The sequence below is a fragment of the Lolium rigidum genome, chromosome 6, assembly GCF_022539505.1.
Source record: "Lolium rigidum isolate FL_2022 chromosome 6, APGP_CSIRO_Lrig_0.1, whole genome shotgun sequence".
In the NCBI taxonomy this organism is placed as follows: domain Eukaryota; kingdom Viridiplantae; phylum Streptophyta; class Magnoliopsida; order Poales; family Poaceae; genus Lolium; species Lolium rigidum.
The window spans coordinates 183,204,150-183,275,357 of record NC_061513.1 but is presented as its reverse complement, the minus strand read 5'-3'; the positions used below and the strand labels follow the sequence as shown (position 1 = coordinate 183,275,357).

Sequence of the window (71,208 nt, the reverse complement as noted above, 5' to 3'; positions counted from 1 at the left end):
ACTTTTCATGCCAATTGTGATATTATGTCCGAATTTTGCCTTATGCCTAAGAGTATTTATGAATCTTTGACACTTTGGGGACTCGTTGAAGGGGGAGAAGGAATAACTCTTATTGATAACTCTGTTATAATTCCTAAGGGAATAGCCGATGGTGTGCATACAACCATTCTTGGAAGAACAGTATCCACTGATTATCTTGTTATTGAATGTGTAGGAACATGACAAATCACACTCGGAAGATCCCTGCTGAAACTATTGGGAGCAGTCATAGATGTGGGAGAAGGCACCCTAAAATTCACCTCTACACCTGGAGGTAGACATGTATTCCCTAAATCAAAGAGTAAGAAAAAGAATAAGAAGGATAGGTGTAAAGCCCGAGGTAATGCTGATGCTTCGTCTCTTGACAATACTTGATACACACTTTCTGCGCCTAGCTGAAAGGCGTTAAAGAAAAGCGCTTATGGGAGACAACCCATTATTTTACTTCTGCACTTTATTTTATATTTGAGTCTTGGAAGTTGTTACTACTGTAGCAACATCTCCTTATCTTTATTTTATTGCATTGTTGTGCCAAGTAAAGTCTTTGATAGTAAAGCCAATACTAGATTTGGATTGCTGCGCATGAACAGATTTCTTGCTGTCACAAATTTGAGCAGTAGTCTCTGTAGAAAATTTATAAAAATCTGCCAATTTACGTGCGTGATCCTCAGATATGTACGCAACTTTCATTCAATTTGGGCATTTTCATCTGAGCAAGTATGGTGCCTCTTAAAAATTCGTCTTTACGGACTCGTTCTGTTTTGACAGATTCTGCCTTTTATTTCGCATTGCCTGTTTTGCTATGTTTGATGGATTTCTTTGTTCCATTAACTTTCGGTAGCTTTGTGCAATGTCCGAAGTGTTAAGAATGATTATGTCACCTCTGAATATATGAATTATGCACTCGACCCTCTAATGAGTTTGTTTTGAGTTTGGTGTGGAGGAAGTTTTCAAGGGTCAAGAGAGGAGGATGATACAATATGATCAAGAAGAGTGAAAAGTCAAAGCTTGGGGATGCCCCCGTGGTTCATCCCTGCATATTTTAAGAAGACCCAAGCGTCTAAGCTTGGGGATGCCCAAGGCATCCCTTCTTCATCGACAACTTATCAGGTTCCTCTAGTGAAACTATATTTTTATTACGTCACATCTTATGTGCTTTAATTGGAGCGTCTGTTTGTTTTTGTTTTTGTTTTTGTTTGAATAAAATCGGATCCTAGCATTCTTTGTTTGGGAGAGAGACACGCTCCGCTGTTTCGTATGAACACATGTGTTCTTAGCTTTATCTTTAATGTTCATTGTGAAAGTTGAACTACTTCATTCATTGTTATATGGTTGGAAACGGAAAATGCTGCATGTGGTAAATGGTTTAATGTCTTGAATAATGTGATACTTGGCAATTGTTGTGCTCATATAGATCTTGTTTAAGCTCTTGCATCATGTACCTTGTACCCATTAATGAATAACTACATAGAGCTTGTTAAAATTTGGTTTGCATGATTGATCTCTAGAGTCTAGATATTTTCTGGTTGAGGTGTTTGAACAACAAGGAGACAATATAAAGTCTTATAATAGTTACAATATGTTCATATGTGAGCTTTGCTGCACCTTTTATACTTGAGTTTGCTTCAAACAACCTTGCTAGCCTAGCCTTGTATTGAGAGGAATTCTTCTCGTGCATCCAAATCCTTGAGCCAATAACCATGCCATTTGTGTCCACCATACCTACCTACCACATGGTATTTCTCCGCCATTCCAAAGTAAATTACTTGAGTGCTACCTTTAAAATTTCTATTCTTTGTCTTTGCAATATATAGCTCATGGGAAAAATAGCCTTAAAAACTATTGTGGTGAAGAATATGTACTTATGTGTCTTATTTCTTAATAAGTTGCTTGTTGAGCGGTAACCATGTTGCTGGGGACGCCATCAACTTTTACCTTTGTTGAATATCATGTGAGTTGCTATGCATGTTCGTCTTGTCTGAAGTTAGGGCGATTTTCATGATCAAATGGTTTGAGTATGCATACTGTTAGAGAAGAACATTGGGCCGCTAACTAAAGCCATGATTCATGGTGGAAGTTTCAGTTTGTACAATTAATCCTCAATCTCTTATGAGAATATTAATCGTTGTTGAATGCTTATGCATTAAAGAGGAGTCCATTATCTGTTGTCTATGTTGTCCCGGTATGGATGTCTAAGTTGAGAATAATCAAAAGCGAGAAATCCAATGCGAGCTTTCTCCTTAGACCTTTGTACAGGAGGTATAGAGGTACCCCTTTGTGACACTTGGTTGAAACATGTGCTATGCAATGATAATCCGTGTTAATCCAAGCTAATTAGGACAAGGTGCGAGCACTATTGGTATACTATGCATGAGGCTTGCAACTTATAAGACATCTTATACATAACACATATGCTTTATTACTATCGTTGACAAAATTGTTTCTTGTTTTCAAAATAAAAAGCTCTAGCACAAATATAGTAATCAATGCTTCCCTCTGCGAAGGGCCTATCTTTTACTTCATTGTTGAGTCAGTTTGCCTATTCTTTCTATCCCAGAAGCAAACACTTGTATCAACTGTGTGCATTGATTCTTACATGTTTACCTATTGCACTTGTTATATTACTTTGTGTTGACAATTATCCATGAGATATACATGTTGAAGTTGAAAGCAACCGCTGAAACTTATATCTTCCTTTGTGTTGCTTCAATGCTTTTACTTTGAATTTATTGCTTTATGAGTAACTCTTATGCAAGTCTTATTGATGCTTGTCTTGAAAGTATTATTCATGAAAAGTCTTTGCTATATGATTCATTTGTTTACACATTATCTTCATCATTGCTTTGAATCTCTGCATTCATCTCATATGCTTTGCAATAGTATGATCAAGATTATGATAGCATGTCACTTCAGAAATTATCTTTGTTATCGTTTACCTACTCGAGGGCGAGTAGGAACTAAGCTTGGGGATGCTTGATACGTCTCAAACGTATCTATAATTTCTTATGTTCCATGCTACTTTTATGAGGATACTCACATGTTTTATACACATTATATGTCATTATTATGCATTTTCCGGCACTAACCTATTGACGAGATGCCGAAGAGCCAGTTGTTGTTTTCTGCTGTTTTTGGTTTAAGAAATCCTAGTAAGGAAATATTCTCGGAATTGGACGAAATCAACGCCCAGGGTCCTATTTTTGCACGAAACTTCCAGAAGTCCGAAGAGGAAACGAAGTGGGGCCACGAGGTGGCGCCACACTAGGGCGGCGCGGCCCAAGCCCTGGCCGCGCCGGCCTGTTGTGTGGGCCCCTCGTGACGCCCCTTGACCTGCCCTTCCGCCTACATAAAGTCTTCGTCGCGAAACCCCCAGTACCGAGAGCCACGATACGGAAAACCTTCCAGAGACGCCGCCGCCAATCCCATCTCGGGGGATTCAGGAGATCGCCTCCGGCACCCTGCCGGGAGAGGGGAATCATCTCCCGGAGGTCTCTTCATCGCCATGATCGCCTCCGGATCGATGTGTGAGTAGTCCACCCCTGGACTATGGGTCCATAGCAGTAGCTAGATGGTTGTCTTCTCCTCATTGTGCTATCATGTTAGATCTTGTGAGCTGCCTATCATGATCAAGATCATTTATTTGTAATGTTACATGTTGTGTTTGTTGGGATCCGATGAATATTGAATACTATGTCAAGTTGATTATCAATCTATCATATATGTTATTTATGTTCTTGCATGCTCTCCGTTGCTAGTAGAGGCTCTGACCAAGTTGATACTTGTGACTCCAAGAGGGAGTATTTATGCTCGATAGTGGGTTCATGCCTCCATTAAATCTGGGACGAGTGACGGGAAGTTCTAAGGTTGTGGATGTCTCGTTGCCACTAGGGATAAAACATCGATGCTTTGTCTAAGGATATTGTTGATTACATTACACACCATACTTAATGCAATTGTCCGTTGTTTGCAACTTAATACCGGAAGGGGTTCGGATGATAACCCGAAGGTGGACTTTTTAGGCATAGATGCATGCTGGATAGCGGTCTATGTACTTTGTCGTAATGCCCCGATTAAATCTCATAGTACTCATCATGATATATGTATGTGCATTGTTATGCCTTCTTTATTTGTCAATTGCCCAACTGTAATTTGTTCACCCAACATCTGTTTATCTTATGGGAGAGACACCGCTAGTGAACTGTGGACCCCGGTCCTATTCTTTACATCTGAAATACAATCTACTGCAATTGTTCTTTACTGTTCTTCGCAAACAATCATCATCTTCCACACAATACGTTTAATCCTTTGTTTACAACAAGCCGGTGAGATTGACAACCTCACTGTTACGTTGGGGCAAAGTACTTTGATTGTGTTGTGCAGGTTCCACGTTGGCGCCAGAATCCCTGGTGTTGCGCCGCACTACACTCCACCGCCATCAACCTTCAACGTGCTTCTTGGCTCCTACTGGTTCGATAAACCTTGGTTTCTTTCTGAGGGAAAACTTGCTACTGTACGCATCACACCTTCCTCTTGGGGTTCCCAACGGACGTGTGTTAACTGCACGCATCAGATCTCAACAGTTGTGACAATGTTCTATTCACCACTTCAGTTTGTCCATCAGTTTGAGGATGACAAGTAGTACTGAAAAGTAGCTTCGTCCCCAGCTTTCTCCACAGCGTCTGTAACAACCCAAAAATTTCAAAACAAACAAAATGAATTTCCCTAGTTCAAAATTTTGGAACCAACAAAAACTTTTATTAAAATAAGATTGATACATATAGATCTTGTTTAAATCTTGTGTTTTGCCATGATGAGTGTTATTTATGCTTATGTGCTAAACCCTAAAACCCTAATGTGATCAAGTGAAGGTCACCAACCCAATAAAATAAAAGAGAAAGAAATCAAATAAGAAAAACCTTAAACCCTAATCTTCTCCAGAAATCATTTTGGATCTATTTTGAGAAACCCAAAATAAAATAAAGGACACATGGAGGCATATAGCCCTAATAGGTAAATCTTGAACCCTACCTTTATTAATATGGCTAAATGGTGGTGAACCATTGTGAACCCCACTAAACCCTAAACCTCACCCCTCTTTCCACCACCCTAGTTAAATTAAAATAAAAGGAAATTAAATGAGAAAGAGGCATATGTGCCTATGGCTATATTTATAAAACTTTACCCTAAGCCTTTCTACCTTTCTTAGAGGTTTGGAAAAGCTTCATACACCTTACCTAGTACCTATCAAACCAATTCCAAGTGGTTTCTAAAGAAATTAAAAGAAAACTAAAAATGCCATAGAGGCATAGGAGAATAAAATAGCAATTTGTGAATTTGGGAATCTTGACCCTAAGACTTATGATGAATGGTTGGATCACTCCCCTATACCATTTCAACACTCCACAACCTCATTTGGGTCAAGCCAAGTCAAATTAAAATTCAAATGCAACATATGCATAGGAGCATATGTGGCACATAGCCATTTTTTGTTTTTCCAAAACTTGACCTAAGCACCTCTACCTTGCCCAAAGGGTTTGAAAACTTTACTCAACCCAAGCTAACATTTAATAAACCCTAAACCATGACCTTTGATCATAGATAAAGAAAAGTAAACAAAAATATAAAATGCACCTATGTGCATATGGCCAAAAATACAAATTTGAGCAAAAGACCATAAAACTTGTTTCCATTGCTTGGATTGTTTTCTTATATCATATTAAACCTCAAATACATCATTGAGATCAAGAAAAAACCAAATCAAATTGGAAAGAAGAAGATTCTCCAAATACACATATGTGGGTATGGCCATTTTTCCAAATCTTGAACCTAGACCATTTTGGTTTGCACCATTGGGTGTAAATGGATACTAAACATATATTAACCACTTTGGAAACCATCAAACAACATTCAAATCAAAATTGAGATAAATATGAGCTCACATGTGATATGGTCATATGTGACATTTCTAATCTGGTACTCACTTTGAGCCCCCGAATTTTGAGTTTTCACTTCTACCCTGGACCATTTCTTTTCACCTCATCCAACACAACATCAAGCACTACAACTTTGCCCAAAACCACCACCCCAAAATTCATCACCAATTTCAAATGGGAAGCAAGCAAAGTTGGAACTTTCTCACATATACAAGATCATATGCAAAATGTGATTTTGCATATCAATTCCATTTTGACCACCACCACCACCAAAATGCTCCATTCAATATATGATTACAACCCACCAAAAAGATTTTCAAAATTCAAAAATATTTTTCTTGCGGGCATTTGATCGAACACTTGGCAGGCAGGGTATCAATTTGTGCCCATACCTCATTTTTCTACTTGGACTTGGTCCAACCTTGACCTCTCTGCAGCTCTGGAGCTTCATCACACCTCCTAGCACCAGTGCCAAGCCCTGCCAACCTCTCCACTTGCTCACCATGACAAGGGCATGACCATGCCGTGGCATGGCATGGCCATCCCATGCCCTATCTCTCCCCTCTCACCTCGGAGATGCACCACCATGTCCCGGACGCTCCCTCGCACTCCCCGAACCTGCCCGTGCCTTCCCATGGTCACCCCGACGCGTGCACACGCGGGCGTCGACGTGGCCGGACACGCCCGAGCGTGCACACACACGCTCCGGGACGCGCATGACGCCAGCCCCGGACGCGCCGGAGCGCGCCTCGCCTCGTCACCTCAGCCCGTCCCTCGCCACCGGCGCCCGCGGGACGACTCGCCTCAGCTCCGGGACACCGCCGGACACCACCACGAGCCTCCCCGTGCCCTCGTCGCCGTCGAGGAGGACGACGACGTCCGCCACGGTGCCCACGGACGCGTGACGCGCGCCACTATGCTTGACCACCGAAAACTGTTCCGAGCACACCGTGACGCTCCCCGAGCCTCGTCCGAGCCAAGCCATACCCTCGCCCACGCCGTTGATCGACGGGAGAGCGCCATGGCCGTCGTCACCGTGACCACCCGCCGCTGCTCGGAGCCGCTATAAAAGGAGCACTCCGCGCCCCAAACTGAGCACGCCAATCTCTTCCCCACCTCACCACAGTTCTCCTCGCCGCCTCAATTTCATCTATTAGCCACCGCACCGCCGCAATTGCTAGCTCGGCTGCCGCCGCCCGTAGCCGAAGCTCGCCAGAGAAGGAGGCCGCCCCAGGACGCGCCGCTGCTTCCAGGCGCTTCACCATCGTCGACAACGTCTCGGCGCACTACTCCGACGACCGCCGGAGCTCCGACGACCGCGCCGACCCCCTCCCTCCGCCGAGCTCGCCTCTGCTTCTCGCCGTCGACGACGACAATCCTGGGCCGTTAGATCATCGCCTGATCCAACGCCTCTCCTTCCCCGTACCGGTTCGGTGAGTAACTCCCGCTGACGCGTGGGTCCCGCCGTCAGACGGCCTGCTCGCGCTGGACGCGAAGTGGGCCGGCCAACTCTTTTCGCTCCGCAGCCCAAGTTCTTTTCCGCGCGAAGCCCACCGTTTGAATTCGAATTTGGAAATTAGATGAAATATACAATCATGTTGCAAACTTTGAATTTCAATTGTGACAAATCTACTCGGCCAAATTTTGCAAACTTTATATTTTTGGAAACCTTATGAATTTATCTACACAATGCCACTGGATAGAACCCTAGATCTTCTGTAGAAGTAAAGTGACAAAATAAACAAGGCGGGGACTTTTCTCGTCTTATAATAATTCTTAAAAATCAACCATAAATGCTTTTCGGTTAATTCCACCTCCAATAATTCACATTTCACTTATACTAATTGTTTCTACAAAAATATGCCATGCTTACTTTGAATGATCATGGTTTAGTTGATTTAAATGACTTTATGGCTATTTTCTAGTCAAAGATATTGTCCAAAACTATTAAGAAATATCATGAGAGAGTTTCTCTCATTTAAATCTTGTCACCACCAAGTCCAAATGAAGTGGAGACTCTGGTTAGTTAGGTCCCATAGGATTTGTTGGTGATATTAAATCTTTGATATGTTAGAATTAAATGGTATGAGGTGCTCACCTCATTTAAATCATTTTCTCCAAATGATAAGTGTGAAGAGGTTGACTTGGGTCAACCTAGGTCACATATTATGCATAAGAGAAATTAAATCTTAATAAGATAATGAGAGGAAATTATTTCTCTAAATAATTCAAAGTAACATTAAGGATAGTATGAGAGGAAATTATTTTTCTTAAATAATAAGAAAAACACATCCACCCACCTAATAGTAATGTGTGATGCTAGTTTAAGTGTGGGAACCATGTTTGTGCTTAGTTTAATTAGATAAGTTTGGTGTGATGATTGTGTACCCCGTATTCGTATTTTAGACGCTAGTACCGAGGAGTACCAGGAGGAGGAGGAGGTCTACTTCCAAGGAGAAGAAGACCACTTTGACCAGTTTCCCAACCAAGGCAAGATAATACTCTTGCAAAGTGCAAAGCTCACCCTGAGCAAGGCATCACCCCCTTTTACTTTATGCTTATGATCCTATTTCCCAGTTTTACTTTACAAGCTTAATTTACTTTTGTTTTATCAAAGTACTTTTTGATTTATGATTCACTTGGTTAGTATTGGATTAGTACAAGAGTATCAAAGTTAGCCTAGAAGCAAAGCAAATTACTTAGCACCCCTCATACTTAGATGCTAGTGCTAAATTGAAAATGACTACTCTAGAGGGGAATATGTGCAATGAAAGGACTTTGAAAACCTTGGAATGATGATTCATTCTATTGAAAGATTTTTGAAGGTGAATATGACTTGAGAAGGACTTGGTGAATTTTACGAAAACTGATGGTTGGGTTCGGATGCGATACCATTCCAATTTACAAGTACCCCCACAATACCTGATTATGGGTAGGGCTTAACTGGAAGTTTATGTGTCTTAGTATGGGTTCCCTCTAAACAAGCGTCATCGGGGTTATGCCGAAAGCTGCCTCCACCACAAAAGAAACGACGTTAAAGATGAGGTGAATGTCCGGCCCAAGCCCTGTGCAGTTCCCAGGTTGACAGTTGGTCTTCACTGGGAGGCCAAGCTCATGGGGAGAGGTGCCTATACTAGGAAATGTAAGTGAAAGGTTATGGTTGATGATCCGCGTACTGAGTTACGATTATTCAGGGTTATTCCTGACGGATGTAATCAAAAGTTGTGGCACAAGCGTACAACCTCTGCAGAGTGTAAACCTATTCGAATAGCCGCGTCCACGGTTAAGGACGGTTGGAAAGGCCATACTGTTCCGTCATCAGACCATTTACAAAACGGTGACATATGATTTGTGACTTGAACTTAAAAAGGGGAATGGTGAGTTTGACTTGATTTACAACAATGTTGTGGGAATGACACTAATGTTCCCACTTGAGTTAGTTAGCACATGAAAGGTCTTGATTTCAAATACTTGTGAACTAAAATTGGCTTTATGCAAAAGAAACTAGAGCTTAGCACCCCCTTACCGTAAATGTTCGTACTTACATTAGTATTAGTTTGCGAGTACTTTAAAGTACTCATGGCTTTGTCCCCGGCTATTCAAATGGCCGGACTATGAAGAGGAGTACCGTAACCCGGAAGAAGGACAGCAGGACGTCTACGACAACTAGGATCACTCCTGACGTCAACAGTTGCCTGTGGAATAGATGGACTACTACTACGCTACTTCGCTTCCGCTATGTGTTTTGTATTTGATCAATAGATCATCTACTATTGTAATGAGACTGGATCATGTGATCCTTTGTTGTAAGACAATTACGATGTTGTAATGAATGATGTTCCGTGATATCAATCTATTATGTCTCGCAAAAACAATATTCCCGGGATTGCGATGAATGGCATAATAGGCATCCGGACTTAAAAATCCGGGTGTTGACAAGTTGGTATCGAGCCATTGTTGACCTTAGGAGACCCTAGTTAGAATGGACGTCCGAAAAACTTAGTTTCCAAAACAAATGAAGGGAATATTTATGAAAACTTATTCTCACCCTTATCTTTGAGATCTTTTAAAACATGAGAAATCTATGCTCTACTTTTTCTTGAAATTCTACCTAAAATTTTGCACACTTGATCACTTTGGTAGAACTCACACCTACGAAAGAGAGCACTAGAGTGAGTTTGTATCCGGATTCCCTTGTATCGTAGAGCGATGAATGGTTCTTAAAACCAACGGTGTGTTAGCTTTGTAATATGTGATGCTTGGTATGAATGAAAAAGTGTTGTTGGTTTTACCCCCTCAACACTACTCAAGTTTTCAAGTTTTGAACTTTTCAAATTCTTATCCAAACAAACAATAGAAATTTCCCTCTTATCTTATGATCTACCTCATTATTCAGATGGCCCCTCCTACCCGCAACAACTCCCGTGCCCAGGCCAACCAGATGCACATTGAGCACGCCAAGATGACTGACACCATCAACATCCTTGCAATGGAACGCAAGGCACTTCGTCATCAGCACGCCAAGAAGGACCACCTCATTGCTCGTCTCCGCGTGAGGATAGCAACCCTGGAGCAGCTCATCCCAATACCCAACCATGCCCCCAGAGACAAGTCCATTGTGACTTGCCATGCATGTGGTGTTACTGGTCATTACTCTAAAAAGTGCCCGATGAAAGCCGCCAACAATGCCCCAAGGACTGGAAGCAATGCTGTACCCATTGCCCAAAAGGACAAGTCAACGGTAACCTGCTATGAATGTGGAGTTGTGGGTCACTTCTCCAATGAGTGCCCCAAAAAGCTTGCCAGGATTGCCGCCAATACCGCTGCAATCGCCCAGCAGCAGCGCACGTGCCACAACCGGAAGGAAGTTCGCCCCAAACTACCCAAACAACCGCAACGGTCGTTACTACCGCTTGAATACCACCGAAGCACGGGAAGCACCCCGTGCCATGCCAAGTATGTTCCCCTGTTAATCTCACTGCTCAATCTTTCTTAGGAACCTATTTTCTCTTAAAATCTCGGGACGAGATTTGTTTAAGGGGGAAGGGTTTGTAACAACCCAAAAATTTCAAAACAAACAAAATGAATTTCCCTAGTTCAAAATTTTGGAACCAACAAAAACTTTTATTAAAATAAGATTGATACATATAGATCTTGTTTAAATCTTGTGTTTTGCCATGATGAGTGTTATTTATGCTTATGTGCTAAACCCTAAAACCCTAATGTGATCAAGTGAAGGTCACCAACCCAATAAAATAAAAGAGAAAGAAATCAAATAAGAAAAACCTTAAACCCTAATCTTCTCCAGAAATCATTTTGGATCTATTTTGAGAAACCCAAAATAAAATAAAGGACACATGGAGGCATATAGCCCTAATAGGTAAATCTTGAACCCTACCTTTATTAATATGGCTAAATGGTGGTGAACCATTGTGAACCCCACTAAACCCTAAACCTCACCCCTCTTTCCACCACCCTAGTTAAATTAAAATAAAAGGAAATTAAATGAGAAAGAGGCATATGTGCCTATGGCTATATTTATAAAACTTTACCCTAAGCCTTTCTACCTTTCTTAGAGGTTTGGAAAAGCTTCATACACCTTACCTAGTACCTATCAAACCAATTCCAAGTGGTTTCTAAAGAAATTAAAAGAAAACTAAAAATGCCATAGAGGCATAGGAGAATAAAATAGCAATTTGTGAATTTGGGAATCTTGACCCTAAGACTTATGATGAATGGTTGGATCACTCCCCTATACCATTTCAACACTCCACAACCTCATTTGGGTCAAGCCAAGTCAAATTAAAATTCAAATGCAACATATGCATAGGAGCATATGTGGCACATAGCCATTTTTTGTTTTTCCAAAACTTGACCTAAGCACCTCTACCTTGCCCAAAGGGTTTGAAAACTTTACTCAACCCAAGCTAACATTTAATAAACCCTAAACCATGACCTTTGATCATAGATAAAGAAAAGTAAACAAAAATATAAAATGCACCTATGTGCATATGGCCAAAAATACAAATTTGAGCAAAAGACCATAAAACTTGTTTCCATTGCTTGGATTGTTTTCTTATATCATATTAAACCTCAAATACATCATTGAGATCAAGAAAAAACCAAATCAAATTGGAAAGAAGAAGATTCTCCAAATACACATATGTGGGTATGGCCATTTTTCCAAATCTTGAACCTAGACCATTTTGGTTTGCACCATTGGGTGTAAATGGATACTAAACATATATTAACCACTTTGGAAACCATCAAACAACATTCAAATCAAAATTGAGATAAATATGAGCTCACATGTGATATGGTCATATGTGACATTTCTAATCTGGTACTCACTTTGAGCCCCTGAATTTTGAGTTTTCACTTCTACCCTGGACCATTTCTTTTCACCTCATCCAACACAACATCAAGCACTACAACTTTGCCCAAAACCACCACCCCAAAATTCATCACCAATTTCAAATGGGAAGCAAGCAAAGTTGGAACTTTCTCACATATACAAGATCATATGCAAAATGTGATTTTGCATATCAATTCCATTTTGACCACCACCACCACCAAAATGCTCCATTCAATATATGATTACAACCCACCAAAAAGATTTTCAAAATTCAAAAATATTTTTCTTGCGGGCATTTGATCGAACACTTGGCGGCAGGGTATCAATTTGTGCCCATACCTCATTTTTCTACTTGGACTTGGTCCAACCTTGACCTCTCTGCAGCTCCGGAGCTTCATCACACCTCCTAGCACCGGTGCCAAGCCCCGCCAACCTCTCCACTTGCTCACCATGACAAGGGCATGACCATGCCGTGGCATGGCATGGCCATCCCATGCCCTATCTCTCCCCTCTCACCTCGGAGATGCACCACCATGTCCCGGACGCTCCCCGCACTCCCCGAACCCGCCCGTGCCTTCCCATGGTCACCCCGACGCGTGCACACGCGGCGTCGGCGTGGCCGGACACGCCCGTGCGTGCACACACACGCTCCAGGACGCGCATGACGCCAGCCCTGGACGCGCCAGAGCGCGCCTCGCCTCGTCACCTCAGCCCGTCCCTCGCCACCAGCGCCGCAGGACGACTCGCCTCAGCTCCAGGACACCGCCAGACACCACCACGAGCCTCCCCGTGCCCCGTCGCCGTCGAGGAGGACGACGACGTCCGCCACGGTGCCCACGGACGCGTGACGCGCGCCACTATGCTTGACCACCGAAAACTGTTCGAGCACACCGTGACGCTCCCCGAGCCCGTTCCGAGCCAAGCCATACCCTCGCCCACGCCGTTGATCGACGGGAGAGCGCCATGGCCGTCGTCACCGTGACCACCCGCCGGCTGCTCGGAGCCGCTATAAAAGGAGCACTCCGCGCCCCAAACCGAGCACGCCAATCTCTTCCCCACCTCACCACGAGTTCTCCTCGCCGCCTCAATTTCATCTATTAGCCACCGCACCGCCGCAATTGCTAGCTCGCCGCCGCCGCCCGTAGCCGAAGCTCGCCGGAGAAGGAGGCCGCCCGCAGACGCGCCGCCGCTTCCGTGCGCTTCACCATCGTCGACAACGTCTCGGCGCACTACTCCGACGACCGCCGGAGCTCCGATGACCGCGCCGACCCCTCCCTCCGCCGAGCTCGCCTCGCTTCTCGCCGTCGACGACGACAATCCTGGGCCGTTAGATCATCGCTCGATCCAACGCCTCTCCTTCCCCGTACCGGTTCGGTGAGTAACTCCCGCCGACGCGTGGGTCCCGCCGTCGGACGGCCTGCTCGCGCCGGGACGCGAAGTGGGCCGGCCAACTCTTTTTCGCTCCGCAGCCCAAGTTCTTTTCCCGCGCGAAGCCCACCGTTTGAATTCGAATTTGGAAATTAGATGAAATATACAATCTGTTGCAAACTTTGAATTTCAATTGTGACAAATCTACTCGGCCAAATTTTGCAAACTTTATATTTTTGGAAACCTTATGAATTTATCTACACAATGCCACTCGGATAGAACCCTAGATCTTCCGTAGAAGTAAAGTGACAAAATAAACAAGGCAGGGACTTTTCTGTCTTATAATAATTCTTAAAAATCAACCATAAATGCTTTTCAGTTAATTCCACCTCCAATAATTCACATTTCACTTATACTAATTGTTTCTACAAAAATATGCCATGCTTACTTTGAATGATCATGGTTTAGTTGATTTAAATGACTTTATGGCTATTTTCTAGTCAAAGATATTGTCCAAAACTATTAAGAAATATCATGAGAGAGTTTCTCTCATTTAAATCTTGTCACCACCAAGTCCAAATGAAGTGGAGACTCTGGTTAGTTAGGTCCCATAGGATTTGTTGGTGATATTAAATCTTTGATATGTTAGAATTAAATGGTATGAGGTGCTCACCTCATTTAAATCATTTTCTCCAAATGATAAGTGTGAAGAGGTTGACTTGGGTCAACCTAGGTCACATATTATGCATAAGAGAAATTAAATCTTAATAAGATAATGAGAGGAAATTATTTCTCTAAATAATTCAAAGTAACATTAAGGATAGTATGAGAGGAAATTATTTTTCTTAAATAATAAGAAAAACACATCCACCCACCTAATAGTAATGTGTGATGCTAGTTTAAGTGTGGGAACCATGTTTGTGCTTAGTTTAATTAGATAAGTTTGGTGTGATGATTGTGTACCCCGTATTCGTATTTTAGACGCTAGTACCGAGGAGTACCAGGAGGAGGAGGAGGTCTACTTCCAAGGAGAAGAAGACCACTTTGACCAGTTTCCCAACCAAGGCAAGATAATACTCTTGCAAAGTGCAAAGCTCACCCTGAGCAAGGCATCACCCCCTTTTACTTTATGCTTATGATCCTATTTCCCAGTCTTTACTTTACAAGCTTAATTTACTTTTGTTTTATCAAAGTACTTTTTGATTTATGATTCACTTGGTTAGTATTGGATTAGTACAAGAGTATCAAAGTTAGCCTAGAAGCAAAGCAAATTACTTAGCACCCCTCATACTTAGATGCTAGTGCTAAATTGAAAATGACTACTCTAGAGGGGAATATGTGCAATGAAAGGACTTTGAAAACCTTGGAATGATGATTCATTCTATTGAAAGATTTTTGAAGGTGAATATGACTTGAGAAGGACTTGGTGAATTTTACGAAAACCGATGGTTGGGTTCGGATGCGATACCATTCCAATTTACAAGTACCCCCACAATACCCGATTATGGGTAGGGCTTAACTCGGAAGTTTATGTGTCTTAGTATGGGTTCCCTCTAAACAAGCGTCATCGGGGTTATGCCGAAAGCTGCCTCCACCACAAAAGAAACGACGTTAAAGATGAGGTGAATGTCCGGCCCAAGCCCCGTGCGGTTCCCGAGTTGACGGTTGGTCTTCACTGGGAGGCCAAGCTCATGGGGAGAGGTGCCTATACTAGGAAATGTAAGTGAAAGGTTATGGTTGATGATCCGCGTACTGAGTTACGATTATTCAGGGTTATTCCTGACGGATGTAATCAAAAGTTGTGGCACAAGCGTACAACCTCTGCAGAGTGTAAACCTATTCGAATAGCCGCGTCCACGGTTAAGGACGGTTGGAAAGGCCATACTGTTCCGTCATCAGACCATTTACAAAACGGTGACATATGATTTGTGACTTGAACTTAAAAAGGGGAATGGTGAGTTTGACTTGATTTACAACAATGTTGTGGGAATGACACTAATGTTCCCACTTGAGTTAGTTAGCACATGAAAGGTCTTGATTTCAAATACTTGTGAACTAAAATTGGCTTTATGCAAAAGAAACTAGAGCTTAGCACCCCCTTACCGTAAATGTTCGTACTTACATTAGTATTAGTTTGCGAGTACTTTAAAGTACTCATGGCTTTATCCCTGGCTATTCAAATGGCCAGACTATGAAGAGGAGTACCAGAACCCGGAAGAAGGACAGCAGGACGTCTACGACAACTAGGATCACTCCTGACGTCAACGGTTACTCGTGGAATAGATGGACTACTACTACGCTACTTCGCTTCCGCTATGTGTTTTGTATTTGATCAATAGATCATCTACTATTGTAATGAGACTGGATCATGTGATCCTTTGTTGTAAGACAATTACGATGTTGTAATGAATGATGTTCTGTGATATCAATCTATTATGTCTCGCAAAAACAATATTCCTGGGATTGCGATGAATGGCATAATAGGCATCTGGACTTAAAAATCCGGGTGTTGACAGCGTCTTCCAGAAGTAGCTCATAAACTTCACGTCACGATCTGAAACAATAGTCTTCGGGACTCCATGTAGTCGCACAACCTCCCTGAAAAACAGGTTAGCAATATGCGACGCATCGTCGCTCTTGTGGCAGGCAATAAAGTGTGACATCTTAGAAAATCTTTCCACTACCACAAATATAGAATCATGGCCTCTCTTAGTAAGCGGCAAACCCAACACAAAATCCATACTAATATCCTCCCAAGGTGTAGTAGGTGCCGGTAAAGGAGTATACAAACCGTGAGGCTTCAGCTTGGACTTGGACTTGTTGCAAGTAATACATCTCTTCACATACCTGTCCACGTCCCGCCGCATCTTTGGCCAATAAAAGTGATCAGCGAGCATGAGTAGCGTCTTCTCACGCCCAAAGTGACCCATCAAACCTCCAGTATGTGATTCCTGCAATAAGAGCAAACGCATAGACGATTCCGGAACACACGGTTTGTTAGCTCTAAACAAGAACCCATCATGTATGTGATATTTTTCCCATGCTTTACCAAGAGCACATAAGCGATATGGTTCAGCAAAATGATGATCAGTAGCATACAAATCACATAACACCTCTAATCCAGGAATTTTAATATCAAGTTGAGTTAATAGCATATTCTTCGTAGATAGAGCATCAGCAACAATATTATCTTTTCCCTTCTTATGCTTAATAATGTATGGAAAAGACTCAATGAACTCAACCCACTTAGCAAGACGCTTATGAAAAGTAGACTGGGCTTTCAGATATTTCAAAGCTTCATGATCAGAATGTATGATAAATTCTTTTGGCCACAAGTAATGTTGCCAAACCTCAAGAACTCTAATTAAAGCATACAATTCTTTATCATAGATAGGATAGTTCAACTTAGCACCGTAAAGTTTCTCGAAAAAATATGCAATTGGGCGACCCTCTTGCATCAACACACCACCAATTCCAATACCACTAGCATCACATTCAATCTCAAATTGCTTATTGAAATCGGGAAGTGCAAGCAACGGTGCGAAGTTAACAATCTCTTAAGTTCATCAAAAGCATGATCTTGGGCTGCGCCCCACTCAAAAACAACACCCTTTTTAGTCAAGTCATTCAAAGGTGCAGCAATAGTACTAAAGTTGGGCACAAATCTTCTATAAAACCCAGCTAGACCATGAAAACTTCTAACTTGACTCACATTCATGGGAGTAGGCCAATTTTGAAGAGCTTCAATTTTAGACACATCTACTTCTACTCCATGCTTAGAGACAACATAACCCAGAAATATGATCTTATCTTTGCAAAATGTGCACTTCTCAAGATTACCATAGAGTTTATTATCACAACACTTGCAAAACATGTCGAATATGTATAGTATGATCAGATTCATTGCGGCTGTAGATTAATATGTCATCAAAGTACACAACCACAAACTTGCCAATAAATTTACGCAAAACATGGTTCATCAGTCTCATGAAAGTGCTAGGTGCATTAGTCAAACCAAAAGGCATTACTAACCACTCATATAAACTAATCTTTTTTTAAAGGTTGTTTTCCACTCATCCCCTTCTTTCATCCTAATTTGATGATAACCACTACGCAAATCAATTTTAGAGAACACATCAGCACCACTCAATTCATCTAGCATATCCTCTAAACGGGGAATAGGGTGACGATATCGAATAGTGATATTGTTTATAGCTCTACAATCTACGCACATACGCCAAGTACCATCTTTCTTAGGAACTAGAATAACAGGAACAACACAAGGACTAAGGCTTATGCGAATATAACCTTTGTCGAGTAGCGCTTGTACTTGCTTCTGTATCTCCTTCGTCTCTTCGGGGTTCGTTCTATGGTGCCCGATTGGGTAGCGAAGCTCCGGGAATCAAGTCGATTTGATGCTCAATACCTCGCAATGGTGGAAGTCTTGCGGGTACTTCATCCGGAAACACATTGCCAAATTCCTGCAAAACATTAGAAACACCAAGAGGAAGAGGGGTCATGTCGTTAGAAACCAAAACCGTACCCCTGTACATGAGCACAAGAGGCATGGCCGAAGGATCCTCACTAAATTATCTCATGTCTTCTTTGGTGGCTAATGAGACTAAGGAATTCACTCTCTCAATTTTCGTTATATCACTCACAACATTACAATTCTCTTGCCTATCTAAAGAAGCATCCTCCAAGTTGACTTCAACTTTCTGACGAGACTCATTGACAATTTGCTGTGGTGTCATAGGCTGTAAGTTAAATTTCTTGCCCTTGAACTCCAAGTGATATGTATTGGCACAGCCATTGTGTTGCACAAAACGGTCATAGAGCCAAGGCCGACCCAATAGTAGGTGACACACCGTCATAGGAACGACATCAAAATCAATGCAATCCTTATACGGTCCAATAGCAAATTCAACACGCACCATGTGGTTTACCTTCATCTCACCATTGTCTCTCAACCACTTAATATAGTATGGATGCGGGTGCGGTAGATACTTCAACTTCAGCTTGGTACACAACTCCTTGCTTGCTAAATTGCGGCAACTCCCGCCATCAATAATGACCTTGCAAGCCTTGTCAGGACCAACTAAAACCTTTGTTTGAAACAAATTGCAGCGCTGAGTAGATGCACTAGGCAACACATTAAGAGCACGCTGCGACACACCAATGGTGCGAGCTTCAGACGGATATGCATTTTCACCATCAGTGTCATAGTCATCATCTTCTGGAGCATTAGGATCAACATCATCTCCAGTCTCGTATTCATTATCCTCATTGATAATCATGACTTTGCGGTTAGGACAATCTCTCTTGAAGTGACCCTTGCCACCACATGTATGACAAACCATATCACGGTTACGCGCAGTAGACACATTAGAGCCACTCGTACTTGCAGCAGATTCGGACTTCTTTGTGTTAGACACATTGGAGACCTGTTTGCTAGGCGGAGTAGAGAAGGGTGCAGAGCGCGTCGAAGGCGCCGGCGCCGTAGATGGTGCCGAGCGGGGTGTGAAACGCCCAGCTCCTGTAGCTCGACCTTTGACCTTTGCTTCGTCAGCCAACTGTGATTCAACTTCTCTTGCATGATGTAACAATTGGTTCATATTAGTGTAACTGTAGTGACGAACAATGCCTTTGATATCATACTTCAAGCCGTCCAGGAAACGCTGCATTGTCATCTCGAGAGACTCACGGACACGGCCACGCTGCATAAGCATCTCCATCTCCATGTAGTATTCATCCACAGTCTTCACACCTTGTCTCAATAGAGTCAGCTTATCGTATATATTCCGCAAGTAATTTGTAGGTACAAAGCGAGAAGTCATTGCCTCCTTCATAGCACGCCATGTGCGTATAGGTTGCTCACCATCCTCTTCGCGGTTACGAACAAAAGCATCCCACCAACGCAAAGCATAGCCATCAAATTCGGAAGAAGCAAGCTTGATCTTCCGATCTTCAGTATAATGGGGATGTAAGCTCCATAACTTCTCAATCTTGAGCTCCCAAGTAAGGTATTCTTCAACATCAGCTCCTCCTTCAAACTTGGGTATAGAAAACTTGGGCTTACCCAATCCATCTTCCTCATCTTGTCCACGACCATTGCGGCCAAGTGGAGCCCAACCGCGAGGATGATTACCACGTGGCGCACCACGAGCATTGTGTGCGTCATCTTGAAGCTCAGGATTTTCATCATCTTCTTGTTGTTGTTGCGCGGTCAAATTCTCAACAGCTAAGCGCAAATCATCAAGACTGCGCTGTACATCCGTCATTTGATCTTGCATTGTAGTGACGGTCACATGAGTAGCATCCAGCTTTTGGGAGATCTCTTCAACCTTCCCATTAAGCACATCGTCCGGAACGCGGAATTCACGTCGCATCTCATTACGAAGAGCCTCATACTCCCTCCATGTGATGATATCTGCAGCACTCTTGTTTTCCTGGTTAACAAGTTTATGATCACTAGCAGACATTGTTAGTAGATTAGTGCACTAAATCAAAAATATATGGTGGTACTCTCACAACTCACTCAAAACTGATAAGAAAAGGAAATCTTACCGCTCCAAAGTGAATTAGTATTGCTTACCACTTGTAGTAACAACTAGTGCACGGATGTAGCGAAGCGAATATCAAGGGTATAAGAACAAATCACACGGCAAAGCAAGATATATGTGGGGCTGTAGGTAGGCTACCTATTTGCACCAATAACAAGCTCTAGCGCTGACCGTAGACAACCAATGATACTCACACAAGGCGATATAATGGGGCAATGCAACTATATGGAGGAAAGGTTGCAAAACACTAGACAGACGCTAGCAAAGCTCAACTAGACAGGCACAAGATTGCTCAACTACGGGTGCAGTAAAGAAAACTTAGGCCTTCACTTGATTCTTATAGCACTTCACTTTTCTTTTTGGATTTTTCTATTTTGTATGACACGCAGCTATGTAGCTTTTTTTTGCTTCTTTTCAATTTTCTGTTTTTTTTATGACACAACTCCTTGATAACACAGCCAAGAAGATATGCAAAGCACCAAAACCCTAATGAGCAGCCTGTCGAGCGGTAAAACTAGTCTCTTCTGGGGAAGTTCCTAGCCACTTTATATCGATAGGCTGTGTCTATGGTTGGGAACAAGCACACTGTACGCTATGTGGACTCGGAATAACAAAAATGAAACTAGATGATAATAGAGACTCAAACCCTAACAATACTAGATACAAGAAAAATATACGCAAAAACAACTACGAAAAGCAACTAAAACTTGTAATTAGTGCAATCTAAGGCTATGGCAAACCCTAACCCTAATATTTTTGGCTTTTTCTGGATAGGAAAACACTCACAACTCAACTATGGGGTGGATTGTGGATGGCTTACCAAGGAAAACTGGAAATCTGATACCAAGATGATATGGGGTGGCCCGATCTTCTCAGTAAGCAACGGTGGTGATGATGATGATGGGATGATAGCAGCGGAGGAACACGACGATGTAGTGGATGATATTTGTATGATGCAATGAGATCTCTCGACTGGTCCCTGTCGCCAATGCAACAGCTCTCAACCCTGCAAGATATTCGCAACTCCACACACTTGCGCACGTAGCCGCCGACCACGAAGCGGTAAGTTGCAATCTTCTAATTCCCAATGGAACAGCAGATCACACAAGACTTTATCAGGATCTACACAATATAAAGCAATATGGTGTAGGGAATTCAATAGTTTTGCAGAGCAAACAACTAAGAACTAGGGTTTATCTTAAACGTGGTCTAAAGCGACTAGGGGTCGTCCAAGGCACTTATATAGGCGTCCGGGACAAGTTCTGGTCGAAAAGATACAAGTAAAACCGACCCAGAATAGATCTGGTCGAGACAGACTCGGACTAGTCCGGTCTGGAATCCGGTTGACCGGGTCTGGGACCGGGCTGGTCGGTCTAGACCGGGCCAGGGACCGGGCGGCAACCGGAAGTGTCGCAGAAGTCCTTCCGGTTGGCCCCAGTACGATGCCCGGTTGGCACCGGGGTGAATCCGGCGTGCCGCCCGGTTGAACCGGGCCAGGGACCGGGCGCGCCGGTCTGGCGACCGGTCTGACCGGGCGCTGGGCCGGCCTGGACGTCGACTTCTCCTCTCGCGCATGCCTCCCGCTCCTCCCTCGCGCGTCCATGAGCTTCATGTCCAGCTCCATGTCCAGCTTCACGTCCATCTTGACGTCTGTCTTCACGTCCAGCTGCTCCTCTACTCCTCGTGCGATGCTCGTCTCCTCTTGATACCTGATGATACATAAGTAACAAGACTTAGGTAGTATAAAGTTCTCACCAATCAAAGTATCGTTTAGGAACAAGTTCACCTGTTGTTTAAGTAGCTTCGCACGAGCTCGTGTCATTGGTCCAATCCTAACTTCATTGGACTTGAGCTTTACAGCAGGATCATTTTCAACTTGCAATGACGGAGGTAGTAGTGAGGTAGGGATGTCCTAATCCGATAGACCCAAATTTTGTGCGGATTCGGTGACCACCCTCAAGGTTCCATAGTGGATCGAGGACTTCCCTTTTCGTGGGAAGGCTCAAGGAGAATACAATGAGGTATTCGTGGCGTTTGGGGAGCCTTGTCCCCCCACACCGCTCCAACGAATAGTAGCACTCGTAAGGGGGTGAACTTCGGGATATATCGTCGTCTCCGCGTCACCTCGGTTATTTCTATACCCGAGCTTTTTTACTTATGCACTTTACTTTCTGATAGCCATCATGTTTAAAGTTATATATCTTGCTATCACATAGTTGCTTCCGTTGCCTAGCATAAGTATTTGGTGCATATAGGTGAGCCGTAGTTATACAGGTTTTATGCTTGACAAATTAAGGCTAGTTTTATTCCATATTTATTAAGCCAATATCCTAAAAGTTTTAAACCGCATATTCACCCCTCTCCTCTAGATGTCATCTATGCACTTTTAAACCGTAGGCCAATTTTAGCACATGATCAAACGCCATTCTTTTCCTCTAGCTTCGTTACCGGTGCAGACTATCAAAAGCTAGGCTGAATGCACCAAACAATAATGTTAGCAACCAAACTAAATGCGTAAACATGTCTAACGTTAATTTCCACTCATGAGGCAAGTGCCAAACCAAATAAGAAAAGGGGAAAAAACCAAGCTCGCCCGGGCAACAAAATCGAGTCAAGCGCGCAAGCATAGAGACTGTTTTTTTAATGTTTTTTTGAGAAAGCATAGGGACTGTTGAAGTGCTGATTTTTTTTTTGGGTTTAGTTTAAGTGTTGATTCATTTTACTCCAAAAGGAAAAAAGAAGAAGAAAAAAAAGGTTGCATGGGCTGGCCCACTTTATTGTGCTTGGGCCGGTGCCACCTTAACTCGTGCGGGCGGAAGATGGGAGCACCGTGGACCATGCGGTCGCCGGCAAAAGAAAATGGGAATCGGCCGCGGCAACCGGTGAGGATCTGAACTGCACGCAGGCGCAGCAGCACCACCACCACCAGCGCCGACGCTCGTGCAGTAGCCGGCACGATGAGGGAGCTGCCGCAGTTGCCGCTCGCCCTCCACCCGCCGCATCTGATCCCTCCGGCGCCCACCCCCGACCACCGCGCTCTCTCCTTCCTCAACGACCTCGGCGGCCTCTCCTGGGTCGCCTACGCCGCCGGCTCCCTCCTAGCCATCTCCCACCTGCCCTCCCCACCCCGTACCAGCGGAAGCGCTACCACCGACGAAGAATCCCCATTCTTCCGCCAAGTCATCGACCTCCAAGCCCCCGTCTCCGCCGTCGCCTGGTGCGGCCATGGGGGAGGCGAGCTCGCGGCCGCGTCTGCCAACTCCGTCTCCTTCTTCCAGCCCGCGCCCTCGTCTTCTGCAGGTCCGTTCATCCGACTATTATCCAATTCTCGTCCTTAGCTAACTTAGGTGGTTGCCGCACGGCTCATTGTGTGGAGATTGTAACTGGCAGGTTCCTTCAGTTGGCTTCTGAGATGGGCCATCACCGAGACGTTCACGGTCACCGCCGTTGCCTGGACGGGCTCTGGCGACGGCATTGTGCTGGCCGGTGAGGGCGTTTCCATGTGGGCCAAGACACAGTCCTCCTGGCAGCTCGCTTGGAGGTCCATGCCACAGGTGCCACAGTCCCTCGTTTCTGCTACCTACTTCATCCATGGCCCTGTCGTAGCCGCTTCAGCTGCTGCTCCTTCCGAGGGCAATGTGCCTGTTCTGGTCTTTCTGAATGGTGCCAAACTGGGGCTCGACACAGCTGAGCTTCCGCATCCTCAGCCTGTTTCCATGATCCAGTGGAGACCTTTGGCAATATGTGCTGATGATCGGTCTGAAGTGAGGAGAGAAATCCTCATGACTTGCTGCTTGGATGGAACTGCCCGCCTATGGACTGAAGATGAGGTGACCAGGTCGAAGAAGCACCGTGCACTGCCAAGATCTTTCAGTGTCATTGCAGTAATCGAGTTGAACAATGTTCTAAATGGAGTGCTTGGTGTTGATTTAACTGTGAGATGGGTGGTAGAAACAGGAAGATCCGTATCGCAAGAGGACCAAGGTAAATTCAACTTGTTTTCAGGTGATCCCTCGGAGAGCAAGGTTGGCAAATGTGAGTGGCTGGTAAGCATTGGTCCTGGGCAATGTACCAACTTTTGGGCTGTTCATTGTCTTGATGATGTATGTCCACCAAGGTACCCACGGATTACGCTATGGAAACAGAGCAAACCACATGAGGAGTCTGCTATTAACTTGGGTTCCCCGGGATCATTTTTTGTTGAGGCTGTCATATCAAGAAGGATATGTTCTGGGCCACCTACAACATGCTCCCTGCTTCATTTGCTGCCTGATAGTTCTTTCATTTGGTCCCGCCTGTCTTTTGGCCCATCATCAGATACTGGGACCCATATTTCAAATGATTCTTCTAAAACAATCTCATGTTGTTCAACCAAAACTATTAATCAAGCTGGACATAAGGGTAGCATCATAGAGGTGTCTATTCATCCATACAGCTGCGAAATAGAGCTAGCTGTTTCTATGGATTCTAGCAGAGTACTATTTCTCTGGTCTCTTTCAACCTTATCAACTCTCTTACCGACCTTGCATGCATCCACTTATCCTTTATGGAAGCTCCTGTGCAAATTTGATCTGCGTGACATTTCTGCAGATGTGCACTACTCATGTCTGTGTTGGGCACCTTCTGTTCTCTGTGATACAAGGTTTCTTGTCTTGGGAGGTGAAAATGGAGCCGATTGTTTTGTTGTCAGAATCCCAAAGGAAGGCGATGTTTTCTCATGTCACAAGATGTTCACAGTTCCTTTCCTTCGAGGGAGTAATACAGAAGGGCCACCTGACAGCATTCATACCATACCTTTAGCTTCTAACTGCAGCAAACCTTTTTTCAACAACAGCTTCCTAGTAGTATGTGTATGGCGGAAGAGTTTTCAAGCTTTATCATGGAAAATAATCCTGCATTCAGAAAAGCGCCATGAAGAAGAGGGGTGTTTGTGTGATCTTTCTGCCAGTTCACTTTCCACTGCAGATCAAGGGAGACATGTTACTTCCGTCCGCGGTGAAAAGTTTTCAGCTGTTATTTATGAAGGTTCTTCGGTTTTCCCTACTGGCCTGGATGGAGAATATCCTACCTGCATTTCTGTTATGTCGCTCAATAATGCTGTATTACCTCTACAACAGCATGTACCTTCTGGAGCTTTCCCAGGTTATCATATTGCTACCGGGTACTCTGATGGCACTGTAAAACTTTGGAAGATGTTTGGTGTAGATGACCCAGAGCAGACTGGGAGAGAGAGCAACACCTGGGAGCTAGTTGGCATGTTCAGTGCTCATCGGGGACCAATTAGTACAATTTCACTATCCAGATGTGGCAGAGTTGCTACTGTTGGCAGAAATGTTCAGAAGAATAGTACCTCCATTCATATCTGGGAAGCAGTAAAACTCATGGGAGATGGTTGTTTTCTCCTGGAAGATGCACTAATGATTCAAAGCCCTGTTGTTGGTTTAGATTGGCTATCTTTAGGCGACGGTAGATTCTTACTTGCAGTCTGTTTTCATAACGAGTTGCATATATATTCCCAGAGGCACCCCTCATTTGAGAATGTGCTGCACGCTGTGAGTTTGGAAAATAAGCATATTTGGAGTTGTATTGCATTAGCCCATTCTCATCATGATGTTGCTGGCTTCCATTGGGGGCCAAAGTCGACAATTCTGCTTGTTCATAAGAATCATCTTTCACTCTTCAGTTCATGGTTAGTAAGAGGAGCAAATGAGCATATTACCCGGAAAGGTTTTTCTTGTGCTACAGATGTGCATGAAGAGTTGCCATGTATTGTGCATTTTAATGGAACTATCTTTGGTAAACTTGGGTTATCAGAAAATCACATCAACATGGAGACTATTGAGAACAACTGTACACTGTTACCAGATCAACACAATATTCATTCTCCTAATGTTTTGTGGAGCTTGTTGGATATATCTGGTATTCTGAGTGGACCTTTGCCATCATATCACCCAAGAGCACTTATCCAGTATCTTTATTCAGGTGTCAAACTATTCTTAATTCATCTCTATGTTCGCCTCTGGAAGCTATATTTGTTGCACAAGGCCTTGCAAATTTAACCATTACATGCTTTTTTAACTCTCCAGTGAGATTGTAACAAAAATATGTGTTGACTGCAGTTAATCTATGATTTAGGCCCGTCTAGTGTGCAGCACTGTAATACGGAATATTTTTAGTCAAGAGAATCTTCACCATTTCTTATAAATACCTGTTATGGCTCTTTATACGGTTATGCATTAGTTAGTGTACCAAAATGCTAGAGTAAAACTGCAGATTAAACCCACTGGAACGCTAGTTAGGCCTAATTGTATCACTTGCATTAATTCCATCCAGTGTAAAAAAATCAATTAAAAGCTGGGCCTCTCTGTTCTGCCAGACACCAAACTTATTGTGGCAGGTTCCTAACAGTCCTTTACTCCTTTGTACCCTTCAATCTAGGAATATACTAGAACAGCATTTTCGATACTGAAATAAAATGGTGGATTTCATATAAACAACACAATTAGAGTAAATTTCTGTTATAATACTCCCGCGGTCGTCGGTACTATTAGACTTTCGATACTTTGTATCAAGTATGTTACTGCAAATGCAAATTAGATCTAGCTAGCTTTAGTTTTTATTTATTTCAAGTTTTAAGTGGTCAAGTTGTGAAGGATAAGATTCATAACATTATGGTAAACATGCTGCATTCTACAGTTACAAACACGATGATATATGTTGCAGCCGCTAACTCATGGCATTTTCTGTCTTAATGATTTGCCATGGTAGAAGTCCAAGTTCATCACTGATTTTTCTCACATTATTTCATTAATCTTTTTCTACAAAATGCAATGCCTTTTGTAACTCTATATACATTAGGTAATGTTATCAATTATTTATTGTTGTTTGTGCACAGGTGAATGGAAACGTGCAGATGGTGTTCTGCAGCATCTTGTTCAATCCATGAAAACGAGTAAAAATTTAGACACCATGTTTAACTGCAGTTCGTGCAGTAAATCCTGCCATAATATCCCTGACATTCCTTTGCCGCAGTACTTTACTGATACACCATCAAGTGACATTTCTAGCAAAGGGTTACTGTGGGGTGACAATAGAAGTAGCACAGCCTTTAATTTGCTGTCACCATCAAATTCATTTTCTTACATGGCAAGTGATTTAGGTATCAACACTATCACTAGTGTATCTCAAAAGTCAGAGATAAACCAGCTGCTTGATAAGAGCTTTGGCATGTTGGCGATAAGTGACAGTGAGAGAATACAGATACTTACAGTTTCTGATCTGTTGGCTGAAATTACTGATCAGAACCGCGCTTCTCCCTATAAAAGCCTTGATGAAGCAGGACGAAGGTAAGGCTCTTAATGTATGGATTCTGTTGATATATATTCTGTTACTACAATCTAAACTCTGTGAGATTATAAATACTTGGAAGAAAATGCTGCCGACCCCATTTTTTTTCTGCTTTTTGTTGTTGTAAAATCTGCATTAATTGATGATTGTATTTCTCTTAAGGTTCTGGATTGCTGTGCAGTTCCAGCGCCTATATGCGCTTAGGAGATCTGGAGATTCATCAAGTGTTGAAGGGCGCCATGTTGATTCTGCTTCAATTGCATGGGCCTTCCAATCTGATTGTCAGGATGATCTACTTAATTATGTCCTTCCTGCAGAATCAACTTGGTCAGAGATGCAAAAACTTGGTATGGGATTATGGTATACCAATGTGTCCCAGCTAAGAACCAGGGTATGGAAGCACCTTTCTCAACAACCAGATGTTTCAGAACTAGTATTTATGTTTTCATAAGTTTCGCTAACAGTAAATGACATAGTTGACTAACAAAGCCATAGGAAATTTACAGTATCAATAGTATATAATATTGTGAACCACTGAAAGGACTGTTTACCAATTTGTAGTGTATCTCCTTCTCACATCCCTAAAAACCGACAATGAAACAAACAGTTTGAATTGTATACAGCAAATCTGTTTAAAATTTAAATTACTTAATGTAAATAACTTAGTTTCCTCCTTAGGAAATTCAAACAAGAACAGAGTACTATGCAGACTGTAAAGAAGCTCAACCAAGCGTGGTTATAGAACCGGGGGCATAATTGTGACATCCTGGCCCACGGCTCAATAGGGTTGGTAGGATACTCATATCAACAAGTTGCAACTTCTTTTCCAGAAGCTCATCTCCAAAGAACTCCAAGGTTAAGCGTGCTTGGCCTGCAGCGATTTGAGGATGGGTGACCGACCGAGAAGTTCTTCCCGGGTGCGCACGGGTGAGGACAAAGTGTGGAGGAAAGACATGTATTGGTCTGTGGGGCCAGTCTAGAGGTCCTAGAGAGCTGCCACGGTAACAGGCTCGACCGGGGTGTGGTCGGGGTGTTAGAGCATCCCCACTGGAGGCGCGTGGCTGTGAGGCCTGGGCGTCCTTGGGTGCGCACGAGTGAGGAAAAAGTGTGGAGGAAAGACATGTGCTGGTTCTGTGGGGCCAGTCTAGAGGTCCTAGAGAGCTGCCAGGGTAATAGGCCCGACCGGGGGGTGGTCGGGGTGTTAAAGCATCCCCACTGGAGGCGCGTGGCTGTGAGGCCTGGGCGTCCTTGGCGAGCAGGCTTTCACGGGTGCACCGCGAAGGTGGGGCACGGCGAGTTCGACGCCGAGCAGGGCCTCGTCCCCATCCCACCGGAGGCGCGTTGCTGTGAGGCCTGGGCGTCCTTGGGGTGCGCACGAGTGAGGACAAAGTGTGCAGGAAAGACATGTGTTGGTTTGTGGCGCCAGTCTAGAGGTCCTAGAGAGCTGCCAGGGTAATAGGCCCGACTGGGGGGTGGTTGGGGTGTTAGAGCATCCCCACCGGAGGCGCGTGGCTCTGAGGCCTGGGCGTCCTTGGCGAGCAGGCTCCAGCTTGCACGCACCGCGAAGGTGGGGCACGGCGAGTTCGACGCCGAGCAGGGCCTCGTCCCTCCGCATGCGGCGCGGCCGTTGGCCTTGCTGGTCGTGGGGCCGACGCGGTCACCGGCGAGCTCCTCCACGATTGAGGATGGACAGGAGCACATTGGCAACCTCCATGATGGTGTGGGAGTGCCGGCCAATTTGCTAGAAATTAGCCGGCGAGTGGCGTGGGAGTGCCAGCCAATTTTATGGGCACACCGGACAAGCTTTTTGGTTTGGGGCTGCCGGTGGGACGCGTTTTTATGCTCTTACAATAATGTAGGACTGTAGGCTGACCACGACAAGAGAGAGGTGCGACAATGCTCGGGAGGCCCTCAACCTCAATCGAGGGCATCAAGCAGAAATTGTTGAGCCCTTGAATGATGAAGACTGAACTTGTTGCGGCAATACGTTAGTGACAAAGCATGGTTATTCATCTAGAACTGATAATGGTGACAAAGTTTCAGTTGACATAGATTCTTTCTGGCCACTAGTATCCTACACTACATGATTCCATAATATTTCTGTAAATAATGTATTCAATTTTGTGGTTCACATTTGAATCTGCATGTTCTTTTTTTGCTAAGGCATCAAATTTGGAAGATTCGATGTGTGATGTTCTCTGCTGCTGATACCATTGTCATCGTTGTGGTGTTGTGCGTCCATATTCTAGGTATTATAATCACCTGTGCTGATTAAGTATGATATGTCTGAAATTGCAGATGGAGAAGTTGGCAAGGTTGCAGTATCTTAAAAGCAAGGACCCCAAGGATTGTGCTCTGCTTTATATAGCATTAAACAGAATGAAAGTGTTAGTTGGCCTATTCAAGGTCAGCAGAAATGAAAAAGATAAACGTCTGTATGAATTTCTCTGCAGAAACTTTGAGGTACGTCCATTGTATCGCGATTCAATATTTTGACACCTTCAACTACGTAGTTATGCTTAAGAATATCATTTACACAATCTATTAATACTATAGTCGCAAATGTGAACCTGCTCATGCTGAAATCCGTCAGAGAGTAATATTTGCTGGTTCTGATTTCTCAAAGTTTGCTATATACATCTGTATCACGGTACTGGCAGTGCCATCTTTTTTAGTGCAAATGCACATGAAGCATGACTGGAAAGAATTTCATACACCAATGCTTGTGTTAAGTATATCATTACACCATACTTATTCAGATAAACTTATCTAGGAAGAAAAAAACAAAGCCGCTGCTCTTAAGAATGCTTATGTACTACTGGGAAGGCATCAATGGGAGCTTGCTATAGCATTTTTCCTGCTTGGAGGTGATGCTTCCTCAGCTCTCAATGTTTGTGCCAAGAATCTTCAAGATGAACAGCTTGCTCTTGTAATTTGTCGGCTTGTTGAGGGATCTGGAGGGCCCTTGGAGCGTAACCTCATTTCGAATGTGCTGCTCCCTGATGCAGCTGAGAAAGGAGACCACTGGCTCTCAAGCCTGCTTGAAGTATGTTATATGTCTGCCCTTTTCTTTGTTTTTCCATTTTTAAAATCAAAATAGTTTGTAATAAGTCCTAAATGGATCTTAAGCTTCTTAACTAGATTTCATCTAAACTATCACTCTTCAGTGGATGCTAGGGAACTATTCTCAGTCTGTCAGTAAATTGTTTGGCTGCCATCCCAAGCTACTGTTGGATGAATCCAACACTCGTGGTGGTCAAAATGTGTTTGCAGACCCAGAATTGGGTCAGTATTGTGCAATCCTTGCAACGAAACATAGTTTCAGAAACAGTGTTGGTGAAGCTCTATCTGCAAAGTTATCCAAGCTTTCATTTGCACTGGCTGCATGTGCCTTAAACCGATGTGGACTACCTGTAAGTACGATCTCTTAGCAGCTAAACTCTTCTCGCTTGTTGATATCTGGATATTATTTCTTCTGTTTGGCATTATTCTTAATCTTGTTTTTTTCTCGCTCATTAGCTTGAAGCACTTGAATGCCTATCTTGTAAATCAAGCATAGATTACAAGGACAGCACCAGCTCACCGCATGGTGCACATGACAAGATTCTTGATGGAATACTGAACCCTTTTGATGCTTCTTCCAATTGGCTTTCATCAATGGTTGTTAGTGATTTTGAATCAAATCTAAGAGTAAGCATGGCTTCAAAATATTTGTCGCGCATGCTAAGAAACCACTCTCTCTGTTCCGAATGTAGTCTACCACTAAATAAAGACATGGCCCTTAAAGAGCAAAGCAGTCATAGCATCGAAGAACTTACACGTGATGTTACTGCTGCAATTTCAATATTTGATAAAAGGTTCTCACTCCAATTTTCTGATATAGCCGAGAAGGTAACAACAGGAGATAGCAGCTTTCATCTTGTTATTTTTGCTCTATTTTTCGTACAGACCATCCTAAATTCCACTATCTGTTACATTGCAGATCCTTACCTTCTGTTGCAATGACGGTATACTGTTTCTTGCATACATTTTGTTATTGGGTCGTAGAACACCAGATGGTGGAACTAATAGTCATGGTGTTGAAGGTTGCTCTGTCCGTCCAACTGACTATCTTTTGTTGGTGTCATGCAAGGAGAGTTGTAAATTTCTTACTCGATATCTTGTCTCCTGCTGCTTCATCTCCTCCACTCTTAATACAGACTTCACCAAATTTACTGCATGCACACCTAAGGAGAACATTAAATACACTATAGCAAGTTTATCACATTTCCTGAGTACTAGCAGGTTACTCCTGAAACAGGGCCACGGTAGAACTTCTGGATTGGACACTACATCAGCTCTATCCACTGTTATGGATCTCCTTGAGTACAATATGGAGTTTTCTGTTTCTTGGCTGTGCCGTGACATAAAAGCGTTACTTATCATGATCAATCCAGTGTTAGGCGCTTCTATCAATGAAGAGTCCTTGCAAGTACTATTAGATCAGTTGATGCAAGCTGCACAACGTAGAAGTCATGGTATATCAATTAACACAGATGCGGTAATGCCTAATGGTCCATTTGACATGAAACAACCGGAAACAAGTGAGGACTCAAGTCTTTCAATTGATGAGAAATGGCATTTGATAGGCATGTCTTTGTGGATTGGACTGTCATCCTTCATGAAACATCATTTAACTGAGTTCATTGGAAAAGAAAGACCTGAACTTGAAGCTAGTACAAGTGATGTGGAATTGAAGGGTCTCATCTCTTCAGTTGGCGCAAAGCTTGTTATTGATTCCCTGCATTTTGTGTCATCTTCGTTGGTAAAACTTCATGCATCATTTTTCAGACAGAAGTTATCAAAGAATGTACATCTAAGTGTGCCTTTCTGGTTAGAATATATGTCGTCTCAGCAAAGGTCCGAAAAGACTAGGCACGATCAGTTCGCACATATCGTACAGTGTGTAAACACTGAGAACATGGAGGTGCTATTTAATATTTTATGGGAAATATCTGCTAACCCTGTTGACATTTGCACTGCCTTTGTGAATGAAGAAGTCAATTGCTTTCCGCTAAACAGCACAAAGCTCAGTAGATCTTGGAAGGATATGGTCAGAAATGGAGGAGAAAATAAATGCAGCATTAGCTCTGAGAACAATGAGGAAGGGCGTGGATTTATTGACAAGGCTTCTTCTGATGTGAATACTCTTGAACCAAAAAGAAAATACTTGATCGCACAAAATGATTTTCAGAGCCCAAGGGAACTTTTAAGGAGAAATGGGGAACTCCTTGAGGTATTACTATTGACTTTGGGATTCATCCTCTCATTTCTTTCTTCCACTGTACTTTAATCTGCTGTAATGGTGCAGGCAATATGTCTCAACTCAATCAATGAACAGCATGCTGCTATTGCTACCAACCGAAAGGTATATTTTAAATCATTCACCTTTTCATAATTATTTGTGCATTTTCTTAATTTTAAGTTTTTGCCTATATTGATTTCTTCTCTTATTTAGATTGTGAAATGTGCTAATATTAATATATACTGTAATTGAAAGGGCCCATACTGCTTTGGCTTTTGTGGTTCAAACACGGAGGCAAATAGTTGTTGTTTTCTTTTACTTGTATTGTTATGGATAAGGACTAAAGATTTATACAGATGATGCAGAAAACTAGTTCTTTATGATGTTTTTACATGTGATCTCTTTTGTCTGGACTCGAAGATAATATATGTATCAATACAAAAAATCAGTTGAGTTTGAAACAATTCATCTTAGCAATCCAATTTAATCTAACGGCCCACAAATTAAGCTCGGTATATGAAATTGTGTTCTGATTAGACATTTAATCTCTTAAGAACACAATACTAATTACCCTTTACAACCTCTCTTTTTCAAATTATGATGACCTCCGCAACTTATTTATCATTTCTTAGTCATGACTCATGACGCTATGATTACTAACCTTATGTGGCTCTCCATACGATGTATTGTTATCAGATACTATTGCGGTTGTATCATTTTTCTTATTTATTTTAAGTTTGCCAAGTTCACTATTTTTTTAATAGAATCCAGCTGGAAGATCCAAATTTGGTTACATTATATTTTGAGGGACCTATGTTTTATATTGAACAAAATGGTTTGCTAGCATTAATATGAAATTCCTGTTTTCAAAAACATTGGACACAGAATAATGGTTTGGCTGGCCAGAAAAAAATAGCTCTTATGGAGTTATGACTAGGAATTTTGAATTGGATACTAGATTATCAAGGTAGCATACTTAATTCCTGAAATGAGGAACTCTGTACATAAGTTGAATGAAATGTAGATTGTGTTTTCTCACATATACAACTTTGTTGCATGAAATGTACATCTTCAAACTCATTTTAAGAACTGTGCTGCAAGTGTCTTAACTGGTCCCAAGATGTTTGACATTATTGTTGTACTGTTGTATGTGGGCTGTTTGTCTACTTAAGTCATGTGTAGTTGCGCCATAGCATCATGTTTTTTTTACTAACTAAGGTCATCCAATTTTTAGGGTCTTGTATTTTTCAACTGGTACGACAAGCAACATGACAAAAAACCAGCGGAGTATATTTGGTCAGGTTCTGATTGGCCATCAGATGGCTGGGCTTGTTCTGAATCCACACGTACACCTACACCTGCTGCAACTCCTATTTCACCTAGTGTTGGTCTTGGGAGAAGAGGACAGCATCTTGGTTCAGATGGAGTGACTATAGGTGTAGGTTCTTTGGCAAAACCTGGACGAGACTTAACTGGTGGTGGAGCATTTGGAATTCCTGGTTATGCTGGTATTGGGGCCTCTGGGTTTGGGTGGGGTGAACCCGACGAATTTGAGGATTTTGTTGATCCTCCAGCAACACTTGAGAACATTCATTCAAGAGCACTATCACGGCATCCTTCTCTGCCATTTTTGCTAGTTGGGTCAAGCAATACACATGTGTACTTATGGGAGGTAAATATTCTGTAACAGAATATTATGTGGAATTGTCAATTACATCATATTTTATTGTTTTTTTTCTTGTCAGGACATCCTTTTTTATTTATATAACTTAAATGTCATGTGATAAGGATCATGAGAGTAAACAGCAGACAAAACTCAAAACGGCCATTCAAATGTCTTGAACCCATATTATCTTGGAGACACAACATGTAACTGATGGCATGATAAGGGTTTTGTAGAGACTGATTGGCTTTTGATATTATTACTGGATATGTTGTTTGTATTCACAAATCAATGAATTTATATGCTTGGAAATAAAAAAATTGCGAGAACCTGGAAATGAATTAACATGAAGATTAATATAATGTGAGAAATAACTTCCAATTTATGAGTAACTTTTTTTTTCTGTAGTTCGAGGCTAGGAATGATAATGTCCCATGTCATTGATTAGAGGAAATCATTTATTTGTCAAATGAAAGATAAAATTATTTTGTAAGATATAATTGGAGTTTCAATGTGGAGAATTTTCTATGTATGCTCTGTAGAATGTAAAACATATATTTAGTACACTGTAAATATCCTACCTTTGGATATGTGCCCACTGCACAACTTTTCTGCTATTTCGCTCTATACAAATTTAAGTTTTTCAAATCTACACCTGCTTTTATTATACTGGAAATAAAGACAAGTCATTTGAGGAAAAAGCTTTCCTATCTTTCTTTTGTTTGTCAACTCATTTATGATATTTTAGTCCATACCTTCTACAAAATTATGTATTTCGGTTAGTGTGCATGCGACATACACTTCCTATATGGTAGTGAATGTTGGCCCCTTGAACTTGATGTTGGAGTGCCCATTTGCCTGGCAAGTTTGGCACGAGGTTCTTGCTTGGCTAAGATTTAAGAATGACTGCAAGGGCACCGGACCATGAGCCTTCCATCATGGACTGGTGGCGTTGGGCGAAGCAGGACACGACCACGCCGATTCACCAAGGCCTTGCCTCAGCCACCTTGCTAACCCCTTGGATGACCACAGGAGGGCTCTTGCATCTTTGAGGGCGCCCAGCCACCAATCCCATTCCTGCTGTCAAAAATCAAAGAGGAGGTCAACTCATGGGCACGAGCCGGAGCCCAAGGGCTACGATGTGCACTGATGTACGGATTAAAAATATGTTATCTGCCTCCTAGGAGGATGTAAACCAAACTCTGTCTTTTCAATGAAATGAAACGCCAAGGTCCTTTGCATTTTCTCGGAAAAAAAAAACTTGATGTCAGGTTCATTTTAAGCCTTGCACTGTGCTCCCACTAGTTCACGGAACTCGTCACATGGATATTAAATGTCTTCAAAATGTAACTGTGACGACTACTTTGTATTAGCAATACATCTAAAAGATCTAATGGTACAGGCTAGGGTTCTACCAGGTCTAGGGCGGAGGTTGTATGGGTGGAAGGGAGGGTGGCGAGGCTGGAGGCGCGAACGTCGGCGACTTGGTGCCGTGGCCGCGCGTGAGGAGGAAGGCGGCGGAGCGCTGGAGGCGGCGGCTAGGGTTTAGGAATCCCGTCTCATGAGGGAGACGACAATAAATATGTTTATTGTGCTTATCATAAAACGAAGGGGTACATGTGTTTATATAATAGACTAGCTACTCGAAACCCTACATAACTTGGGCTAAGCCCTTAATTCGGTCCACTAATGGGTCTCTTCCGTGTATACTGGAGCCCGACCATAACATCTAACAAAATTATGATATCATGAGAGCACTTGACGGGGATTTCCAAGCATATTATCTACCATCCTACCAAATTGTGAGCCCAAACTCTATCAGTTTACAAGAAATAAAACAGTAGAGTTTGCTGAATAGCTAGATGTTTCACTATTTGTTAGGCCAGTGGAAAGGTTTATCATGTCACTACCTGCAAGGTTTGAACTAGATATGCTCGTGTGTTTAATTATCCACTGATAACTTTTGTATTTTCTTTTTTACAGTTTGGTAAAGATAGTGCAACAGCTACTTATGGTGTTCTCCCTGCTACTAGTGTTCCACCACCTTATGCACTTGCTTCCATATCAGCTGTTCAATTTGATTATTATGGGCAGCGGTTCGCCACTGCTGCATTAGATGGTACAATTTGTACGTGGCAAGTTGAGGTGGGTGGAAGAAGCAATGTACATCCCACAGAGTCATCTCTGTGCTTTAACGGCCATGCCTCGTATGTTGACTGAACTTTTAATGTAATCATTACTACTGCTTGATACGGTTGTGCTTTGTCTTATGGTTTCTTTATTGATCACAGGGATGTTGCTTATGTGGATGCAAGTGGATCTATTCTTGCTGCAGCTGGATGCAATTCAAATGCTGCAAATGTTGTTGTCTGTGACATGCTAGCTCCACCAGCCACATGTCAAAATTCTATCGTGTGTCATGAAGGTATTTAACTGAGCAATCTATTCTGGCTTTGAACTTGAAATACCTATATACTACCTCCATCCCAAAGCGTAAGGTTTTTTTTTTGAAAAGTCAAACCAAATAAAGTTTGACCAAACATTTAGAAGAATATATCAACAAATATAATATTTTATAGATACCACACGAAAATATATTTCATTATCTATCTAATGATATTGATTTTATATTTTGCATGTTAATGATTTTTGGTAAAAAACTTAGTCAAACTTGACATAATTTGACGTTCTAAAAATAATATAAGCCTTAAGCTTTGGGATGGAGGTAGTATATAACAGTCCAAAGTGTTGCAGTTGGAAATGCTAATAGTCTAGTGCAGAAAGCAGAGATGTAACAAATACTAAGAAATGTCCAATGACAAAATAGTGGACTGCTGAATTGGGTAGTGATAACATTTTATTTTGAACACACCCAAACCCATGCCATTTTGTATTAGAAAAAGACGCTGAGAAGGCATAAAATTGTACAAAGGTACCAAGGGTGACAACAAACAAAGCACCAACAAAAGAGAAAAGGACAAGACAAAACAACACGGCTTTTCTAAGCCAAAGAGTGTGGAGATAGGATTTGAGGAGGTCCATTGCTTCAGTCAGCTTCCAGAGATCAGCCTCACTTAGAATCTTGTTGACCAGTAATTGGTAGTCTCATCCCGCACCTTCAAAAGACGCAGTTTGTGCAGAAGCCAGATTTGCCGGCCTTTTTGTTTGGGCTGGTTGTGGCTGGCTGCGGCTGGCTGTGTGGCTGTGCAGAAAAAGCTGCTGTGCAGAGAAAGCTGATGTTCTGAGTTTTACTCTTTGGCAAATTAGCTGGCTGTCTGGCTGCAAATTGACGAATTGTCTAAAATACCCTCGATTTGTGTAAATAAAATTTAGATCACTATATAATACGACAAATACACATGAACACACATACTAAATATTTATCAAATATACTTTGTACAAAATTACACGAGAGCAATTGATTTCTAATCTTTTTTGATAAAGAATTGATTTATAATCACGTGAATACACTAAATATAACTGCTACAAGAGCCATTTGCAATAACGTACTAGTACTTGTGGGCAGGCGTACCAAATACTAGTGCTAGTACTAGTACTAGTCGGCGACAACATTTTGCCTGGAGCGGGCGGGCGCTGGGCATGAGACTGGGCCGGCACTAGAGTATCAGCCATTGAAGAGTTATTGCATGCAGTGGCAGATTCCCGTAAATACGACCAACGGCAATGGCAAATGAATATACCGGTTCGTTATCAAGTCACGAAGCTGCGGGAAGCACCTCCGAAGGTGCTTTTCCTGGCCTGTGTATTTCGGTGGGGTGCTTTGGAAAAACCCCCAGTTAAGCCATACTCTTTGTTTCATTTGGGTGGCTTATTCTAGTGGAAAGCCAGGAAAAGCCCAAACAAAAGGGCCCTCTGTATGAGCAGCAACTATACCCCTTTGCTTTTGTTTCCTGTATACTATGTGGCATGCACAAGCTAAGCATTGAGCTCATTGTCTGCCACGGGGATGTTAGCCTGCAGCCCTGCAATCCATACTCCTTGAGCACTCTTGACCAAACTAAGCTGGAAAAAGCACATCTTATGAACAACTGGGAGATGGTTTTGTCATCCTCTGGGTGTGTGCGACCGCTGGGTGCACACAGGAGACAGGATGGTGTGAAGTCTGAGAGGCGGCACTTGTCTGCTATGAATCCACCACGAGCTGGCGCGGGGGCAGGGCAAGGAGCCGTGCGTGCAGCCCCTGGAGGAGACAAAGCTGGACCTCCTTACCTTTGCTCCAAGACGATCTGATGGGATCCATGAAGAGCCAAGCCCACAAGCTTGACTCTGAAGAGAGCTGGCTCTCCATGTATTCAGAGTCAATACCGGCCGGAGGTTAATCGGAGCTTGGTCTGCACTCTTGGATGTGGAGCACAACAAAGGGGTACGACCAGTGTGGGGAGGTGATGAGAGTGTCGCAAGCTCAACAGGAGAGTTCTGCTGAGCGGCAGCGAGGGGTTGGTGGTTTGCTAATGTTGAAGAGAATTTGCATAGTGAAGACGTTACGAGCACCATGTTGGCACACCTGCAGTTTGAACAGACCACCCAGATTATGATGGAACATGATAAATTATTAGCAACCTATGAGCATTTTCTTGCCCTGCTCTTCAACAGTTGAACCCAAGGTGCTGTTCCACAGATTTTTGACCAAACAGTGACGCAGTCTGAACAGTTGTTGCAGCATGGGACCATGGCAGCAGTGCAGATCAAAGCCAGCATATTAAAAATTTAGTTTGGTAGTCTATTAAAACAAACAATATCTTCTGCACCACCTAATCAAGATGACAGTGTGGTTCATGTTCCAGATTACATCTAAAGAATAAGAAAGCTAAATATGTTGATCTATAAGTTTATAGTTGATAAGGCATGTATGTGTGGGATTGCATGTCTTTTCGCATAATCATAGCAACACAGAGGTTCACTGCTAATTGCTAACATTCTTCTGATAGGACTTTTGTATTGGATATAGTATGTACAGTATGGCTAACACACTTCATCTTGTAGGAGGAGCACGTTCTCTTTCTGTGTTTGATAATGATATAGGCTCTGGAACCATCTCACCGCTGATTGTAACTGGTGGGAAAAGTGGAGGTGTGGCATTGCATGATCTCCGGTTCATTTCTACCGGAAAGAGTAAGCATCACAAAACTACCGCTGGTGGTAGTTCTATTGGGATGATTTGGCATATACCAAAGGCTCATTTAGGTAAGTTCTCATATTGCTATGTCACTCGTCAGTTCTAAAGTTGGCTTTCTGTTTGACCGCTTGTCTTCCATCTGCAGGAAGTGTCACCAGTTTATCAACCATTCCAAATACAACCCTGTTCTTGACTGGGAGCAAAGATGGGGATGTGAAGCTTTGGGATGCAAACAATTCCCAGCTGGTCTTTCACTGGCAAAAGTTGCATGAGCGGCACACATTTTTTCAACCAACCTCCAGGGGCTTTGGTGGTGTTGTTAGGGTATGCAAATTTGAATAAATTGTAGATAATCTTTGACAACCTTGCCGTTGACTTTTGATTGTGTTATGCCATATTTTTTCTTTCATTAATACATCTAACGCTGATTGCAGGCTGGTGTAACAGATATTCAAGTCTTACGTAATGGCTTTGTTTCGTGTGGTGGTGATGGATCTGTGAAGCTTGTACAGTTAAAGAATGATTTTGCTGCAGTAAATCTGCTCTAGAGCAAGCAAGACAGGAGATACGTTCTACATATGGTTTTATTGTGGTGAAAGTGTTTGTTGATTTAATATCATCCTGAATGGTTTTTCCATGAGTTGTTCCACTCTTGTGAGGGATGGCACAGCAATGGTGGGGCACATTTTAGGGAGCTGGGCAAAACTAAACAATTCAATGTGACCTATATCTATCTCAAGTTTATATAGAAAGGAGTTCTGTCTGGATGGAGGACACGGGGGGGGGGGGGGAGTTCTCAAGCCTTGTGTATATATTGGGTTACTTGTGTTTCTTGTTAGGCAACATAATCTTTGCAATCTGCACCAGAAATTGCAAATAGAACTTTTTGTAAATGAGGGCAAGCTGTCTTGATTTGTTGACCAGGATGAGTATTCTAGAAGTAAAGCACATGTAGGAGGATGTAAAGTAGAAGTAGGGTGGCATCAAAGTACATAATATTTTGGTTGTTTGTTCGCACAATACAGAACTGCTGAATACTCTGGCTGATTCATGATATTACAGCCATGTGGTAACTGGAAATGTGGTCTGGTTTGTACATTTATATGGCTACGATATTTCAATATTTGTTTATGTTTTAATTATCATACGATCTAACATGTGGCAGGTACCTGATCCAGTTTTAATTTTTTAATTGTATCTGTTGTTATTTTCCATCATTCATGTGTGCTTCTGTTTTGTATAATTATATACTTATCATCATGGTTTTACAATCTGTTGGTAATTATGATGCTGTTTTGCTAGATGATATTGTTTTATGCTTTATTCAGGTAATTTAAGTTCTCAAGCCTTGTGTATATAGTGGGTTACTTGTCATGTTTCTTGTTAGGGCATCTCCAGCGGCGCGACGCAAACGGTCGCAGCGACCGTTTTCATGCGCTGTGACCGGAAATGCGTCTGGCACCACCTCCACCTCCAACCTCCACCTCCAGCGGAGCGACGCAAAGTGACCGGGCCGTCCGCGGAGACGCAAACCTGGCCCAAATATGCGTCTCTGGCGGATGCTCGGCGGACGCGGAAAGTGTCTGCTCGCGTCTGGCGGATGTTTCGTCGGGCTCGCCTGGCGACCCCGTCGATGCGTTTTCAACGCGCCGCCGGCGCGCCGCTTGGCGTCGCGCCACGTATGACGATGCTCGCTGCCGGCGGCCGCTCACCTCCGCAACCATGTTATGGCGACGCCATGCGTCCGCGCCACCGCGTCCCGCCGCCTATATGTGTCGCCGTCGGGCAGCCCCGACGCAAACGACGCGCGACAAAACGGTCATTTTAGCGTCCGCAGCGCGACGCAAACGGACGCCCGCGGATATTAAAATGCGTCGCGCCGCTGGAGATGCCGCTGGAGATGCACTTAGCCAACATTAAGCGCATGAAGTAGAAGTAGGGTGACAAATCAAAACATAGTTGATGACTCAAGTTCTATGGTTCTCAGACCACATTCATGGGAAGAGACATCATGGTTCCTGATTGCTGCTCAGGGCGACAAACTCCATGTTTCAACGCTGAATACTGAGAGTATCAGGTGAGCGAACAGAACTGTTAACTCATGACACATGTCTTAAAACAGGTAAAGGATCAGGGTCATCTTTCCAGAATCTGTGTCTTCTGCTCACATTATCAACATGAATAACCTGTTCTTTTTTGGAGAGAGGAATAACTTGTATTATGTTGCTATACACTGACGATCTTTATGTCAAAGGCTTATCACACTTTGCAATGGAAGGCTGAAGCAGGAGAGCTATTCGGACACTGTGTAGTGCCATCTGGTGTCAAGACTCAGTAGTCTTCGAAGTAACAGGGCAGTGGTTCTTCTTTTCTAGACTTGCGCCTGCTAAGCAGCGATTTGAGAAACTTCTTGCTCTTCTTCGGAGTCTGCTCGCCTTCCTTGGAATCTTCATTGTACCTGTCAGCGTATGACCGCAGCGGTGCCAATCTTTTGGGATCTGAAGTGGTGTGCATCTTCAGAAACAACAAATATTGTCAGTGTTACAAGGCATATAACTCTTCGAGGTCTTATGTTCACAAGCTGGCCTGATTTACCTGGACCCTGACACTTGATGTCTTGAGCAAGGATGGCTTCTTTGAGAGCGATCCAGACCTTGTGAGTGGAGTTGTCGAAGAAATTGGCGAATCCGACTTTTTATCTGCTTGGGAGAAACAAAATTGGTTATGGAACATTAATATTCAATTTTGTAATCATTTCAGGGAAGTAGAAGTATTGTGCTCTCATGTACCAACATTAGCTTGGCTTTACCTTTTTTGTTAGGTATTGCAGTCTCAGAAGGTGCCATGAAGCGTGGATGCTGCACCGGAGAGGATGAATGTGCACGCTGAGAAGGTGTACGGGCCATTGACCGAAGCTTGCTGCAAATGACAAATTTCAGTTTGGGAACTTAGCTGCGAACGGAGAAACAAGAAGGAGAGAGACGACCCAGGCTGAGTTGTGCTTTGCAAATTGAAACTGACCGGAATGAAGGTTGCTTGTCTTTGGTTTTTGGTTGGGCTGCTGCAACAAAAAATAATAATATTTCAGCTCCAAAATAAGTTAAAAATATTCAGTATTTTCCATGGATTGAAGATTCTTACAGCTGAAAGCTTGTTGCATCTGGGCAGTCCTGTTCTTGGCCTTATTCATCTCGCTGAAGTTGGGGACGGCATTGGGAATTGATTCACCTCCTGCTAAAATCAATATAGTAAGATATCAAGATATCTCACCCAAGTCAACTCCTATCACTTCTTGCGTCCGTGAACGTGCCGACAAGCTCGGGAGCAGTCATAGGTCAGGTGCAAGGTATCTTGCGGTTATTTACCTGGTAAGATGTACCGCTTGTGATACTTTGGAGCAGTGATGACCAAGGATTGCTGCGAAAGGCCTTCCCGATTCATGCACGCTTGGCCCATTTGAGTTCTCTGAAATGGAACACTTTGTTAATGCAAAGGCATAAGACACTGAGATTACTACTGTGAGGAGTCGTTAACTAAAACCTGTTGGATGCAGGAGACCCGCAAATTGGCCTCGGCGACCTCATCGAACTTTTGCTCGACAAGACTGGAGACCTTGAAGGATATGGATCCCAGGTGATCGACAGTGTTGACGAGGGCCTTCACAGCATACTCCTTAAGGTTACTCACCACCCTACATATATACGTGCGTGGACATAAAAGATGAGCAAACCAGGCTCTTTAAGTTGCAAATGCGTGGAAGCTTGCAAATTAGCGACATGATCTTCCTGTGCAGCAAACAAGAAGAATCAATGGGTATATGACATACGCCTGCTTTCCGTCCTCTTGTATGTAGGATAGTTCGAAATACTCTGCCGCCGAGTAGAGTTGCGACCGCAGAGTCTTGAGATCCTGCATAGAGCGATTGTTTTGAATCTTCAGTTGCATCAGGTGGCAAGCAATATTTGTTCCAGATGCTGATTTCGGCACCAGTTTTGTCAGTTGGGCGTCAAGGTAGTTGCAAAGAAGATGCATAGTTGTAGACAGAAAAAAAAAGGAGGGGAAGAGAAACGCAAGAACAGAATGAACAGGATAAACCGACCTTGATGGTTTCAGAGAAGACGAGGGACTCCTCCATCTGCGCCTCCTCCCCGGTGCTGCGCATCCCCGTTGTGCCGGGGCCGGCGCCTCTTCCCTGGAAAGACCCCACTGCTTCCACCATTGTAGGCTTGAAGCTAGCCCCTCTCGTTGCTTTGCCTCTCGAGCTCAAGTCCTCTTTGATCAGGAAGCTAAATCCAAGTTTAGGAGGTTATGGCGATGGTGATGCAGAAGAGGAGAGGCACTGATGAATTCTACGAGCTGGGAGGAAGAAGACCGCAGGGGTTAAGCAGAAGGAGGGGGAGGCATGTCATTAGCACGACAAGTATTTAACTAGTACCAGAAGAGTCGTTATGGCGATGGCACGGCAACGGCAGAAACAGCTATAATAATGCCATGGAAGGCAAGGCAACACGAGACCACTTTTTTTTATCGAGGTAAGGCTCTAGTCACTCTACTACTGGATGTTGACACTGGTGAATGCATATGTAGCACATTGGCATCAGATGGTGCAGTGTAATTAACTAGTTCTACTGTCAGCAAGTCTACACTACATGTACCCTAGTGACCCCGCAACTATTCTGGTAATGAATTCCCTAGTACTCTCATCAGCTCACCAGGCCCTGATCCAGTCCTCTACAGCAAGGAGCAGTCAAGAAAAGCCTAGTGACAAGAAGTCAGGTACAGGGTGAAGTGAAGTTGGTAGGGCTAGGCGCTGGTTTAATCCCACCAGTGTTGAGGTGGTTAAGCAATCAATCAGTCAATCTGCTTTGGCTCACACTGTGTATGCAGGTAACCAAAAGGTCCAAAAGTGACATGGCAGGGTGAGATTTGGTTGGGATGCTGGATGGAACGGACACTTCTTTGCTTTCTCCCCCTTCTTTTCTTTCTATCCTGTGCGTGCATGCTCATCATTCCTGCCCCATGCATATGGGCCCTTCTTCATGAGTCGCCACACCAGCACTGCTGGTCGCATCATAATCAGACTCTGAAAGTACTCTTCTCAACAGCAATCTCAGCCTTGTAATATTAATCCCCACCTCCTGTTTGCAGGCACATTACAAGATCCAACACAAGTGCACTGCCCGTACCATCTCTAGGCTCAACTCCAAGCAACAATCTTGGGGGCGGTCACATGGATTAACTACTATTTCCTCTGTTTGGGACATCATCGGCTTTTGCCTCGATTAAGCAAAGTCAAAAGTGCTATGTCCTCTTTGTCTCGCCCATGGACACAGCTAGTACATTGTTTTATGACACTTATGATCCTCCCTTGCTTTCTCCCACTCTTGTCATTTTTTCCTTTACCACAACCTCGAGCAACGGCACTGGAATCTGACAATCCACTGGCTGATTCAACAGAAATTGGCGCATTTCGCGCCGGACCAGCAGGCGTAAGTGACTATCTGGATGAGTAGACGGATATATGTGGAGTGAGAGAGATTTTTGTGGCCAGTGCGGCTTGTTCCTTTTGTTGGGCTCGTCAAATGGCCAAGTCTTCCTTGCCTCCTAGCAAATGGTTGTGTTTACAGGTTGTCATGTTATAGTGTCCACAACAATAATAATTCATACGCGTAGTCGCTCCCATGACGTCTAGTTCCACCATGCACATTATGAAATTCTGCCACAAATCATTCACACGTTTTCTCCACACGTTCTCTTATCCGGCAGTATTACTTTCTTATGTTAGTAGCAAAAGAATACCGTTACAAAAATAGTACTCTCTCTGATCCATAATAAATGTCGGGAGTACAAAAGAAAGAATATAGCTCCCTTCACATAACCCACTGGCCACAATGAGAATATTTCTTAGGTTAGTTCTTGGCACATGGACCTTTCTCCTGCCAAATCCTATACACAGCCCATTGCAACGTTCGTGCCAGCTCAGTCATTTGGGACTTGTCCATTTATTCTGCGTGTGCTTTGTCGATTACCCTCCATCCAGGAATAAGTATATTTATAATTTTTTCCTAAGTCGACTTTATTTGATTTTGATTAAATTTAGAAGTTTTTATTTCGACAACTCTACCGTGGGGGGAAGCCTCTACGGTGTTAAAATTTTCTTACTTTTTTTTGAACAAAGATAGGCGCCAGGGGCGCCAATTTCATTCAGCTCAATGACAAAATACAGAGTGCATTACATAGCCTGTTATATCTGCATAATGGAGATCAGCACAAATAGGACAAAGGCTACTTCTATGAGCTGAACAATTGCATCTAAAACTCAGACTTTGCTTCGAGAGCCTTGTATGTGTGCTACACCATTGAGGTCTCGTTTGGCATGATATATTGATAGCACACCATTGAGGTCTCGTTTGACATGATATATTGATGCCTGCAGATGAGCAGATGCTTGAAAAAAGGAGGCAAGAACTTCTCTGAGTTCCCACGGAACTTGATGCGCCGAAATGGAGCATGTTGCTGCAGCTTTTGCAAGAGAGAGATTATCTTTCAAGAAGGTAACTTCCTGTAGTTTGAGTAATCTAGCCACCTTCACTGCGAAAAGAAGAGCCGCCGCCTCAGCTTTAAGTGGTGTGGACGTCTGCTCAGTCGAAGCCTGGATCATAACGTCACATTTGGTCTGGTTGCTTTGAATCTGAATATAGAGTCCAATACCAATAGCCTGCGAACCATATCTTCCAGGAATACTTGTAGCTTTCCATGAGGCATCCGAGAAAATTTTGACTCCTGAAATGTGAAGATCAGTAGAGATTGTTGATCCCTGAGGTGGGAAAAAATAAGCCGTATCGGTATTCTGCTTGGCTGCATGCTCCCTGCTTGCGTTGGATTGAATCTGCAATGAAAAAACAACACTAGGATCTTGCATCTCCATGTTTAGTTGAATAGCCCTTGCCGCTTGGAACACCTGATGAGGAGCCCCTGGTTTTCTACAGAATAAGTTGTCGTTTCTAGATTTCCAAAGACACCACATAAAAGTCAGAATATTTTCCAAAGAGGCATGAGGGTGATTAATGGTCATAAACTTGGTCAAAATCTGGGAAAGAGAGTTGCAGTTGTTCACAAGTAGCTCTGATCTAATGAACCAGGGATAAGTAAACCAGGCCACACGTGTAAAGTGAAAAGTAAAAAAGAGATGTATATCTGTTTCTTCTAAACCACACCTAGAACATAAAGTGCTTATATGAGTAGAGTACTTACCTGCTCTGGCTCCTGTCGGCATTGCTCGTCTTAGAAATCTCCATCCGAATGTTTGCACTCTCGGGGTCATTTGCTTGTTTCGCCATATTTGTTGGAGAAGCTGAATAGTTACCGGATGTACTTGCCTTGGAGCCGGTTCACCTATTTCCTGCAGTCTCTGTAAGCAAACATGATAAGCACTTTTAGTGTTGCATTTTCCCGATGTTGTAGGTTTCCAACAGAGAATGTCCTTTTCTTGGGAGCTGATAAGAGGGGTCTGTTTTATGTACGTTGCAAAAGGTTGCTGGAAAAGTGCATCGATCAGTTGGGCATTCCAAGCTTGTTGCTCCGGGAGCCACAGATCCCTCACATATGCAGGGTAAGTATATCCTGGTGTCTGAATAATTAGATGATCATAAATAGTAGACCAATCTTTACACCAAGGAGTGCTCCAAACAGAGATGCATCCTTGTGTAATTTGATAAAAGCAATTAGACTTAAGAATAGGTAGGATCTTGAGAATGGAGGCCCAAAAAGCTGACTTGGGAATATTTGGATTTGGACGCCAAATTGAGGAGTCATGAAAATATTTGGACTTTAGGATAGCATGGAGGAAATCATGAGTTGGAGCCTCTGCAATTCTCCATGCCGCCATGAGGATAAGGGCTTGGTTCATGGCTTGGATGTTGCGAATGCCAAGACCGCCTTCACTTTTTGGTGTGCAAATGTCCTTCCAAGCTCTAAGACATAAATCTTTTGAGTTTGTCTCCTCTCTAACCCCCGTCCACCAGAAATTTCGGATGATGGCGGTAAGCTTGGCTATGAATTTCTTGGTGAAGAGAATATTTGACATGTAGTTGGATTGAAGAGAAAACAGATTTGATGAGTTCTAATCTAGTAGCATGAGAAAGCTTGTCCGCTTTGTATGTGCTCAATTTAGATTTGAATTTGTCAAAGACAAAGTTGTAAGCCGTTGTTCTATCTTTCCCAGGAATGATAAGAGGGTGTCCAAGATGAATAAAGTTGTTGTCTATGTTAGGAACAGGAAAAATTTGCTTGATTGTTTGCCTAGTAATTGTAGGGACATGCTTGCTGAAAATGATCCCTGACTTGGACCAGCTTGGAGTTTGTCCTGACCTGGAACAGAAGGTTTGAAGAATAGCATTCATCTGAGTTGCCTCTTGCTCTGTTGCCTGTCCACAAACCAGTAATCATCTGCAAAAAGAAGAGAGTGGATCCGAGGGCAATTTGGCCCTAAAGTTATTCCTGCAAGCGAGTTAGCTGTCATAGCTTCTTGAAGAGCAATGGAAAGTTCATTAGTCGCGAGAACAAACAAATAAGGAGACAGAGGGCATCCTTGTCTAATACCCCTGTTGCCTCGGAAACTCGCAAACGGTTGTCCATTTATGAGGACGGAAAAAGTTGGCGAGGAAATACAAGCATGAACCAAATAAATGAAATGCTCGTGCAACCCTTTACGAGAAAGGGCCGCGACAATGAAACTCCATTCAAGCCGATCAAAAGCTTTTGCAAGGTCTATTTTAAGCATGAAAGCTTGGTTCTTCCAGGAGCTGAGAGCAAAAGAGTGAGTAATTTCTTGGGCAATAATAATATTGTTGCTAATACGTCTACCCTCTGGCAAGTGTGGCTTGAGTCTTTTTGCTAGGCATTTCACAATAATTTTATAAATGACATTACACAGACTAATAGGTCTATAATCTGCAGGAACTAAAGGAACAAGTTTCTTTGGAATCAAAGCAATGTGAGTGTCATTTATATGAGCTGGCATAATACCTGTTTGGAAGAAGTTTCTTACCAGCTGGACAACATCTTGTCCAATCCAAGCCCAGGTTGCTACGTAAAACTCCACATTGAATCCATCCGGTCCAGGCGACGCATTTCTTTTCATATCCTTTAGAGTTTCCCAAATTTCCTGATTATCTGGAATAGTGTAGGTGTAATAATCCTGATTGTTTTGAGGAGGTTGGGTTCCGAGGAAGGGCCTGCCATTGATAGGATTTGAAGCGGCAAAAATAGATCTAAAATAGCTTACAAAAGTATTGCTGATCTGATTTGGCATGAATTGCACAACATCATTTTCATCTTTGACAGAAACTATAGTATTTCTTCGCCTGCGTTTAACAATAGCATGGTGGAAGAAAGAAGTATTTCTATCTCCACTTTTGGCCCACTGCTTTTTTGCTCTCTGCATATATGAATCTGTTAGTTTCGTCATAGTTTGCTCATACCTGGTTGACAGAGTTGCTTCCAATTGATGGTCTTGTTCCTGCAATGGTTTCATCTGAATTTGTTTGAGCTCTTCTTCTATATTGTTAAGCTCCTGTTGCAAGGGTTTTTTCTTTTTACACCAAATCTTTAGGACACCTGCAAGTTGGTTAGTTCTGGCCGAGAAAGATATATTTGTAGAGGATAACCAAGCAGTTTTTGCATAAGACTTAAAATCCTCTTCCTTTATCCACCAATTTTCAAATTTGAAAGAATGCTTAATTTTTCGAACAGGCCCATCAGTAGAAAGTAAAATAGGCGCATGATCACTAAGGGTATGAATAAGAGGCAAGTTATAAACATTTGAAATAGGATAAGCATCACACCACTCTGCATTAACTAAACAACGATCAAGCCTTTCATAGATAGGATTGGAGGAAAAGCGCCTGTTAGTCCAGGTGTAGGCAGGGCCACTAAAAGCAAGATCAAACAAACCACATTGTTTCACTAAAGCACGAAAAGCATTCATACGAAAGCGATCAACATTCGCGGAACTTTTATCCATATCATATAACAATTCATTCATATCCCCAATACAAAGCAAAGGCAAATTGGAGTTATCATAAACAAAAGCGGCAACCTGTTCCCAGATATGGTTAGTCTCTTGATGATAGGGATCACCATAAATACACACAAGACCAAACTGCTTATTACTAGTACTATTAACCACCGTAGCTAAGATAACATGGAAATTAGCGGTATGCACAGAGACTTGAAGATCAGCAGTCCACATTAGCCACAGACCACCCGAGCGTCGTCGAGAAGGGACGACAATACTATCAGACATGTTAAACCTAGTAACAAGATCAACAGATTTAACTTTGGAAGATTTAATTTCGGAGATGAAGGTTACCTGTGCTTTTGCGGAGTTGATCCATCCGAGGGCCTTCATAGCGTATGTTGCTTCTTCCTGCGCCTTTGTGGACTATATGCGCTCCTTTTGATTTGTGGGGAAGCCAGTGAGTGTTTGGCTTCTGAATTTGGGAATGCTTCGCTAGTGGATCGGCGCCCTGTAGGAGGAGGTCAGCGAGGGAAACGCTGGACTCGGCGAGACAAGTGGAAATCGAGCAGCAATCCAAGGCGTCGTCGTGGTGGTAACCAGTGGGGCGGGCGAGTCCAGCGAATTTTTTTTTCTTGCTGGTAAGCCGGGGAACAACGAAAACAATGAGAGGCTGGCTTCACCGTCACAGCGGGAGAAGGTGGGCGAGGGGTACGTCTCAGTCGGAGAGGAAGCTTGTGGTGAGGGACGAAGAGGATGCAGGCAAATCGGTGGTGGAGCAGCAAGATCGCCGACGGCAATTCCCTTCTATTTCCTTCTCAATCTGCCTTGTTTCTGTGAACCTTGATTTGGGGATTTTGAAGCTGGAAGGATGAAAAGGGGAAGGGATCCGGGAGGAATCAAGCAAACAAGGCAGATTGAGAACAAACTAGAAGGGAATTACAGTAGAACGGCATCACGTCAGTCGCCGGCAAATCGCCAAAGTCGCCACCACGGGCAAGCTTCAGATCGGGTCCGGGTGCAGCACTTCAGTGTTTCCAAGAGTATGCAAAAGTGTAACGTTTTTTCTTGCAGTAAGCAAAGTCTCGAGTAAACAAGGCAGATTGAGAAGGAAGTTAAAATTTTCATACTTAGACTCTCCACTCGGGTCCCGAAGCGTCCCCTAAGAGCGCCCGGATTGAGCATTTGGTGGACGTGTTTCATTCGTGTCGCGTTTGGAGGACGTTGCTCCCCAGTCGCGTCCTCAAACAAAACTTCGGAAATTTTAAACTTAAGCGAGATTCGATTAGATTAGATTCGTCCAAACTTACATAGTTTTGAACGAAATTTGACTAAATTTAAACTAAACCTAATCTAGAAGTACTTGCGGCGGCCGGAGGCGTCGTAGTACTGCTGGAAGTTGTACATCTCGTCGGTGACGACCTCCTGCTTGACGCGCTCGGGGACGGGCTCGTCCTTCACCAAGCCGCTTGGTCCTGCCTTGCCGTCGTCGGTGAGGTCCACGAGCGGCTTGCCGGAGACGCGGATGGACATGGCGATCGCCGTCTCGACGTCGCCCCTCTAGGCGTCCTTGTCGTTGAGCGACGCCAAGAACGCCGCCCGCTGACACTGGGCGATCCTCGGGGTCGTCGCCGCCGGCGATGAGCCGCCGCTCGCCGCTCGTACTCCGCCGCCGCCGCCGCTGCGCCGCTTCCTCCGGCTCCTCCTTCACCTCCGGCTTCGGGATGAGGAGGGCGCCGCCGCGCCTCTCTTGCTGCCGCCGGCTGCCGCTGCCGCCACACCTCGTGTTGACGGGCATCGCTGGCTCCTCTTTCACCTCGCGTTTGGGGACGTTGTAGGGCACCGAGGGGTACGACGAGGACGGCGTCGATCGGGCCGGTCCTAAGGAAGAAGAGTTCGAGGAGGACGAGTACGTCGTCCTCCTCGGCTGCCATTGCGCTGGTCCTCCTCGAGGAGACGGTGGCGGTGACGACGGCGTCTCCAACCTTGGAGCGCCGTTGCGGATGCCGCGGATGACGTTCTCGAGGGTGCGCCCGGAACGCCCTGCAACGGGGAGCGACCGTCCTTGTTCCAGCTGTTGGGCCCGCCGACGAGCCCGTGGGTGCTGTGCATCTCGACGTCGTACTTCGCCTTGAAGTACGTCTTCCACCAGTCGTCGTTGTTGTTGGCCGCCCACGTCGGATCCAACCGCTCGTTGGCGGTGAGTTGAGCCCGCCGGGCGTTGATGCCATCCCTCCATTGGTCCGTGCCCGGCTTCGGTGGCGGCGGGACGCCAATGCCGTTCACGGCCATCTTCCAGCCGCCGCTGCTTGGCGGCCGCATGTCCGGCGGGACTGGATATCGGGCGTGGTACAGCGCCCACACCTCCGGCACGGTTAGGTTGCCGCGGCCGAAGCCGTTCGCCGCGGCGATCTTGCGGGAGGACGAGCCCAACATTTTTGGAGCGGCGAGGAAAAGATCTGTGAGGGGGGAGGCGGCGGCGACGAGAAGGTTTGGGAGCGGTGAGAAACTGGGGGACGAACTGCAGGGCGTCTTAGTGTACATCGGCGGCAGCGGGTGGTTGCACGCAATAACGCCGGCACGGACGGCCACGCGGCCATGCACGACGAGATGCGTCCCTGCGTCGCCTGGGAAAACATGGACGCCATTAACGTCGCTTGACCAAAGGTACGCGGCGGGGTTTTAGGCTTCCGAGCCGCTGACGCATCGGGCCCGCGTCGCTTTTCGTTGTGTCCGGCGTGCCCGGTGCGTCCCTGTGGGACGGGAACAGGCTCGGGGCGCCGGACACCGTATCGGGGGGTGCCGGACAAAAATGGGCTTTGGGGGACGCGACTGGAACCATTTTTTGGTCCGGCGCGCCCCAAATTGATTTGGAGGACGCTTTGGGGACACGACTGGAGATGCTCTTAAGGCCCAAACTGGCAACAAAATAACTTTAAAGTGGGTATTTACATTATAGGAGATTATAGGAGGGAGGTCTAACTTACGGAACAAGAACAAGGGTTAAACAAAAATTATTAGCAACCAAGCTGAATATCACTCTGGCAAAAACGCACTTTCAACCAAGCGAAAGAGGGCTCTAGTCCCTTGAAGATCTGGTCGTTTCTTTCATTCCATAGTAAGGGTGCACGTGTAACACACGTCTAAAAAATATAACACATATCATTAAATTTTTATTATTTTTAATTAAATTAATCGTGTTGTAGTTTTTTTCATGGAGCCACTTAAATATGTCGCATGACCCAACGGTGTAACCGATTGCTTCGTACATGCACTATATAAGGAAAAATTCCCGAAGCGCGAAACCAGGTACAAAATGAACAATGCCATCCTGAAAGAGAATTTTCTTATCAAAGAACATGACACATGAATAATCTAGTCATCATCAACCAGGTCATAAAACTGTACCATGATATCATCAAGGAAATAAATATTTAGTAATGTTAGACAAAATATTTCTCATAAAATTTAACATCCACAAATCGCATCATGATCCACGTGGTTACATAATTTAGCGATTTTTTTTAGAGCAACTTTAGCGATTATTTTAGTGTAATTAAGTGAAAACATCTACAATATAAAGATATTATAATAGTTCTGATTATTATTCAAAGGCGAAGAGGATTTGAAAAATATTAATATAATCTCAATGTTAGCTAGACCAAAAGCAAACGCCTAATATTTATTTTTGCCAAAATAAAACATAAGAGATATTCAATCTTGGCTTATTCCCAAAAGGTTGAAATTTACGTCTGGTTAATATAGCGGGCTATAGCTTATAGCCACAGCGATTTTTGAAGCTATAAAAAGGCTATAGCCGGACTATAGCTGACTAAAATTATATAGCCGATTTGCTAAATAATAGGGAAAAAACTCAATATTTCGGCAATAATTCACAGATGCACAACATAGTAATATAATCACATAAGAGATGCACATAACCAAACATAGTTCACATATAGATCTATTCAAAACATAGTTCACACATATAGTTAAGAACATAATTATACCTAAATATTACAATATCATTAAGTAGCAGGAATTTATGACATAGTGGTATCCATAAATTAGGTGGATCTGAAAATTTTCGGTCAAGTTTTTTTGGCCAGTTGAGCGGGAAGATAGCCGTTATTGGGCTAAATTGGGGCTAAATAGATACAAACTGAGATATAGCAGGGCTATTAGCGGCTATTTTCATTAAAGGATTTATCCGTAGTCGCAGGAATCGGAAAGGTTATAGCCAGGCTATATTAAACAGAGAAATTCGCACTCATTAAGGATAATATATAAATCTTTTTGAAAAGATCAATTACAAGTGGAGAAGATAAAGAAGAAGTACCTTGGTCTAGGTGATGTCGCCCACCGCTAACGGGCTGGAATCGAACATATGTTCTTAGGGTCCGTTTGGTTGATGGACCAATATGTATGGGATGGGATGGATCAGATTTTAAGGATGGGACGATCCACATTAGGGTGATCCCACTTTCTGTTTGGTTCAAAGAATTTGAGGGGATGGGATGACACTACCACTTCCACTCTTCTCTCTCCCAGAGCCGCATGGAGCTTCCCCTCCACTGCTCCCCGCCGACGACGCGTGTACCAGCGGCCGCTCCCCTGCCTCCAGGAGACGGCGAGAGGACTGCTGCCTCCCACGCAGCTGGCGCGACCACCTCCGCTATCCCAGCCTTCCTGCTGCTGCCGCAAGTTCCGGCTCCTCCATCCTCTGCCTCCTGCCGCTGCCACCATTTCCTCACGCCGACGGAGGCGGAGACACGGACCTCATGTCCACCGGATTCTCGGCCGCGGCCACCGCGCGGGTGCTGGAGAGCTCCACATCGCTGCATTCTCCTTCCGTGGGACAAGCAGGTGGATCGGACCAAGCGCCGAAGGACGCCGCGAGGAAGCCCTGCTCCGATGGGTTGGCCATGCCGCGAGTCTCCCGGAGTGGCCGGCGCACCTTCCTGCCTCACCCTCCGTGACCGCAATTACTGCCGGAGAAGTCTGCCCAGCAGATTGCCCGCATCCTACCATTTCTGTGCTTCTCCAACGCCCCCGCATCTCCACAAGGTTCATCAGTTCCCTCTCGTCTCCACAGTCCACACTCCAGGAAATCCCATTCGATAACACAATTGTTCATTTGCCTTCTCCAAATTGTAAATAGGTTGGTGTCCTACTGTCCTGCACTATAAACAATTAGTGTAAGTTTGTACATAGATCCATTGCCATCTCAATGAAATATTATTGGCCAATATCTAGTTGATACTGAGTACTACTGATTGTGCTCGCTCTGTAGTGTTCTTGAGTAGATTTTTGTTGACAATTTTTTGGTCATTCCAGGCCCTTACAACAACCACTAATCAGATCTTTGGTAATTGCTTTTTTTTTGCAGGGATCATTCTTCCATCACACTCTTTCATGTCAGATCAACGAAGAGAGGTTTTCATTCCACAAAACCTTATTTAATTGCATATTACATTGTCTTGCAGCAGTTTTTTTTTTCTCTTAAAATAATTGGCATCTTTCCATCATAAACACATCAAGTGAGCATAACTTTTTAGGAGACCATACCCGTAAAGGTGTAGATTTCTGCAGAGATAAATATGTTTGTGTTGTACAGATATAAGACACAGTTTAACACATCCCTTTACTATTAGTTCTGAAAAGAAGAACATAATTACTTGGGAACTCATAGACGATAAGTCAAGAGTTCAGTATCAAGATGATATGATGTTTGTACATCCTTAGGCCTTATCCTTCAATAACTGTTATCTTTGACAAAAAAAATTGGTGAAGAGTTTTTCTGTTATTTTGACCTATTTCTGCATAATCTTTCTACTTAGGAACAGAAGCAGAATCTCAAGTTAACACGATCTTAATTTATGCCTTCCAGCAAGTACTCACAAAGTTTCTGGAAGAAGCCCGGGTATGCAAGGGATTGCACCCTATCATTGGAAAATTTGATGGTTTACATCTTGTTTCCTGACAGGAAACAAGTCGCTTGGACTGATTTTCTTCTCATAATATTGAAGGGAACACAAATGTTTTTAAGAGAACTGTCCTGGGCCTGGTTGGTGCTTTATTCAACATTATTTTACACCTTCAAAGTCCACTCATTTTCTGTACCTTTAGTTGGTGCTGACTGAGAATAGCATTTTCAGTCGGATCACTACAGACTCAAATAGCTCAGATCCATGTGATGAAGTTCAGTTAAGTCGTTGTCCTGCTTGCTTATTTAGACCGACAGGTGGATTCCTTGTCTACATTTAGGTCTCTGTATAGGAGCATTTATTCCATATGCACCTGAAGTTGTGGCATTGTGCAGCTCTGTTGAAAGTTTGGTCACTGGAATAGTACTCATGAAGTTGGGTTTTTCGAGTATGCAGTTAAGTTGACTGGTGATCTTAGTGTTCCTGCTGGACAGGTTAGCATCCTTTTATTTGGTTTATACTTCTGTACACAGTCTCGATTGCATTTTAACTTATCAATTGTATCACAGATAACTTGTCGTGCTCAGGTTGGGAAGGGCAGCTGTCTTGAGAATCGTGGTGCATATCCGGAAGAGTTTGGTGTGGTAAGCCTAATTATGGAATTAATGTGTCTATTTTGGATGTTTGTCTATATGACAGGCTTTAGTTCATCACTGAGTATAAATGTATAATCTGATGTCTTGAGTATTGTCAATTTTATTTATTGACTCTTCCCCCCAACTCCTATATAATTTAATTTATAGGCAAACACAATGAGAATTGTGAACTCCCCTCTCCTCCCTTGGTCATGGCGTCCTCCCCTACACTCTTTCCGGCGTCGGCACCGCAGGTGGAACAAGGGACTCTTCGCCATCCTCAGTTCCCGTTAGTCCCTAGTGTCTCAGAATGGCGGCCAGACCCTAGCAAGAGAAAGTAGGAGCGGCGCCACCACCGACCTCAACCACCGATGACTCGAGGTCAGACCACTGCTTCTCCTTTCAGTATTTAATTATTCGAACAAAACGTAGTAGATCGATGTTGTTTTCAAGGTCGGCTGTAATGTTGCAGGACCAATTGATAGTTAAGTGCATGGCAAAGCCATGAGTAAATCGTCACTGTAGACTGCAAGATGGGTAATTCAGAGGATCTCTGTTTAGTTGGTACAAGTTTTATGGCCTAATTCTAATCACTGAATCTGGACACAACCAACTTTTGTAGAAGAACTTTGTTGAGCGTATGCCAAAGTCCAATCACTGAATCTAGGGAATTGAATGCAGAGTACGACTCAACCATTTTTAGCTTCTTTGAACAGTCCATATGATGGTTTTCTTTGTGGTCAGTGTCGATCTAGGTTTCCCCCTCAAAAAAAAGACTCGATCTATGTTTTTTTTCTCTATGCTAGATAAAAAGAGAAATTTGGCTACATGTACATTCATCTAGACATCCAAATTCTTATGTACATTGCTGCTGTAATCCATACCCTGCACAATCGCCTATAACTGGGCATGTTTCGAATCTCAAATTGATATGAGTACAAATGCCTTTGCCACACTCTTCTATTATTGCGTATAATGAACTGAGGCGTATAATGAATATATGAGGAGATGGAGAAAGTTAGCTCGTTCTTGTATGCAGTGGCACCTCGTCGCTAGAAAACAATTTGTCCATGTGCATAACTCATAAAAGTACGGCGTGGCTATAACTTGAGCACTGTTGTTGAACCAGTGTAGCATTTCAGGAGTTAGAAGTGGGGCTGTGCTGGAAGTAGGATTAAACTACTTAGGAAAATTTATTTATGCCTGACCCATGTAGGTTCATCTTCATATGCACTACACAACTTTTGTACCTTTCAATAATTATATATGATGTTTTAGGTTGATGTTACATACCTTTGGACTCATTGTTCATACTTAACAAAGATTTTCCATCTAATAATTGCGATGATTCAGATATAGTAGTCATCATAGATGGCCCGTTTTGCTGAACAATTGGATCCATACCTACAATTACATTCTCGACCAAAAAAATTCAGAATTCCGTATATAATTTTGCATTACAGAAACATAATAGAACACATTACCTCCTGCAGGTGCTCTGTACTGCTGTTGGGTGACATCAAGTTGCCCAGTAGTTTGAGAATGACATAAGGTGTTTTCAGCAATCCCTGGGTCTGTTGGCTGCTTTTTAACTCCCGTGCTTGGCGCCGGCGATTTGAAATCTCATCTTTATTTTTTGCATACCTCTCTCTATTTCTCTGCCTTTTGACTTCCTTAGGATCTGCAGCTGTGTAATTGCTCTGGGTTTTTAGTTTTTTACATTGCTCACAATGCTGTTGCATAGATGACATATTTAGGTTCATGTTACTTACCTTGTACTTTCCTGTTAGTTATGTCCTGAAATGGATGGTGGCTAGAAGATGACATTATGATCTGTGCTTCCTCCGTCCATCAAAATTAACTATCAATTACTTGAACAATTAAGGCTCTGGTTTAAATTATATTCAGAAAATATTGACCATGGAAAACCAAGAATTAGCACTAATACTAAAATACATGATATATAAGAAAATAGATGGCATCGTTGGCAGAAAAATTGATTTGCTATTAACTCTATTCAGTTTTTACAATTGAAGTACATTTTTATTCTTGATTGGAGCAGCTTATGCAAACCTTTCTCCCTCATGTGATTTTTCAGCCAGGTTAGCTAAAAGCTCTTGTAACTTACGTTTGTACTGTTTGGTCTCAGGTTGCCTTCTTTAGGTAGATATTCACATCAGTCACCAAGGTGGACTACCTCACCTTGCAAATGAGCTTCGTCAATGTACTGACCAATCATCTCCTCTCTGTCATTACTATTTCCATTCTAACATTATCATCATTATCATGTATACTTATGCTGAGGTTGCGAAGCAGCAGCGATATGAATTCATCCGCTCTTCCCTATATTTAGATCTTACAATTCAAACCCATTTTTTACATTCACACTTAAGCTAGAATCACATATATCTGTTTTTTCATGTCGAGGTTGCCGAGCATGAGTGATATAAATTCATCTAATGTTCCCTCATATTTATAGCTTCTCTATTTGTGACAACGTATGGTAGAAAGATAGAAAGAAAATAGATAGCAGTGTGTGCACTTGTGAAAACAAACCTTTGATTTTGCAGACTTGTAAATTCAAAAGAGAAGCTGCAATCCCTGCAGCGTTGGTTCCACCCTGGGCGCCTGTCGTCGATTTGTGGACGGGTGGCCGGAGACGACGCCGGACGGCGCAGCAGTGGCGATGGTCGGCAGGAGGCGGCCGGCGGTGCAGATCAGGCGCCCGGCGGTGCAGTGGCGGTGGTCGTTCTGGACAGACGGATGGCCGGACGGTTTTACGTTGTGGCTGGGCGCAGCAATGGTGGCGGCCGGTGGTGCAGACTGGGCTGTCGTGCGCGTCAGAAGCGCGGCGGCGAAAGGCCGGTCTGGACGGCGACATGCCGGTTTGGACGGCGACGGAGGCGTCGTCGGCCGGCGCAGGTTTGCTGCAGCAATGGCGGCGTCCGGCGTCGGGCGGTGCGGAGTGGGTTGTCGTTCGCGTCAGAAGCGCCGCGTCGTCGGCCGGAGCACGTTTGCTGCAGTTACGCTATGTACTCCGTATTAGTTTTTTTTTTTTCTTCTGATCGGTAGTGGGATTGGGTGTTTGTACCGGTGAGTCCGCCAGGGATTGTCCGCCCTTGTATGTATCGTTGGATCTGTGATGGAGGGCTCTGATTAGTTGGATCACCACCCTCTCTTCCTTTTTATATTAGTGGAGATATATTCCAAGCTGCGCAAGAGAAAATTTCCACAAAGCTCTTTTTTCGAAAGCAAGGGGGAAAATAATGCCTAAATTCTAAACGAAAGTAGAAGCTCAAAGCCTAATTAATTTAATTATCTCTTTCATTCCATGGACCCGAGAATGCCAATATTAGCACGAATCGTACATAAATGTAACTCGGTAAAGGCCCAATAAAGTTGTTAGCTGCCTGTGAAATCATCTGGAGTATCGTGATAGATGAATCCACTGAATGTTCAGAAAAACCCAGCACTGAACGGAGAAGTTGCAGCAAAAAATAGGTGGTCCCTTGTTAACCCACATATTAAACCTCATTCCACTTGCCAATTTCTTCTTGCCATGATGTCATTTGTGTTTAATCTATTCATAAAGAGCAAACATGCGAAGACTCTTAGCTCTGGGAGTGTTTTCGATTTCCATATTATTTTTTTGCGGGTGATTTCCATATTATGTTGATGACAGGTTCTCTTGGAAGCATACTCCAAGGTATATGAGAATAACTGTGGAAAAACATCACATAGGTTTTGATCGTCTATCCAGAAATCTTTCCATAGTAGGACAAAAATTACCAGCAAGTTGTGATACTTCTATACATCCCAACCAGACCGAAAACATCACACCACCAACAAGATCTGTGTTTGGTTTGAGCGTGTGGGGGCACCAGGATCATAGAGGTTTCTAACCAATTTGATCCAAGGGATGTCCTAAACTAACATTTATGCACTTGTTTAAGAAGGAGGGCATTATTCTGAATCTCCAGGTTAATGACTCCCAAACCTCCATGTTTCTTCGGCCTACATACTGTTGTGGGTATACTTCATAGGTGTACCATCGACAGTGCCTAGATCCGGCAAGCCCGGGTGGCCCACAGACGGTGATGAGGCATGTGGCCCATCGGGCGGCCCAGCTTGTTGTTGATCATGAAGGGAGAAGTCCAGCCCGGGATCGGCAGGCCGGATCCGTACCGACATAGAAGTAACCCGGATCCATGGAGGCCCATGAGGGATCCGGATCCAAGTACGACGTATATGGAAGGCGGATCCGTGACGTGCACGGCAAGATATTGTACCGTAGTTAGGCTATCCGTAATCCGGCTAGGACTCTCCATGTAAACCCTAGATCCGTGCGCCTTTATAAGCCGGATCCCGGGAGCCCTAGAGGCACAACCACAACTCATTGTAACAACGCGAAAGCGCCCGGATAATTCCGGACAAGCAGCAGTAGGCCCCGTCATCGTGCAGGTGTTCCGAAGCCGGGTAACTCGCGTACCACCGTCCCGTGTGCACTCCGCCCTATGGCCCCTACTTCTTCTCCCCTCGTGAGGATCCCTCCTCCGAGGTACCGTCGATTAGGCAACGACGGTTGGCGCCCACCGTGGGGCTCGTGGCGTCCGGAGGCCGGAACCGGGAGGGTTCCGCCATGGGAAGCTACGACGACACCATCGCCGTGGGGCGAGTCCTCTACGCCGGAAATCTGCCGATCGTCCCTCCGGATGAGTGCTCGGATTCCGGCTAAAACCGACCCCATCAAGCTCTCCATCGTCCCGGTTGGCGGCATACACATCTTCATCGGGGAAACCGTCGATTCCGATGGAAACCCACCGGTAAGTAGCGCCGACGCGACCGCCGCCGAGCAGGACGCGGTCGCGAAGATCCGATCCGAGACGCCGGAACTTCCTAGTGAGGATTCCGCCTTAGATCCGGAAAAATCAAAGCCCACCCAATCCGCCCCCGAGCAGGAAACAAAGGTGGAAGACCAATGCGGATCCGCCCGGGTTTCCCGGTGTTAGAGAAGCAAAGGTGTCACTTCGTACACTTCTTGGCCCATACCGCCGGAACCGCCCCTCAAGCGCTCGGAGCTGGTCCCGAGCGGGAAGAGGCACCGGAAAACGTCGCAGATCCGGGTCGGGCTCAGCCTGTCGGAGAAAGCAAAGCTCCGGGTGAAGAGTCGATCTTGGGCAACTCGAGCCCAATCTCCGGTGATACCGCGTCCATGGAATCCGATGACTTCGTCCGAAAGCTTGAGGAGTACGGCCGCGACGATCAGCTCGAGGTCGATTCCGCCTTACCTAAGCGGTGTCCTCGCAACCGTGGCACCGCCGGAAGAGCAGGAAGGTGAAGACGAAAACACCGCCTCCGACCCCGGACCGTCCAATGTCGGATCTCCGCTAGATCGGATCCGTCCCCCGAGGATGTCCTGTCTCCGGAAGAGCCGGTCGAACAAGCACGCATGGACCCGGTCGCAAAGTCCGGTGTCCTCAATAAACCAATAACCCCCGATGATGCCGCAGATCCGGAAGCTCTAGAAGCAACAAGACAGGAGATGCTAGCTACCGCCAAAAAGTTCGCAAATACCGCAGCCGCGATGCTCGGACGAGAGGACGAAGCAGCCAACTTCGTGGAACACTTCAAGAAGAAGGACCGCGAGGTCGATGAATCTCTTGCAAAGGTCGGGGAGCTTGAGAAGCACCGGGAGGCCAAGGTAAAGTTCGTCGAAGAGGAGGAAGCTAGGATCGGGCGTGAAGCCATCCCTCCCCGCGAGGATTACCTTCGCCACCCCCACAGTGCAGCGAGCCGCTCGCAACTCCAAAGGACAATATGAAGAAGGCTCGCTGAGATCTTAAAGAAGAAGAACGAGGAGATTGACATCGAATTCGTTCGCACGCTCGTTGCTTCAGACAGTGAAGCGACGAGCAAGGCCGACACTTCGCGCGAGGTTGGAATCCAATCCGGATCAATGTGTATCTACCGCGCGGAAGGACGCCCGTGTCAATCGCCACCCCGATGATGAATCACGCACCGGATCCTCGGAACGCAGAAGGAAAGTCGTGGAACACCCAAATCCTATCCCCGTACCGTCAAAGACGCCACCGTCGGATCCAAGAAAGGGAAAGGATGCAATGTACTCGGACGTGAGAAGTACCGGAACCCCTCTCCTCCGCCTAATGGTTACCCGCGACCCCCTCGCCGCCGTAGTCCAGCCCGGAAACACCGAGGCCCCAGGGGCATGGTGGAATCGTTATCCGCGACAACGTGCTGCCAAGAAACGAAAACAGGGAGCGCTCGCCGGAACCGCGCCGGAACCAGAACATCCCTCAGGAGCCGGAGCCCAGGAGGAGTCGGAATGAGGAGCGCGACCCAGAACCTCGCCGTAGTCGCGACCCAGAGCCTCGCCGAAGCCATAACCCGGAGCCCCGCCGGCACGACCAAGGCAGCCAACGCCACGGCGAAGGCAGCCATAGGAGCCGGAGTCAGTACCGAGAGGGGCGAGGAGAATCAGAAGCCGGAAGCAAGAAAGCAGATCGGCCCCCTCGCAGGTCTCCCTCACCACCACCTAGCGGTGGCGGCGGAGGTGGAGGCGGAGGCGGTGGCCGGAGATCTCGCTCTCGCTCTCAGTCCCCCCGTCACGATTCGCGCGACGCGCGGGAACGCCTCAACGAATACAGAACCGACTACATCGGACCGAAGTGCTTTGGCAGGATGATTCGAGAGGAACCAAAGCCAAGGAGCTCCCTCAAGCTACCCGGAAACTCGAAGCATTACGATGGCACCGAAAGGCCGGATACCCGGATTGAGGATTACTACAATGCAGTAACCTTCGCCGGAGGAACCCCTAATATCGCTCGCCGCATGCTCCAGCTTGTACCTTGTAGGCCCAGCCCGGATCCGGCTCGGTGACCTCGAGAAAAACTCCATCTTTTGCTGGTTTGACCCGAAGACCGCTTTCGAGAAACACTTCAGGGGCACCTACAAAAGACCTGCCACGGCAAGCGACTTACAAGCTTGTATCCAGAAGAAGGGAGAATCATCAAGAAACTTCCTTACACGATGGTTGGCATGCAGAAACGAATGCGAGAACGTCGACCACACCACCGCCATGTACGCCTTCATTGGTGGACTGCAGAGAGGAGGATTGCTGAGGCACAAGCTTACTTGTTTGGCCAACGCCAACAAACTGACTTTGGACGAGATGATCTCCATCGCCAGTGACCACACTCGCCGCCGATGACGACGCAGGCGGTGATCTCGCAGCTACGACAATTCCCCTGCACCAACAAAAGAAGAACCGCGATAACGGTAACAACAGCGGCCGAAACGCAAGAACCCCGATGACCGGAAGAGTGGCGGATCCGACATGGTCGCCATGGCGTTCCAACGCGGAGGTCCGAGGAGGCGGAAGAGGACGCGGCCGCGGAGGCGGAGCGGGCAGGGGTCGGCAGCATGGCACTGAGGTCACCGCTGGCGGATCCCGCGCCCCGCAAACCTACGAGGAGTACAGAGACATGCCCTGCCTGGCCCACTTGGATCCGGCTACGGGGAAGTCCACTCATACCAACCGCAACTGCAAATGGGTCAACGACCTCAAGAACGACCCGGAAGCAGGATACAAGCGAGCCCGGAAGCACCGCCCACGCGGCAAAGGAGGCAAGGGGAAGAACAAGGACAAGGAGGAGGACGAGCTTCCGAGGCGATGGACGAGGATGATAACTCGCCGGATCCCAAAGCCGGAACCGCAGGAAAATCCAACCCCTTCGAGAAGAAGAGCGTGGGGGCTTACCACACCTTCCTCGGAACCCCCACGATCCGCGCTGCAAAATCAGCTACCCGGTTCCCGAACGCCACGGTTCCGGCCGTGCCGCGATATGTCGGGTGGTCGGAAGTTCCGTGCACATTTGACAGGGCGGATCATCCCGCCTCGTGCCAAAAGAATATTACGCCTTGGTTGTGAGTCCCCGCATAGACGGGTATGACTTCTCCAAGTGCCTCATGGATGGCGGAGCCAGCTTGAACATCATGTACCTGGAGACTCGGGAGCGGATGAACCTCACCAAGGAACAGCTCAAGCACAAGCACAACCGAGTTTCACGGCGTGGTTCCGGGTAAGAAGGCGAACTCCCTCGGCAGCATCACACTTCCCGTGGCCTTCGGCGATGTTCATAATTTCCGCGAGGAGAAGATCACGTTCGAAGTTGTGCCCTTCAAGAGCTCCTACCATGTCATCTTCGGCAGGCCCACCTACCACAAGTTCCACGCAAGGGCGTGCTATATCTACAACAAGCTCAAGATGCCGGGTCCCAACGGTATGATCACCATAACCGGAGACTACAAAAAGGCTCATGAGTGCGAGTTGGGCGAAGCCGCCTTCGCGAGTCCGTCATATCCGGAGAAGAGCCGAAAGGCTACAGGGCCGCGGTGGATCCGACTGAGATGCAGACCACCAAGAAGCAGATCTCCGAGCAGAAAACCTCCTTCAAGCCCGCGATAGAAACTAAGAAGCATGACCTTATTCCGGGTGACTCTTCCAAACAGGTTTCAGTCGGGGCAAACATGGACCCTAAATAGGAAAGCGCGCTCGTCGAGTTCCTCCGCGCTAACATGGATATCTTCGCATGGCAACCTCTCGACATGTCCGGAGTACCTAGGGAACTCGCCGAGCACTACCTCAACATCAATCCGGGGGCTAAACCAGTGAAGCAAGCTATGCGACGCTTTGGAGACAAGAAGCGCCGCGCCATAGGAATGGAACTAGCAAAGTTACTAGAAGCAGGTTTTGTAATAGAAGTTATTCACACCGATTGGGTCGCGAATCCCGTCCTTGTACCCAAAAAGAACACCGAAATACTAAGAATGTGCATCGATTACTCCGGCTTGAACAAACATTGCCCGAAGGATCCGTTCCCCTTGCCGCGCATTGACCAAGTCATTGATTCGACGGCAGGGGCGGAACTTCGTGTTTTCTTGATGCGTATTCCGGGTATCATCGGATCCGGATGAAGGAATCCGACCAAAAGGCGACTTCATTCATAACCCCGTTTGGTACTTACCGCTATGTTACTATGCCTTTTGGTTTGAAAAATGCAGGTGCTACTTACCAACGTACGATGCAGCGGTGCCTGAAGGACCAAATTGGCCGGAACGTGCACGCTTACGTCGACGACATCGCGGTCATGACCCGGAAAGGATCCGACTTGATCAGCGACCTCACAGAAACCTTCAACAACCTCCGCAGGTACAAGATGATGTTGAATCCGCTGAAGTGCGTTTTTGGCGTGCCAGCCGGAAAACTCCTTGGCTTCATAGTCTCTCACAGAGGCATTGAGGTGAACCCGGAAAAGATCAAGGCAATCCCGTGTATCAAACGGCCAACTTGTCTCAAAGATGTGCAACGACTAACCGGTTGCGTTGCAGCAATCAGCCAGGTTTGTTAGCCGTCTTGGCGAGAAGGCGCTACCTCCGTACAAGCTGCTGAAGAAAACAGACAAATTTGTCCGGGACGACGCAGCCGACGCAGCTCTCCGTGGGTTGAAGGAAATACTAACCTCCCCACCTATCTTGGCAGCCCCGAGAGAGTCGAGCCAATGCTCCTTTATCCGGCGGCTACCAACAAGGTCGTCGGCCTCGTCATCGTGGTGGAGCGAAAGGAAGAAGGTCATGAATATGACGTCCAAAGACCTGTCTACTACATAAGCGAGGTGCCGACGGAGTCAAAGCAAAGATACCCTCACTTTCAGAAGCTAGCTTATGGAGTATTCCTAGGCAGCCGGAAATTGAGACACTACTTTCAAGAGCACCCAGTAACAGTTGTGAGTAAAGCTCCGCTGTCAACAATTCTCAACAACGCTGACGCAACAGGACGAACAGCCTAAATGGGGCATCGAATTATCCGCCTTCGACATCGCTTACAAGCCAAGGACCGCGGTCAAATCCCAAGTCTTGGCAGAGTTCGTTGCGGATTGGACAGAAGCTCCGGATGCAAGTCCGGAGCCGGAACCGAAAACATGGGTCATGCACTTCGACGGATCCAAGCAGCATCAAGGCTCGGGAGCCGGAGTCACCCCGAAGTCCCCTACCGGAGAAGAACCGCAGTATGTTCCGCAGATCCACTTCGAAGCTACAAATAACATGGCGGAATACGAGGCTCTACTACACGGTCCGCGCATCGCTAAGGAAATCGGGATCAAGCACATCATATGTCGTGGAGATTCCGACCCGGTGGCACAACAAGTAGCCGGAACCTGGAACGCCGTAAATTCCGTCATGGCGGCCTACGAGAGACGAAGTTGACGAGCTCGCCAAGTGCTTCCTCGGATACGAAGTCAAGTACGTCGAAGAGACGACAATACAGCGCGGATATGCTATCCAAGCTCGGATCCGGCAGAAGACCAATTCCGCCCGGAATTTTCCTAGAGCATCTCCGGATACCCTCGGTGAAGGGCGCTAACCCGGAAAACCCGGATGTGGCGGTGTCTCCGGCTAAAGAGGTATTGGCTACCATTCCGGCTTGGACACAGACCTTTCCTGGACTACCTCATCGATCGAAGCTGCCGGAGGACGAGGTCCTCGCGCGCCGGATCATCGACGAGCACGATCCTACACAATTGTCGATGGACAGCTCTACAAACGAAGCGCAACAGGGTGTTTCTCAAATGCGTCTCCAATCAAGATGGCATTGAAATCCTCGGAGAGATCCACGCAGGGGATTGCGGGCACCATGCCGCTCCCGCATCACTCGTTGCAAAAGCTTTTCGGCTAGGCTTTTATTGGCTCACAGCTAAAGAAGATGCCGATAAGATAGTCAAGACCTGCCGAGGTTGTCGATACTACGCTACTCAACCAAACGCTCCAGCCCAAGAGCTGAAGACCATACCTATCACCCGGCCATTTGCGGTCCGGGGGCTCGATATGGTTGGTAAATTGAAAAGATCATCTCCTGGCGGTTGTGAATACCTCCCGGTCGCCGTTGACAAGTTCAGCAAGTGGATCGAGGCCAAGCCGGTGAGAAAAGCCGATGGTGCTACGGCACTAAAATTCGTCTGCAGCCTCGTGATGAGATTCGGCATCCCACACAGCATAATCACAGATAATGGCACGAACTTCGCTCAAGGAGAATTAAAGGATTATTGTGAGACAATGGGGATACGACTGGACCTCGCATCTGTGGCTCATCCACAGTCCAATGGTCAAGTTGAAAGGGCTAACGGCCTAATATTATCGGAATTAAACCACGCCTTGAAGGACCGCTGCGACGAGCAGCTGGAGCTTGGGCTGACGAGTTGGAAGCTGTTCCGTGGAGTTTACGAACTACCCCTAACGGATCAACGAGGTTTACTCCCTTTTTCCCGGTATACGGATCCGAAGCCGTGCTCCCCTCCGACATCATCCACGATTCACCGCGAGTTTCCGCCTACAATGAAGAAACAAGTCGACGAGGCCGGACAGCCTATCCGTGGACCTGATCGAGGAAGCTCGGAACTTAGCGGACCAAAGATCCGCCATCTATCGGCAAAGGCTCCGACGTTATCACAGTCGTCGAGTCCGGAAACGCTCCTTCATGGCAGGAGACCTGGTCCTCCGCCTTCGACAGGTGAAAGACCATAAGCTGCAATCCCCATGGGAAGGACCTTTCGTCGTTAGCAAAGTACTTCACAACGGGTCGTACTACCTTGTTGATTTCCGCGAGCTAAGGGATAGACCCGCTAATTGGCGCCGGAAACGCAAGCGTGAGGATCCGGATGACATCTACGATGAAACAGATCGCCCTTGGAATATAGCACAGCTACGTCCTTTCTACACTTAGAATATTTTTTCGAGTTACAAACTCGTAATAATTATACATGATCAATGAAATAAAGCTTATGGTTCACTCTTTGAGTCTTTTACCTCCTTTACTTGTTCATTTTAGATCGTGTATGTTTTTTCCGACTAAAACCGCAGAGCTGGATATTTCCGCCTAGGCGTGTATGAAAGTTGTGATTTTCAAAATCGTCCTTTAGGACGTAAGCTTAAGTTTTCCGATTAAGTTGTTATCTCGTTGCGAACTCGTGGATTCCTAGTAGCGATTTCCGGCACCTACGCCTGGGGGCTTGTTTCCGCGGTTATGGACGGATTGCCATTGGGCTTCGTCGCCGCTGGCGAGCGTTTCCGGCTAAGGTTTTCCGGCTCGTGGAAGGTCAAGCGGGCAAGCCGGAAAATAACGAAGTCGGCACTTGCTTTCCGACATAAAACGAAACATGCGCATAATATTAAACGGATAGCGGGATAAAGTGTTTCCGCCCCATGCATAATCGTTTCGTTCCTAGCTACTTAAAGAATTTAAAGTCTTATTACAAACCCTCGCTGGGGTCAAAATGATGCATTGTTTTTTCCCGCAGGAATAAAAGTTCTCATTCCCCCTTAGCCGGAGAAGTCTTGCCTTCTGGATCCTGTTCCTTGGCGCCTTCGGCCGGAGAAGACACGTCTTCATCACTTTCTTCAGAGGCAGCAGTGCTGGTCTTGGGTTCCTCTTGGGGAGTATTCTTCGAGCTGGTCCGAGTAAGTCGGGTTCCGGATTCCGCAGGTCGCGCCTTGGCGGCGAGTTCCTTCGAAGTTCCGCTTCTAAGGACTCGTCGGCAGGAAGGACGACCTTGTCGTAGAATTCCTCATGCCGGATCCTACGCGCGATACGGGTGTCGTAGCCGCTCACTGCATCCAGGAGAGCGCTAACATCCGCATCTGCAGGAACGCCCGTGGTTACCCGATCAAGATCAAGATCCGCATGATGCGCTAGGCACATGGTCAAGGCCATCGCAGCCGCGCCTCGGGCCGACGACGCTTGCGGATCCGTTACCAGCTCCGGCAGAACATCCATCTTTCCAATAAGTTTCCGGACGTCGCAAGTACGACACCTCTTGATGGATAAGTTATAGCATATCTTGCGGGAGGCGGAGATGAGATCTTTGCGGTCATCGCCCGCAAGTTGAAGAAGGTCATCTCGCGGGAACAAATTCCGGCGCTCTTCGGAATACCCAAGCGGTTCCGCACACAACAGGTGAGGACATAAGCATAAAGTAAAGTGTCGGAACAAATATCCGGGCAAGGTTCTAGTATCGGTACCCAAGATGTTCTCATTGAGCAAATCCCGATGCTGTTCTCGCGGTCTCCATATACTTCCGGAGTCCATTGAGCTCTTTTAGCTGAGATTTGATAGTTTCACCGTCAACGTTTAGCTTCAATTTCAGCTCCGCTTTCTCCTTCGCATGCTCGGAGTTTTTCTCCGCCAGCTGCTTTTCGGCTTGCTCTTTCTTAAGTTCCGCCTCCTTTAGCTTCGTCTCCAAATCTTGGTACGAGGAGCGCAGGTTCTCAAGTTCGGTCGAGGCTGTAGCAAGGGAAGAGGATGCGCCTATAATAATATAAGTTAACAGTAAGTTCAAAGTCGGAAATTGGTTAATGACGAAGAAGGCGGAAACCAACCTTGGGCGTCCGCCAGTTGTTTAGCCAAATCTGCATTCTCATCCTTCAGGGTCCGGATACTTTCCGCCTGACTCAGAGTAACGCGGCGCTGCAAGGCAATGTTCTTGTGCAGCTCGTAGTGCAGCGCCTGCTGTTCCTGTAAAATTTACACAGTGCAGGAATAAAGAATTCCGCCTGTAGCAGTGGTTTCTCTTAAAAGCATCATTGCCGGAACTTTTCCGCCATAATGCTTGGGGGCTACTGGTTCATTCTAAAAAACTTTCCCGGAAGTAATTTTTCTCTAAGCATCTAAGCGCTAACTACTTTTTCAGCTTCCGCTTACATGCTTGGGGGCTACCGGGGAGTACCTTTTGCTTACGTACGAGCTTGTCGAAGAACTGGCCGACATCCTTTTTAAAATCTTGAATCTCCGATGTCGCGGCATCGGGTTTCCCCCGTGCATTGTTCAAGCATGGCGTTGAGCAGGTCTTGTTCAAGCTCCCATTTCTCCGCCTCGGACAGCTTGTTGAAGAACTTGGTAGCATACGCTTTGGGGGTGGAAGTGATGTCGGCCGGATCTCCGAAGTTCTTCGGAAAACGACGATGTCGCCGGCGCCATCTCCGGCCTTCTCGGAAGAAGTGACTTCAGCCCCTCCTTGGCCTTGTTCTCCTGCATCTTCTTGGGCGGGGCCTTTGGCCTTGGGATCTTCTCCACCTACCTTGTCGCCGCTGACCGGAATAATTTCCGGTGGAGTGTTGGTGGCGGGAGGGGGAGACGGGTCAGCCCGCGGAGGAGATGGCCGAGGAGTGGGGTGAGAAGCACTTGGCGGAGCCGGAGTAGCTGGACCGACTGCCGGAGATTTCTTCATGTATTTGGTAATGGGCTCCTCGGGCTGGCGGTCCGCGTGGCGGCGGGTTTCGGGTTCCCGCAAACAGGTGAAAGGATTCGGACAAGAGATAATTTCGCTAAGTTAAAATCGTGTCATGCTCGGAAACTTACGAGGCGCCGGGGATAATGGGGCGCGTGCCTTGGCCGGCTGTTGAGAGCATCCGTATACGTGCACGCTCCGCTTTCCTTGAGTCTAGCGGAGGTGGTTTTACCGTCTTCGGTTTCTTGGCGGAGGCCTCGCCGCTAGCTCCGGCTTCAGAGCCGGAAGCCTTGGCGCGGGGACGCTTTGTAGGTCGAGGGGCCGCCTTGCGAGGTGCCTGTTCCTCTTCCTCCTCGTCGTCATCCGGAACCTCCTCCGCCGTGTCTTCGGTAACGGGAACACGGAGAATGGCGCGAAAGTCTTCCTCCGCCAAAGTGTTGAGCTGGAGGGAAAATGAATAAAGTTAAAGATGAACATCCAAAAGTTTGTGAAGTTTGGAACAGTGAAAAGGACGAAGCTTACCGGAGGACATTGGTCGCTTGTAAAAATGTCTTTGGTTAGTTCCGGGACCTGTTGGCCCCTCGGAATCTTCACCAACGTCTTGATCCTTCTCTTCAGAGAGTCGGCCGGAAGATCGTGGCG

At 45.3% G+C, this 71,208-nt stretch overlaps 3 protein-coding genes and 1 long non-coding RNA gene across 21 annotated transcripts; 2 read left to right on the top strand and 2 right to left on the bottom strand.

Annotated features, from left to right (window-relative positions):
* The first annotated feature begins 23,215 nt into the window (after positions 1–23,215).
* Positions 23,216–40,844, top strand: LOC124663619. The gene is made up of 16 exons (XM_047201298.1): positions 23,216–23,558; positions 23,649–26,240; positions 27,154–27,604; positions 27,768–27,996; positions 29,904–30,068; positions 30,379–30,651; positions 30,773–31,018; positions 31,125–31,496; positions 31,588–32,880; positions 32,956–33,012; positions 34,124–34,561; positions 36,536–36,759; positions 36,844–36,977; positions 39,557–39,757; positions 39,835–40,013; positions 40,124–40,844. Exons 1-16 carry the CDS (start codon positions 23,216–23,218, stop codon positions 40,235–40,237), a joined length of 7,311 nt encoding a protein of 2,436 aa, XP_047057254.1. The 3' UTR covers positions 40,238–40,844.
* An 808-nt stretch (positions 40,845–41,652) lies between these two features.
* Positions 41,653–44,129, bottom strand: LOC124665678 (putative protein ABIL2). Of its 2 annotated transcripts, none has more exons than XM_047203067.1 (9): positions 43,789–44,129; positions 43,516–43,598; positions 43,230–43,380; positions 43,055–43,154; positions 42,831–42,923; positions 42,711–42,750; positions 42,499–42,608; positions 42,285–42,388; positions 41,653–42,203 (listed from the first exon to the last, which is right to left on the bottom strand). In XM_047203067.1, the coding sequence occupies exons 1-9, from the start codon at positions 43,906–43,908 to the stop codon at positions 42,021–42,023; spliced, it is 984 nt and encodes a 327-aa protein (XP_047059023.1). In that variant the 5' UTR covers positions 43,909–44,129; the 3' UTR covers positions 41,653–42,020. The 2 variants fall into 2 exon arrangements, with proteins under 2 accessions (XP_047059023.1, XP_047059025.1); XM_047203069.1 differs by having other exon boundaries at positions 42,831–42,920.
* A 1,879-nt stretch (positions 44,130–46,008) lies between these two features.
* On the bottom strand, positions 46,009–50,739 carry LOC124663618. Its single transcript, XM_047201297.1, has 2 exons — positions 48,060–50,739; positions 46,009–47,100 (listed from the first exon to the last, which is right to left on the bottom strand). The coding sequence occupies exons 1-2, from the start codon at positions 48,135–48,137 to the stop codon at positions 46,009–46,011; spliced, it is 1,170 nt and encodes a 389-aa protein (XP_047057253.1). The 5' UTR covers positions 48,138–50,739.
* Positions 50,740–54,576: 3,837 nt separating this feature from the next.
* Positions 54,577–59,029, top strand: LOC124667391. 17 transcript variants are annotated; one of them, XR_006991250.1, is made up of 8 exons: positions 54,577–54,868; positions 55,097–55,143; positions 55,694–55,774; positions 55,866–56,128; positions 56,204–56,278; positions 56,438–56,650; positions 57,763–58,493; positions 58,840–59,029. It is a non-coding gene; the product is annotated as an uncharacterized LOC124667391 (long non-coding RNA). The 17 variants fall into 17 exon arrangements; XR_006991251.1 differs by having other exon boundaries at positions 55,097–55,774; positions 55,866–55,913; positions 56,030–56,128; XR_006991240.1 differs by having other exon boundaries at positions 55,097–55,774; positions 55,866–55,951; positions 56,030–56,128.
* Positions 59,030–71,208: the final 12,179 nt, after the last annotated feature.

What these genes read in the sequence shown, in the direction of transcription:
- LOC124663619 (XM_047201298.1), top strand. Translation starts at nt 23,216, where the DNA reads ATGAGGGAGCTGCCGCAGTTGCCGCTCGCCCTCCACCCGCCGCATCTG. An exon ending in TATCCAGTATCTTTATTCAG is followed by an intron (nt 26,241 to 27,153) that starts GTGTCAAACTAT and finishes GTTTGTGCACAG; the next exon opens with GTGAATGGAAACGTGCAGAT. An exon ending in TATACCAAAGGCTCATTTAG is followed by an intron (nt 39,758 to 39,834) that starts GTAAGTTCTCAT and finishes TTCCATCTGCAG; the next exon opens with GAAGTGTCACCAGTTTATCA.
- LOC124665678 (XM_047203067.1), bottom strand. Translation starts at nt 43,908, where the DNA reads ATGGTGGAAGCAGTGGGGTCTTTCCAGGGAAGAGGCGCCGGCCCCGGC. An exon ending in GGGTCTCCTGCATCCAACAG is followed by an intron (nt 43,155 to 43,229) that starts GTTTTAGTTAAC and finishes GTTCCATTTCAG; the next exon opens with AGAACTCAAATGGGCCAAGC. An exon ending in GATGCAACAAGCTTTCAGCT is followed by an intron (nt 42,751 to 42,830) that starts GTAAGAATCTTC and finishes TTTTTGTTGCAG; the next exon opens with CAGCCCAACCAAAAACCAAA.
- LOC124663618 (XM_047201297.1), bottom strand. Translation starts at nt 48,137, where the DNA reads ATGATTACTGGTTTGTGGACAGGCAACAGAGCAAGAGGCAACTCAGAT. An exon ending in CTTCAAACCTTCTGTTCCAG is followed by an intron (nt 47,101 to 48,059) that starts GTCAGGACAAAC and finishes GTTTGCTTACAG; the next exon opens with AGACTGCAGGAAATAGGTGA.